Source organism: Meleagris gallopavo, chromosome 4 (assembly GCF_905368555.1).
Source record: "Meleagris gallopavo chromosome 4, MGAL_WU_HG_1.1, whole genome shotgun sequence".
NCBI classification, from domain to species: domain Eukaryota; kingdom Metazoa; phylum Chordata; class Aves; order Galliformes; family Phasianidae; genus Meleagris; species Meleagris gallopavo.
This window is the reverse complement of record NC_139407.1, coordinates 58250875-58310889: the sequence shown is the minus strand read 5'-3', so window position 1 is coordinate 58310889 and position 60015 is coordinate 58250875. Positions and strand designations below refer to the sequence as shown.

Genomic DNA, 60015 nt, shown 5'->3' with positions numbered 1-60015 from the left:
AATAATGTTTTACTGTAAAGCCTGACAGCACAATGCTAAAACTTCGACAGACTGGAAGAAGTTAGACTAGCAGTGACAAGCAGCAAAAAAAATGCAGAAGATCTGTATTGAAAATGAATACAACCATTCTAAGCAGCAAAGCAGAAAAGGCCTGTAAGCAAAGTTTTTATCTTTCATTCAATCTATTCATTCCATTAATTAGCAGATGTTTTACACAAATTCACCGAAATGCAGGCAATTTACTGGTGCACTGACTGCACTTATTTTATATTCCCATCAGCACTGTAAAGATACTTAGAATAGATGGAATTATGTTATTGAAAAGCTTTTATAAAAAGATGAAACACACTGAGCAATTAAGATATAACGTAAAACATCTTCACTTTATTCAAATTAAGTTAGAATTTCCTGATCTTGATCTCCATTGTACAAATAATCTTCTATGCAAAATAGTTTATAAAATACTAAAAAAGATTTTATTGTAAAAAAAATAAAGTTTCTAGATATACAGTTACTTTGCACTATCACAAATAATATTTAACATTTAATTTTAATATCACAATACTCAAGTCATGTAAACCAATGGTCCTACTGGTAAGAAAACCACTTTTCAAACCCAAGTTCACCAGGGATTTGTTCAATATTTTCCACTTGTCACATCTACAAGGGTTGCTCTGAAAGTAATGCTTCCTATTTTATGGTATCAGCCTATGACATCAGATGACGGGGGTAGAGCAGAAGTTGAATCTTCCCATTAATATTCCACTACATTTTGTTGCCATGTGACTGATGGCAGCAAAAGGACAATCTGACAAAATGGTGTCTGACATGGAAATGCGTATGAAGAGAAGGTGCATCGCTGACTTCCTCCATGAGGAAAAAATTAAGCCCAATTGCATTCATCAATACTTGCTGAACATACATGGAGACCAAACAGTGGATGTAAGCACAGTGAAAGAGTGAGTGGTGCATTTCAGCAGTGGCAACAGTGATGTGAAAGAAAGGCCATGTTCCAGATATCCATGCAGACTGTTTTTAGTATGACATGCAGGTTCTGTTCATTGCTTGAAAAAATGCACAGCTAATACTAAAAAAGTATTTTGTAGCTGAGAACTTTTTCTCTCTATCACATAGTGTTCTCATGCTCTTTGTATCTGTTGTAGTTTCTGTGGTAATTAATAGGAGGCATTACTTTTGGAGCAACCTACGTGTATCCTCACATCATTCTGATGGTTTGTAGTTGAACTGCACTCATAAAATGATGTTAGACATTGGCCTCTCCTTTTTCCTATTATCAGATTTAAAGAAATAGTTAAATAATAAATTTGAGTACATCAGCTACATAATGTAGTCACAGAAGAACAAAGATCCTCAAAACTAGAACTGAACTTTACTGAGCAGCAGTGTAAAGGCAGCCTACACTGTATTCTGGGCACGTACCTTGATTTCTATCAGTACTCAAGCTAGTGGGTTGAAGAACTAGCTCAGACCTCTTTACGCTGCAGTGTAATCATAACAGAGACATATCTATTGCATGAAATGCCTTTAAAAATTTTTGATTTAGTTACTTGACTCTTCACTGCTCCAATTCACTTTCATTCTGCAAAGTCTTCATAGCTAAACCCCAGAGGGTCATGCTAGAGAAGAATGGTCCTTCAGTATTCTTGTATGCAACAGACGATGTTCGACTGCCTAGTGGATCATTACAGTGACTGTCCAAACTAACCATAGAGGAACGGATCATGGAAATACTATCAGACTCTAACGTTTCTTCAGCAGAAGATCCATCTACATCTGCATAAGCATACGGTGGTGGAGTTTGCTGTGTCTGAGCTTTCTGGAGTTTAGCTGAATCCACATTCGATTTCTGTTGGTTTGCTGAGTCATGGTGTTGAATCATTGATCGCAGCTTACAGTAAGAATCTGCAGAACTGCCAAATTCAGTTGAATTTGCAGTTGGACGAACGGGAAATTTAACTGACACTGGTAACAACGTAACAGACATTTCTTGGCCAAAAGAGTCAGAACTCTGAGATTTGTCAAGATCAGAAGTTTCAATCCCTTGAGTAAATTCATCTAGTGTGTTTGGACCTTCGTCAGTGGCTTTGCAATGCATTTTCTTGTGCCGCCGTAAAACAGCAGAGCGAGTGAAGCATTTGTTACAAGTTTCACAGGTATAGGGCTTTTCTCCTGTGTGCGTCCGCACATGTCTACGCAGGTCACCAGAGCCTGCAAAACATTTCCCTACAAGACAGAAGTGATAACATTATGTTTTTGTTCTTAATACAAGCACATAAACAAGCTCTAATAAGAGAAAGTATCAAGTGATGAGCTATGGTACATCCCAGTTGTGTATTTTATTTAGGGTTTCTTCTGTTTCTACAAATCAATTACTTGTTTCTTCTCCTTGAACTGATTTTCTGTCTTATGTTTCCAGTGCTTTAGTTTTTGTCTCCAGAGAAAGGAATATCCATTAATATTTGAAAACTGTGAGCACTCTCAATCTGTTTCAATCTTTGTGGTGGGGAAAAAAGCATAAAATGAAGATCAATAGGAGTCCTCTGCCTAGTAAAGCAGCATGCTTCTAATTATATTCTTCCAGCTAGAACTACATCAAAGAAAGTAATGATTTGATCGTTAGAGAGCAACTATTCTTGAAATGCTCATAAGTCAGCTTTTTTGTTAACCGTGAGCTAGCGTAATGCAGCAGTCCATTTTTTACACAAAAAAAATGCATCAAAACTATTTTTTAATTGCTGTAAATATTAAAGTACAATAAAATAGCAAGCTGTTTGCCTGTTTAATAACCACAGGCTCAAATAACTTAATTACCATATTGTAATTAAAAAAAAATAAATGACCAAGGGTTAACCAAGGCAAAGTGTAGAAGCACAACTGAATGAGGAAGCATTAATTTTCAGAACATGATTCAGACATCTCACGTTCTTTGGAAGAATAAAAATAACTTAATACCTCTTTGTGATTTTCTCATTTCACCTAGGTTACAGATTACTTTGTTTTGTATAGACAGATACCAACTAAAATCAATTGTATTATCTGAAAGCTCACTGAAACTGCAGTCTGTTTTTGGCATACTTTTCATTCTACTGCTTTCTTTTCTTCAGAAAAGCCATCAAGCAGTAAAAATTAAGATTACAAATTACTGGAATAGTACATGTGGACTTTTTGCTTCTGTGAATGATTTCATAACAGTTGATCAGATCTCCTTTGTGTATTTCTTGCTCTCAGAAGATTACCTGGCTAAAACAGAAAAACGATCAAAAGACCACTAGAAAACAAGAGGAAAATAAATCCACTTAAATACTAGTAAAGCAAAGGTTTGTTTATTCTTTCACATCCTGCATGTCTATATTCCCTCCTATTGATGCAAGACCTAATAATTACAGCTTTTGTTGCTGCCTCAGTACATTACCAATAAAACATACCACAGTTAGACATTATCATATGGTAAGTACCTTCCTCTAAAGCTGATTCCTCAGAACGAAATTATACCAATATAGCACTTAGAGGCAGAAAAGTAAGTAGCCTGCAGGATGCTAAGTAATATATGAGATATGGATAGACTGCAATTTCTCAGAACCACGTTATACTAGGGTGAATCACCGATTAAAGAGCTATTTTCAAACCATTTGGAAGTAAAATCTACCCAGTAGATTTTGAAAATGGATGTTCTCTGGAGTAAGGCTTTAATCAAGTTCTGATTTTATTCCAGAAGTTGGAGCAAAGTAGCAAAATGTTCCTATCTTCTATGATTGACTCCAGTTAAACCTCAACAGCATTTAACCAGCAAAAAGGAAGGAAGGAAAGAAGGTTCTATTGATAGCCAAGCGATGCCAAACCAAGCTTTCAGTTAGAAAATGAACAGACAGTATCAGTACTTCTATGGCAAACATATTCATGTTGATTCCCTATTTCTTTTCTGTATTCTTCAACTGAAATTCACTTTTGAACTTATGGTGGCTGCAACAGTTCAGTACACCAGAAGATATACTATGAAAGAGGCAAGACAGAAGATTTTGTTAGAAATTTTTGCAATGTGGTATTTCAATTTACAATCATTTTAGTTGTTATTCTGCTGACACTGTAAGCGTTAGTTATTTAAAAAAAACTAAGATACACCAACCCTATGCACAGTAAATCTTACCACATGCTGAACAGCTGTATGGTCTCTCTCCAGTATGTCTGATCCTGTGCTTTACTAATTTTCGTTGCATGTTGAATGACTTCCCACACTCATCACAGGTGAACACTTTATCTGCCGTATGTGTCTTTTTGTGCTCCTTTAAATTACTGAAGTTACTGAATCCTAGAAAAATATGACAGACACGATCTAAAATACTTCTCACATTTCAATCAAAAGACCTTAAGAGGCAGAAGCTTTGATTCTTACCTACCTCTGCCACAGATATCACACAGATGAGGCTTTTCTCCAGAATGAATAATGATGTGACGCTGAACATCACCAGAAGCAGCAAATCTGTAACAGAATATGCAAATTGTGTAACTGGGTTCACAAACTCCTATATTCTCCTAAATATACCCATAACCACATGGAAATCAAATATAATAACTATCAGATATTCTGAATAAAAAAACCTAAACCACAGATGCCCAAATTAATACATTTGAAACAAACATTTTGCAGTTGGCAATGCCTACTTAAATGTATGCTAGGAAAAAAGGAAAGAAAATAAAAAAAACTACGTCTTCCCCATAAACGTTATTAATTTCCTCCACTTAACATAGTCTAGAGTGCTAATAATATTCCTAAATTAGTGTTCTTTTTCACCTGTTAGCAGGAGGAAGAAATACTTAATACTTTGCTTAAATCTGTCAAGATTCCATACTGTATATGTCTCATATAATGGAATAAAAAAGGAAATGATACGGTCAAGTAATGAAAACAGAAATTGAGGTTAAGGTACAGAAAAGCAAGATTTACTGTGCATCAGACTGTTCAAAGTACACACAGCAGTGTATATATATATCCTTAACTAAAGATGCCAAATTTAAATAAATTTATTTAAACTAAATTTATATAAGGCCACAGACCATACACGTAGTGACATGCTTATCTTATTCATGAGACCTGCAACAAGAGGCTTGCATATTTTAGTATATAAACTCAATGTTTTCTTACGAAATTTAGCAGCACACTGCCTTAGCTCTTGGCCCTTACTTTATCACAACAACTAAAGAAAACACAAATTTTAACATGGTAACTTTACTGGAATGAAGAATTCCACTCACCTTTTCCCACAGATCTCACAAATGTAAGGCTTTTCACCAGAATGTCGACGTAAATGAGTTTGGAGATTACCTGCCTGAAGGAACAGTGATTTAACATTTAACTTCAACTATTCTGTTGGTGTATTCAGATAAAAAGACAATTAGGTTAACTATGAGACAAGCTTTTTAATTCTAATTCTGAGACAGTTAAGACTACAAGACATGTAGAAACTCCAGTAGTGAATTTAGATTACCATGTACTTCTAGTCCAAATGGCTTATGTATGCAATTACATATTGACATGAACAGAGAAAAAGAGCTGGAGTCTAACATTCAGGAAAACAGATCCAGCTATAAATAAAAATAACACAATATAGATTGCAATCAAGAAGAAAATTTAATAGTATATGGCTTATGTTTGTCTCATTTTCCCTGAGCTTCAAACAAAATACTGTTATAACAGGATGCCCAAATTCACCTAGCAGGAGGTAAAGAAAAGGAGTAAACACTTTCCCATCCATAGAAGAGTTAAGAGCTAAGTGCTCCAAGGCCATATTTACCCACATTAGAAGAAAATGGAATAGGATGTATAGAAATGAACAAATAGGATTACTGCTAATTAATTTTCATTACACGTCTTTCCTCCCCCAATCCTGTAAAAATCACACCAGTCTGCTGGCAAGCCAGCTAATGGCATTAGTGACGTGGTTTTGTCAAATTGTCAACTTATTTTTTTTTAGTGCTTCTGAGTGGTTAATCCATCAAGAGTCCAGTGCTCAAAGAACAAGATACAGCTCATCTCCACAGAAGAGCTGCAGATGTTTCAGAAAAAAAGTGTGTGCGTACTTCCAGGGTCCGTTTTATCTAAGTATATTAAAGGGATGTTTCTATCAGAAAGAAAAATGGGAATGTGAAAATTAGCACATCCTCCTCAGTCACAGCAAGTCAACAAAAACGTGAACCTCAGTAATTTCTTCCTACTCCTTTAGATATAAATTGTCTTTGACAATCAATCACTGTAATCATAGCTTATGATATACAGAACAGAAATACTTCAGACACGCATGCAAGACAATACCAAAAGAACAAATGTACACACTGAGAGAACTGTCTTTAACCCTATAAGGTTTTTTAGGCAGATGCTGAAACAGAAACAGAGAGGCATTGGTTACCTATTTCTGTAGGAGATAATGGATTGAACTGATTTCTCCAAGAAGCAATTTGTACTCTGCAAAGACTGAGGATTTTTGGCAGAGATGCTTTGGAAAGCAGCATGCAAGAGACAGAACCTTAACCTTTATTTATGCCACCAAACAAAATACATCAAACGCATGTGATATTCTAGATTAGGAGAGAGTCTGAATACGAAGCACAACAATTATTCTGAAAAGCCTCCAGTTCTGAACCAGTTTTGGTTCAGAATAAAAGTATTTAACAGATAGCAGCAAGCAATCTATTTCTTAATTGTAATGCTGTATCACTTCTTGCTAATAGGGCACAAGCTTGTTATTAACTGCTCCAACACAATACAAAAAAGTAAAAAAAATTAGTACTCTGTCTTCTTCCTAAATCTGTAAGACTGCATACAACTTTGGCTAAAGCACAATATGCCATCCAAATGAAAAGATGTAAGGGAACATTTGTGAGGATTTCAGTGAAAGAAAATGTTTAGAATAATCATCTTACTGATCTTGGTTGCACAGTATTCTTCATAAGTTCAGAGACTGGAGATGATACACAAGACTTGCTGTATTTGCAAGTGGCATGCTTTTAAAGAAAAGGAACTGATGCCTATCAGCTCCCAAAAGGAGCTCTGCAGGTGGCAGTGAGGAAGTAAGTAGGATATTCTGGATCACGAGGAAGAGGAGGACCACACTGCAACATGTTGCTTACTAGTAGGGAAAGACGCAGGCTTGGAAGTTTAAAAGAACCCTTTCTCTCAAAAAATGATTTGTGGTTATTCCACATTATGAGTTCCCATTTTAATTTTCCCTGCTTTCTTCCGTTTCTGTTTCACATTCCACCAAATGGAACATCATTCCAGCTTAATTAAACAGGAGCTGGCATACCAAACACAACAACTGCATTGTGTCCAAAGCCCAGAACATGAAAGCTTAAATAAGAAAAGTGTTACTATTTCTGTGTCTGCAGGCTGAGAAGTTTGTAACAGAGAACAAGACCTGAGATGGCCTTTTCAGCAAAAAATAAACAGTAATCATCCTCAAAACTTACTTTGGTCTTGCTTATTTGCATTATTCAGAAGCAAGCACCTCAGAAGTATGCAAGCTCCTGTTTATGACAAGAAGTGTAATACAAAGACTGAATGCTATGGCTCATATTCTGGAAGTTCACAGATTCCAGAGTGTACCTTCAGACAAGCATGATAACAGAAAGGGGAGGGAAGTTCTATAAGAGTGTTAAATTAAAAGGCAGAAATTTGTTTGATTGTTTTTCATTTTAAATTAAAGAGGAAAAAATGCGTGTTGCCTTAGAGTCTGCCATATACACTGCATATGTGAAGGTTTTTCATTCCCTCTTCCTGCATGGTAAAGATCTACAATATAGGAAAGCACCACGTTTGCTAGAAGTGCTTTTAAAGGAATTTGTGAATACTCACTTTTCTTTTAATGAATGGCTGCTCAGCCATCAAAATGAATGAAAAGGTAATTTCTTTTTCCTGGTTAACAAGCAGACCCAGATTTGCTTAGAATAGCTTGATAATAGCTTGCTCACTGGATGCAGTATATATTTAGTTCCAGACCAGATTGTGCAACTGCATCAGATACATGGATCAAAGAAGCCCCCTGGTCAGCTGCAAAACGGGCCAGAGAAGCAAAACACATGTGGGTGGGAGGTAAAGGCCCTGTAAGTCTAATCCTTAAACCAGGACCCTGAAGGAAGATCAAAGCTATTTGGTAATTATGATGCAATCTTGGTATAAAAATATACTGCCTCCCACAGTTCAGCATAAATATTCCAAATAAGAAAATAGAAAAGAAACAGAAATTTTTGAAGGACAAGACAACTAGGCAACATATTTCTAGAAATATAAATAAGTTGTACTCAGAATAGTAAACAAGCATAGCAGGGCAAGTTAAGACAAATACAGCATAGGCCCCGTGTATAAGTAGGGAATTTCATGAGAATTTTGTTAAAAATTCTGACTTTTGTAACTTCAGATAGACTATGTTGTACTTATTTATAGAAGAAAATGAAACCCAAATTTAGACACTCATTTTTCTAGACAATTCAGAAAAATCTGCTTAATTTATGTCATTTACAGAGATTAAATTGCATTGTGAATACAATGTAAAAATGCTATTCAGAGCTGATTCCTAAGCATAAGGCAACAGCACAATCTGAGAACGAAAGTTCTCTCTATTTCAAACTGGCTGTGGTTCCATACAGATAAATATTCATTTGAAGATAAAATACATAACAGGCATATGAGAGCAGACAATCAAAGGTACAAAACATGACAAAGACATCTAAAGCACTTAACATGTTATTTTCAGATAAGATGTTTAAATATTTTATCTCTAAAGTCAAGTCTGTCTGAGCAAAAAGTATCTTATCTACAGACACAAACCAAGTTTAGTTTTAGAATCAGGACACGGATGCATTTAATTTTCAAGGGTAAGTACTATAATATAAAATATTCCCACCTGTGAGAAGTGTTTCCCACAAATGTTACACTCAAAAGGTTTCTCACCTAAAAGAAGAAACAGAACATAGAACTTCTAACAGCTGCAACAGAATACAAATGCTTCAAATTTGTACACTTCCTTTTAAAGCGTTTAATGTAAAAAATAAAAATATCCCCCAAAGGACACTTACCCGTATAATCAAAAGGAAATTTAAGATGGAAGTATAGCATTTACCATGAAGCTTCTTAAGGCAGGCTTCTCAGAAACAGAATTTATATTTCAAAATAAACAGAAGAACTTTGATACGAATAGGAGCACTTTGTATTTTTTTTTGTTAATATTTTTTGTCCAGATGAAAGGAGTACCGTACCATCAGGAACAGAACAGATGACAGGTTTCTACTACAACAACAAAAGCTATGGAAAGTGCATCGGTCCTTCCATTTGTACATGCAAAGGCCCTCTCTTAAAAAAGAATATGGAACACAGAGAAGCTAATTTAATTTGGGAGGATTCCGTTTTCCCTGCTCAATGAGAACCATACGCCTCCACTCAGCATACAGCCAGCCATTCACTGACTTTAAGTGTGTATTTGCCTTTCAGCACTACATGACAATTAACTGTAATACGTCTGAATTTGTGCATCTAAAACTTCTATCCTTGAACCTGCTCACTCCAGTATTTGAAAATAACTTGATGTTCCACCTAGAATGTGACTGTGCAAAACCTTAAGTATTTCCAGAAGGAAAAAGAGATCTTACACTTTGTTTCATCCTGCTGATGGAAAAATAAAATAAAATAAAATAAAATCAGTCTATAATTTTTTATTTATGTATTTTAACAAGCATTCTCCAGACTTTCAAGAACACCACTTGCCCATTTGTAGTATAATTTTCCACCAAGTACTCTCTGCACTGTGATTCTTCCTCCATCCTCAGAAGTTTAGAAGTACCACCTGCAATATCCAGGCACCGAGGTTCTACTTTCCATCACTGCTGCAAAATACACGTGATACCATTTCAGCATCTAGGACCAAATGCAATTGCCTCAGATTCTAAAATCACAAAGTGAACATAGTTACGTGGCCTCACAGACAGGCAGCAGTCTTCTAGTTAGATGAAAAAACTTAGCCTAAAAATCAATCTTTTCTATTTACTGCAGAATGGAAAAAGTTTCAAGAGAGCTTTTATCCAAACATAAGATAAAATAAACCAATAACTCAACAGTAAGTAGCAGAGAGGGTTGACTTTATTATGACTCTAAATGTGCAAACGACCAGAAATTCTGATACTGACAAACCAAATATAAATGAAACCAACAGGGCATCGGAGCTCTGGCAATTTGGAAGGCTTCTGACAGCCATAAAAGCATTGAGGTAATTTGGAATGGAACACAAAACACATCAGTGGCGATTCCTGCAGAAATGACCTATACAAAAAAAAAAGTTACTGTTGACTCAAAGATTATCATCTGAACAGAAATCCACCCTAAAAAAAAACTGGAAGGGATAAAGTAGAAGTCAAAGGCTCAAATTCCTCAAAATGATTGTTGGAGTCTGTATGCAGTTCCATTAGGACAGTGCTGATACACACTCTCTTTGCTTCAATGAACTCTGTAGTTTTCTTTTTCCCATGATAAAGACAGAACAAAAAGGTTCAGTTTGTTAAAGAAACATCCAGCCAATTTTCAGAGAACTTTTCTACACCTACATAAAACTGTAACCAACCAAGCATATCAGGCATCTGCTGCAAGAACAAATTCTAGCCTAGCAGCAATGCTAGATCACTGAGTGCTGTAGCATCCCTCAGGTAACGTGTGGATAACAGCTTCCTAGGCTGTGTTACTAGGAGTGCAGCTAGTAAGCTGAAGATGATTCTCCTCTGCTTGTCACTGCTGAGACCATACCTGGAGCCTTAAGAAGGCCAACAGGAAATCCTACGCTGTCTACAATCATCTAATAGGAGGACTGATGAAACCAGATACTCTGGCAACAGAGACAAGTTAGATTATCAGATACAGGAAAAGACTCTTCACTCCATTGGGTGGTGAACACTGGTACCGCTTTCCTGGAAAGGCTGTGGAATCTCTGCCTGTGAAGATACTATAAACTTGACTAGACATGGTCTTGAGCAAAACAACCTAATCTAATTCCACCTGCTCTGAGCAGAGCATTTGGACTAAGTGACCTCCAGGAGAATTCTTCTAACCTAAACTATTGTATATTATATCTGTCATTAAATTCCAAATTAAAAACCTTATCTGAAATTAACACTCATCTCCCCAAAGACCACTAATGGATCAACAGCAGTAGAGAAATTTGGAGGGAGGGGAGAGGAAAGTAACTGAACTGCAACTGTGACAATGCTTAAACAAACATCCAGGAGACTTCTTAACCCTTGAACTGATTTCTTTTTTTTTATCTTCTGTTATATCCTTCTTGTTCAACACTGCAAGATGAAATAACGATAAAGTGCACAACAGTGAGATCAGAGCTTCACAGGAGAAAGACAGCAGCAGTGTTTCTGAACAGAACATACAGGTGAGGAGCATAACCCACTAGGCATGGAATACTGGCAACTTGCTCAAGCTAAGCTCAGAATGAAAAGATTGGGGATCAATACTGCATTCCATCACAGGGTAACTGTTCCTGCTTTTTCAATCCTGTTATGAGTTCTTTCCACTTTTTAAAAATGACACATTGTCTGAAAATGTTTGTTTGCTTTTTTAATAACTGGTTTTTCTTTACTAGGTAAGTCAGGAATGTGTAAGAGGGAACCAGACAGGTTCTACCACAGAAGTCACACTGTCACACTAATTAAAACACATTACAATATTCAGTCAAATCCAACAGACTCTACTTCACCGATATGCAGCTATATCTACAGAAACAAAAATTTTAAAACACTTCTGTCAGGAACCCTAAAGTGATTCCTATATAAAGTTTAGTACCCAGTCCATCCCCTTAACATTTAAGTTACAATGCATTACACAAGGATCAAAATTAATCTTACACCTTCTAAAATTATTTTATATGGTTTACCAGACTCAAAAGCACACAATAACACAAGTCAACTATACAAGCAATGCACTCTTAAAACAATCAAGAAGTCTAATGGACACCATGATTCACGAAATCTAGATTCCTCCCAATGATTAAGATATCTAAGGGCAAATTACAACATGTTTCTCACAGTTGCAGTCTCTCTCCCAGATTTATTCTGTAGCAAAAACTCACATTTTACCAACTTCAGAGTCTCTCCCTCAGTTGGGACTCCTCTAGTTGCTCTATCTTCTATCCGACCACCTATTCTCCTGAAATTTATAAGACTTTAAAATATACTTTTTAATGTCAGCTTGCAAGTCGAAGAAAGATTCAAAATGCAAGTCGAAGAAAGAGAGGATGGAGATAAAACACATTCAACTGTTTCACAGGAGAACAAATTAATAGAGTATTACTAGCAATACATACATGCAGATACATTCAAAGACACTGAATAAAAACTTCAAAAGACAAATGGAAACTGTTCATATTTTCAGGTTCTGACCTTCTTTTCTACTAATCACGTGGATAAATAAATTCATAATACTCAGGATTAATTAATAAAAGCAGTTAGTGTTCGCTAAGAAAGACTCATTTACTGTCAAGGTAGCAATACCTTCCGTGCTCATTTGCAAAGAGACATTTTTCTGACAAGATCTAGAGAGATGCATTTGGGGAAAGAGAAGGGCAAAAAGCATTCTACAGTACTGATTGAGAACAATGCCATCTCAAGGACATGGAACCAATGGTGTTACTTGACTAGCCACAGTATCTTTTAAAATCCCTTTTAAAAAGCATTCCTAGTTGTAGAAATAAAATACAATATGCTAATTCAACTGAACAGACAAACTGATTAATTCAAAATTAGACTCAGTCTTGTTTTTCACTAAAATAAAAATGTACTGACATCTACATTAGGTTTAAAAATAATATTACCAATAAGTATTTAGAACAAAGCAAGTTCAAAATTTCCATTCATTCTGTAGCTTATTTGTTTACAGGAGTATTAGACTACCAAGCTCCAATCAGTTCTATTTTACAATGAATAAATCACAATGAAGAAAGGACTGCAGTTGCCTAGAACTCTTACAATGTTTTCTTCTACTCATGTGCACTTTTGTTGTTATCTGCCTTAAGACTTCCAGACAGCCTGACTCTTTTAAAGTAATGGCAAAAATGACATTTCCATTAAAATAACACACATAACACACAACGCTCCTTGAAAAAGAACCCCAGAAACAAGCATGAGGTAGGAATCTTCAATACAATAAAAACTCTAAACTAAAATAGACTCAATCTTACAGTCTTTATTACTACACGATTATTCACTGAAAATAAACATTAAAAAAAAAAAAAACAAACAAAACCTTTGAAAGCATACCCTAAACTAACATTTCTGAATGAAGGGACACATGACATTCTCCTCAATCCAAATATTTGGTCTGCAGACCAAGTTATCGGTAACTGTACCTGTATGAGACCTTTTATGGAGCTCCAGATTGCTTGGATGTTTGAAAGCCTTCCCACACAATTCGCAAGTATATTGCCTCTGTGACTGAAGAGTCTGTGATTGTCCTTCTTGTTCCAAAGGACCTTGAGATCTTTCAATTTCAACAGTTTGTTCAAAATTCTCAGAATTCACCGAGTCATCAGCTTCTTTTTCTTCAGCAACTCTGACACTCGTCACACCCATGGTACTTTCATTTACAGATTCATTTACTCGTGTTATTCTACTGTCATCTTCTTTAGGCTCTGGGGGCTGCTCTGCAGATTTCTGAGATCTCAGAAAATTCAACTTTTTGAGGTGTACTGCCTTTTTCAGCCTCATCTGCTTGGTGGTCTGCAACAGCACGCTTTCTGCATCTTGATCTGGAGCAGCTTCATTCAAGGGCTGAACCAGAAAGTTTGATGGTAAATGTTCAGAGGTTTCCAGAATACATTCAGGGTGACTGACAGGACAGGAATTACTCTGTACTGTGTTTATTTCTGTAGATGTATTGTAAGAAAAGGAATGTTCTGCTACCCTCTCATTATTAGAGCAAGCATTTTGCTTATAGAATTGTTTGCTGTAAAAGTTGCGCAGTTTATAATAGTAATTTGGTTGTTTAAATGGAAGTTCTGTGCAGTTGCCATCTAAGGAGTTGTGTGACTGCTTCTGTAAATCACCTGAAGGTGTGTGAAGATTAACAGACTGTGATGTATGAGAATGGTGGTCAGCCAAGACTTTGTTAGCTTGTGCGTCAGATGAACATTCTTGTAATAAGTTTGTTCCATAACTGTCATTGGTACAACTAGTATCTGCAGTCAAACTATTCTGCAGGGAAAATACACTATTACAAGGCATGTTGGTTGTTTGCTCTATGGCTGTAGAAGATTTTAAAAAGGTGTGGCAAATATTCAGCACATTTTGCACTTGAAGGCATTGTGCAATATCCAACATAGCTTGTACGTTGTCCTGACTAAGATCCAGATGGGAGGTATACATGAAGTCCAAGATCTGGCCAATCCCACCTACATTTTTAATGTCCAAATGAAAGACATCATTCTTCTGGCCTGAAGAATTCTGAAAAAGGGTCCTGACAAAATAAGGCAGATGTTCAAACACACAAATAATTCACAACACTTTTGTAGGAAAAGAAAAAAATTACACATACACACACAAACACCTCAAACAGACTATCTGGTATGAATAGAACTTGTGCTATGTAGTCTTAGTGAATTTGTTGTGGTTTTGCAGATGAACTTCTCAAAACTGCTCAAATATTTGTTTCATACTATTATCCCTACACTTATCCCTACACTATTACACTTAAAGTACAAATTAAAGCAGCAGACTCTTTTTATCCTATACTCGCGGCTTCTTACCCAATGCTTTTTAAATATTTGGTGCAGGGATGCATTTATGGGCTGTTTGCAATAGTCAACAGACCCAGAATGGTGTTTTCCCTTCCACCATAGCAATGGGGACATTAGAAACTTGCCAGTAAAAAGGATAAGACAGACGGCAAAGTCAGCAAAATTGCTCTCTTCTAACAATCAAGTTTGTCTATCAATCATTATCAGTGAACCTTACTAACAACAGTTCATTAGTTCTTTTTATGCAAGTAGACAAGAGGATGGTAATAGTAAACAAAACAGAATTATTTTCCATTATTTTCAATCCTTTCTGTCATACACCCAAAAAAAATTTGGTACTGAATGAGAACCAAGTAAAAGAAAAAAATTTAAAAAAAGAGTAAATGTACATGAGCCTAAAACAGCAGTTCAACCATCACATACTGAATTTTATCTTCAAAGTAACTGAATTCACAAGATAGCATCAAAGCTGCAGCTCTTCATATGTATAACAAGTCCTAGACTGATCAGATTGGCTCTACCTCAGCCAGGACCTTCACACTTTCCACTAAAATCCCCAGATTCTAACTTGACACTCTCCCAGAAAAGGATGATGTATAAATCATCTTCTTGGGTTAACTCACAAATTAGGTTTGTTGAAGGGTGGGCATAACATCAATGAGCAGTGAATCTTACACAAAAGGCAGCTGAGGCTTAATGAAAAGCACTTTTGGGTTCCGAAAGGATCTCCTCTGGGAGATCAACAGTGGTTGGGCTATAGAGAGGGGAGAAAAGCAGGGAGTGATGTTTCTTCATGAGCTACCTATATACTTTTAAACACATACTGTCTCTCTGACAATTTCTTCTATGCAGAGGTTCAACATTACCTATGTAATCAAATTTTGTTTTGGACACCACCAAACAGAAATGGATAACACTAACTGTTTCTGTCTGGCTCAGCTCACATTCAGAATAGTTATCTTTGCATACTGAAATTGAAATACTGACTGCAGTATTTCATGCCAAAATCCCCTGTATGAAGCACTGTAAGCAAACAAAGAACAAAAAACTTCCAAACTCAAACATTGTAGTAGTTAATGAGGCATACCCAAAAATTAAATTAGGATGCTCTCTGTTTTTAATTAGGTATAATACTTGATGTAGATTCATCTCTGGACAAACAGTTTAACTTTTTACCTTCCACTCTAATACTTACTTTGTGTGCAACTACCAGAAAAACAAAGCATAATTAAAACCACTTCTCAGGTAAAACCTCAAAAAACAGCATTCAGTTCACTTTTTTTTTTTTTTTTTAAACAGAAGAAATTTCTGCCACATACCTGAAATATTGACTAAAAGCAGCTAACACATTTTTGTGTGCTTTGAAGCAGACACCTTTCACCACCAACATGCAGTCACAGAGAAGACCCTGAATGCGCTGCTCGTGTAGCTGCTGGAGTAGATGGCAACTATGGCTAGCAACAGTGTCCATGCTAGAAAGTCACATTACCTACAATAAAATAAGATGTTAAAATGAATTTTAAATATCAACTCGCAAAATTAATTTAGAACATGAAGAACATTTTTAGCATTTTTTTATCTCCTAAAGGAAACAGTAGTTTGGACTTGCCATGTGAGCTCTGAAGACATTTCTCTGTTTAAGAAAATCAATCACAGTATTTCTCACCAGAAGAAACACAGCAGCAGTTATGGAAAACATTGATTTTAATGAAGTATCTCTTACAGCAAAAAGCTTCTGCAAGAATGTGCAAGCAGTGCTGCAAATATATTGATCTCTATATCCACAGGAAATGCAAAGCCAACAGCTTTAACAAGATTATATGGCAAAATCATATCAGACTTATAAAATAGTAATATCTGTAGAGGACAACCTCTTTTGCTTCATCCTCTCAACTGGGCAGGGAGAACTCTGGAGCAGCACTGTTTGTAGCACATTCATTGCTGTTGGAGCTAAGCACATTTCTCACAGATCTGGTTTAATAGACAAGCTAGAATGGCAATTCTTTTATTTAACAAAATGTAAAGCCTCATAAAAGCCACTTTTTGAACATGTTGAAGACAACGTAACTGATATTAATCCCACACAATACATCCACATTGAATTCAATACTTTTTTTTTTTTTTTCAGAAAAAGGATGAAACTCCAGCCCTACAAACTGGTAAGCACAAATGAAAAACTTAAAATCTTAGGACAGTGTTAAGTTGTAATCTTTTAATTAACAAACAAAGCAGAAAAAAACATAATGCTTAAGTGTGAGAAGAGCACAGTTATCCCCATTTTCAATTCTGATGAAGGGCTATAGTTTCCCATTTTAATGTACTCCGTAATAGAATCACAGGAATGGCCAGGGCTGGAAGGGACCTCAAGGATCATGAATCTCCAACCCCCCTGCCACAGGCAGGGCAACCAATCTCCACATTTAATACTAGACCAGGCTGCCCACGGCCCCATCCAATCTGGCCTTCAACACCTCTAGGGATAAGACATCCACAACCCCTCTGGGCAGCCTGTGCCAGCACCTCACCACTCTCTCTGTAACTTAAACTTACCACACATTTCCTTTCCTCCTCGCATATCGAAGGGGTACTGCAATATACGTGCTATCCGCCTACTTCACCTTGTCTTTTACCAGAATTTAAAATAAACTAGCCGCACCTTTTGCGGCTCCCCCCCTGGGGGCTTCGTGAAGCCCTTAGCAACCCACGAATTCGGGCTTCCTCAGCAGCCAGATGCCTCGGTGTCCGTGAAGAAGGGCACTCACGCCGAGCGACTCACAGGCAAGAGCAGCCCCAGCCCCAGCCCCACAGCGGCTATTTACACGCAAATCGAGGCTTCAGAATCCCCTCAGACCTTCAGGATCCCCTAAGCGCGGAGCAGGGGAAGGGCATAAGGTGACAGAGGGAGAGCGAGGAACGAGGCAGGCACAGAAGGGAGCGGGCTGAGGAGACAGCGGAGCGCGGCACGGCTTAACAGACGACCGAAGTAAAGAGCCAGCCCCGCTCAGCACAGCGCTTACCGGCTGCGGTCACCTCGCAGCTCCATCCCAGCATCAACCCCACACTCAACCTCCGCCCGCCGCTTCCGGCGCCGCTCCTTCCGCTTCCGCTGCGGCCCCGGGCAGGCGGAGGTGGCGCATGCGCAGAGCGGCGGCCGAGGCAGGAGCGGGGCGGCTGGCGCACGTGTGCCGGGCAGCAGTTGGAGGCGGCAGTTGCGGTGAGAGGGAGTGCGGCCGGAGATCGTAGCTCGCAAAGACGGCTATGGGAGGAGGAAAAGTCTCCGAGACGCAGCGGTGCCGCTGAGGGGACACTCTGAGCTAGGGCTGGGAGGGGGCAGCAGGAAAGGGTGGGGATAGGAGAAAGCCGAACTGCGAGGCTGTTAAACGGGGGAGATAAGAGCTGGAATGTTTCTTGCGAATGGTGGCAGCGGGGATCTTGTCTCGCCAGGGCTGTGCTGTGTGGGGAGGAAAGAGATCGGCCCCACCTCGTAGCAGCTGCTGACCCTCACCGCCATGGTCGTCTTCACGTGCAACGCGTGCGGGGAATCCGTGAAGAAAGCACAGGTTGAAAAGCACGTGAACATTTGCAGACACTGTCAGTGCCTCTCTTGCATGGACTGTGGCAAGGATTTCTGGTAGGTAAATGATGGCTCCTCGGTGGCTGTCACACAAAGGTTTTCCTACAGTGTGTGAGAGCTAACTTTGGCAATTTCTGAATAATTTAGATTTCTGCTTAAAAAGCACACAGGTTTCTTTCAGACTCAATCATCCAAGTGCGAACGAGAGCTTGGAAGTTCTCCTGCACTGGCAGGAAGATGTATGGCACTGCACTCATCCAGAGCATCTTTGTGCACCTCGCCTGATCTCACCTGGACAGAATCACAGAATGGCCAGGGCTGGAAGGGACCTCAAGGGTCATGAATATCCAACCCCCCTGCCACATGCAGGGCCACCAACATCCCAATTTAATACTAGGCCAAATTGGACTAGTATTGGACAAACTGGACGTCGGTGTCAGACTGACAAGTGTCAGATAGGATCGATGTTGTTGCTGAGAAGGCCATCAGCAGTAGATAAAGGTGTCATCGGTACTGAGTATATACCTTAAGACCAGGTCTGCAGACTAAATGCTACTTCTGCACATTGCCAGAGGTTATGTGAGGTTGGCAGTGACATCCAAAATTGTGAATTTGCCACTTCTCATAACAAAGAAGACAGCAGTGTTACTATCTGCGTTTTAAATATGAATGTATGAATTTGCGTAAGAAAGTAAGCTCATCCTCAGATAATCACAGAATTACAGAATGGCTTAGGTTGGAAGGGACCTTACAGATCATCCAGTTCCAGCCCCCCCTGCTGTGGGCAAGGTTGCCAGCCACTAGATCAGGCACCACATCAGGTTGCACAGGGTCCCATTCAACCTGGCCTTGAACACCTCCAGGGATGGAGCATCCACAGCTTTTGTTTATCTATTTCAGTACTTATCGACAACAAAATTGTTGTTATTCATTTCTTTTTGAGGGTCCACATGCATTGATTGGAAAAATTATTACTGCATTAGTGTATCTGCATTCGATGTAAGCAGTCTTACAAGCAGATACTTTAACCATGTTGAACTTCTATCATATAAGCGTTAGCAGTATTGAGGCATAAACAATAGATGCTGTTACTTCAATTTGTTGATCACTGAGTCTGTTTGAAGGACTGAGCACTTTAGTGAACTACAGTTGAAAATCTGTGTTCAGGGGTGATGACTATAAGGACCACGTGAAGTGCGTAACTGAAGATGAGAAGTATGGTGGAAAAGATTTTGAAGCCAAAACTAGTAAAGGAGATGCTAAACAACAGGAGTGGCTTCAGGTAAGGTCTATACTATACACTGATATAAGTAACTCTTGATTGTTGAATTGACTTGATTGTTACTGAAGCAGGCACTGCTGCCAGAAGAAATGCATGTCAACTGTGGCCTCTAAGATGGCTTGTTTTTCACAGTTAATTCCAGAAGTAAAAACATTTGCAAAAGTTTGCGAAAAACAGTCAGTTGAGAGTTCATTTTCTTAATGCAAGCACTTCTCAGAGTGCAGGGCTCCCCTTTATGATTGGTGGTTACTTTAATTTAACTTGTACAACAGAAAGTATCAATGAGCAGTCCTGCTTGCCTCTGCTCAGTATCACAGTATAAGTATTTATACAGGTAACTGATGCTTATGATAAAACTATGGGATAGTATTTATTCTCAAGCTTATTGAATTATTTCAGTCAGCCTATACAGTCTGTGGGTGGTCTTTGTCCAGTGTGCTTCCAGCTTTCATACCTTGCATGCATCTTTTGATCATTATGCTTCTTCATGATTTCATCTTGGTTTTCTTCATTCAGAAAATTCATGAAGTAATGAAGAAACCCAATATAAACCCTAAAGTGCGGAACATCTTGGAGCAAATGCGTTCCTTTAGTAATATTCCAAGAAAAAAAGTAAAATTTCAGGTATGTTTTATGAGCTTTGTAGTAATTCGTGAAGTGAACTTAAAAATAGACTTTCCTGGTGTCTCTCTCTTTTAAGAAAGGTGGGACAAATTGTTTTATTTTGAGCATCAGGAAGTGGATGATGTAATGGCCAACTTTCAAATAGGAGATGTTTGTAAATTCTTTCTCCTTTCATAAAAGGTGTCTAAATGCAATTTGTCTAAATGCAATTTTAATTAGTTATGAGGCCAGAGTCTCACAAAATTGATTCCCAGACTAAGGGATTAAGGTTGGATGTGTAGGCTTGTTCTTTTTTAATACTTCTTTTTTCTTTTTGCAATTGCTTTTGAATGTCCGTATTCTTAGACATATTTGCAAAGAATTTTTATGTCTGTGGCTTAGGTTTTGCCTGGGAGATGCAAGAAACTGTTTGATATAGGGAGTTTTCCTGTTGATTAGTGTTCTGAGTCCCTCTCCCACACAGGGTACTTGACTGAAGTGCTTCCCAACCATAGCAGACTCCAAATGCTTTATGTGATATCTGTAAAGAATTACAAGTTGACCTCTTCTCCACCTCTTTTTGTGTCTCAATTGGTAAAGCTGAGAGAAAATAATGATTGCTTCTAGGTGATTCAGATAGGATGCAATAAAACTGATGTGAACTTGCTACCAGAGAACTAGCTAGAAGGTTAGACTAGTTTGACAAAATTGACAAAAACGTTCTAAGCAAGGGAAGCTCTATTTTCAAGAATTTTTTTTCTTTTTGGTAAATTGTTGCATTGAAAGATCAAAAGTTTTTGCAGTCCATTATTCCAGTTTATCAGTGCAACCTTCCCAGGTATCCCTAAAGGATTATTTGTCTCTAGTGAAACAAACAAGAACAGACCTTTAATATTTTAGCTCGTACAAACAGTCAAAAGGTTTAGGAGGGCATACGTGCAACCAGCTCTGTTCAATAGCTTGAGGATATCGTTTTCTGTATATCGATCTCATCTGGATTATTGTTGGTGAGGCAATTGACAGGCATGGCATAGACTTAACAATATGCTATACAAAATGCTAAAACAAATTAGCATTGAGTTTTAAGGGATTTGTAGAGAATAAACATCGAACCAGATCTTCATCATGCAGAATAACAAAATTCTTAAATTTAAGAGCTAAATACATGGTAATAAGAAGAGGGGAAAAAAAAAAAAAGAAAAAAAAGGAAAAGGAGATGCGCTTTTTAAAGTTATTGGTAGTGTATTCTTTTTCTTTCCTTCACAGAACTGGATGAAGAACAGTTTGAGAGTTACTGACAGCACTTTGCAAAATCAGGTGTGGGATATTTTTTCTGAAGCAACTGGAGATGTAAGTTAAATTAGAGATACAACACTGTACAACAGGAATGCAGTAAAAAAAATGTTTATCTGCAGAAATCAAAGCTTTGTGTTGCTTGTAACTTGATTAATTTTAGCAAATATATCTTAAAAAACTACACAGACTCTTCTTTAATCTGCACATCCCTTCTTCCTTTTATTCTGATAATGTCACTAATTGTTAATAGCAGTGTTTCAGAATGGTATCTTTGCCTGCTAAGTACAATGTTTTAGTATAGGAAGTACATAATGTTTTGTCTCATCACAATATGTTTTCTAGCATTCATGTTGATTGTGTGCCCTTAGAAATTCTGATACTGCATTTTAAATGCCTTGAGAGTGGAGTATTTAAACATGGATCCATGCAACAAGTACACCATTTACATAATGCAAGATGTACTGTAAAACATAGGAAAACAAATTAAGCTAAGTCAAAGATTTTTTTGCAAGATAACATTTCTGCTATGATGGTGAGATTATTAGTTAGAAGAATCAAGCCACAGTGTTTACTACTGCTGTTACCTTGTGTAATAAGCGTGGCTGAATTCAGGATATTGGTGTATTTCAGAAATGATGTAGTGGAGAAAAGTTGAATTATCAATAAAGGCATGTCAAAACCGTAATACTCTGTCTTTCAAAAAAGGTGTCAGGTAAAAAAGAACATGATAAACCACAACAGAAGGATGAAGTACAGTCTGCAGAAAGTGGGCAAGAAACGATGGCAGAAGAAAATGGAGTTACAGATGGTAAAACCGAGCGGAAAAAGAATAAGAAAGAACGAAAAGAAGAGAGACAAAAGAACAATAAGAAGGAGAAAAAAGATCTGAAATCAGAAAATCAGCCTGTGAGCTCCGAAACAAAAAAGAATAAGAAGTCCAAAAAACAGAAGGAGAGCTTGGAGAATGAATTTGAAATGAATGGAAATGGCCATCAGAATGAAATAGAAGAGGAAACAAATGTCAGGAAACGCAAACACAAACATGTAGAAGGTATTTATCCTACTTACTGCATTATTGTCTCCAGACTTTTGTCAGTGCCTACAATATCAATAATCTACCTCGGTGGAATTTTTAAAAGGAATTAACATTAAATACACAAATTTAACAGAACATGAACATCCTAGCTAATACAAGCTTACGTTACAAGAACAGAAACTTACTCCTTATGGAACTTTTCTTCTAGCTTTATCACTTTTTCTGTGTGTGTATTTCACCTCTAGAGGAACCTTGTATCACAAAAAAGAAAATGAAAACTGAAAGCACGTCAGAAGACATGGAAACAGAAAACAACAATGGCAATGAAGAAACTCTTGGAAAAGGTAAAGATATTCCGAAAGGGAAAGTTTAGATGGTTACAAAACTGCTACAAAAGACCTCATGCAGAATATGGTGCTTTTATAGCAAGCCATGAAGTAAGTTGTACTGCAATCATAACATTCACCTATCTGTTCCAGAGGATGAAGGTTGTGCTACACTTCACACCTAGTTCTGAATTCTTATGTTACTTCTGTGCTGGCAGCCTCTAGCTATACTTAATTTCTCTGGAGAATGAGGAATTTGGCATATTTCTTTCGCCACATTAGGTTTCTTCCCTGCTGCCATATGCCTTAGCCAGCGTAGAGGAAAAACGATTAGCAGCTTTGTATCTGTTTTGTCTTTTACATCACCATTTTTTCTAATTGAATCATAAATTGGAGTTTATCTGTGTTTGACTTGGTTTGTGCTTACATAAGCCAAGGCACTTCATTATCTTTGGGGAATGCCTGTCCTTGAATATGCAGATTGTATATTATGTAATGGTTTCTGATTTATAGCTGAAACAGAAACAAGGCAAAGGCCATCTTGACCCTAACTGCTGATGTTGTACAATGATTCTTCACAGATATCCAATTAAAATATTCAGAAACAGCCTAACTGACTTCATGCTTAAGACACTCTGCTGTTGTAGAGTCAGTAGGATAACAGTGAACCATGATGACAACTGAACTGGTTCTAAAAGTAGTAGGTTGAAGGTTCCTACCACAAGAAGATCTGGTATACTTTACAGTTTTATTATTTTCTAGGTAAATTCAACTGGAAAGGAACCATCAAAGCTGTTCTGAAACAGGCTCCAGACAATGAAATTTCAATTAAAAAACTAAGAAAAAAGGTACAGTACACCATTTTTTCTTTAGGTTTTAAGTGTTCTTTGGTCTAGACATTTTTTTTCCTATAGTGCTGAAGCTTGTAAAATCCTGTCAAAAATGTTTGATATTACTTAGCAGAACATCAGTTGACAGAATGACCAGAACTCGTTCTTTAGAACTCAGTAGAATACTGAGGCAAGTTCTGCAAAGACGTAGCATAATAGATTCTGAGCTGCTTTTAATATGGTAACATGAATGTATTACTGCTTTGACTGGATCTTTACTAACTCAAAGCTGTTCCTCTTTCTTTGTGTAGGTTATAGCTCAGTACTATGCAGTAGCTGGTGAACATCACAAATCAGAAGAGGATATTCTAGTCATATTTAATAAGAAAGTGAACAACAATCCCAAATTTAAAGTTTTAAAGGATAAAGTGAAACTCCTGAAATAAGTTTTCATACTTTCCATAATGTTTGCATTGCAGACTGAGTCAAATTCTGCTGTCAAGTGGACAGATGTCATATATTGGTCTCAATTTAAATTGATTATGTATGAGAGAACTGAATTTAAGACCAGATTCTACTTCTTTTTCTAGATTTATCACAGAATATTTTAGGAGTGCTGCATATCTGTTTTCAGATATTTTTTAATTTTTAAGGAAAATGTATATTTTTTGTACAAGTTTTAAGAGGCATTGAATATAGTAGGCAACAGCTATATTAAAATTCTCCTAGTAATGGATTTAATTTATAGGCACAAATGTTTATCAAGACCAGGGTTGTGTTCTTTTTGTAGAAACTATTGTAAGGGCAATAGGATTTTCATATTCAAAACCTCACCATGGAAAAATGTTTTGTTATGATACAGTTAAAAAATGGTATGACTGATAGTTCCTTTATGCACTGTAGCTTTAATAACCTCTTAATTTTGTGTTGTGAAGTGCATAATTACAATATCTGTAAAACTTGTGTAATAATATTGCACATTCATTGAAAATCTAAAGACTGTTACCTGTACGTGCATAGCAACTTGGTGTTATAATTAGCACTACAACTAACTAAATAAGTGATGTCACTTAGACTAAAAATTGACCAATGAAATGTAAAACACCACCTTAAATGTATTAAATCCTGTCAGTTTATGATTGTACCAAAAAAAGAAACAAACCATCCCAGAAGAAATCTGTGCATGAAATCCACAAACTATACATAATTTTTTGTATTGCAGTCACTGAAAGAATGTTAAAAGGGCAGAAATCTTAAAATATCTGAATTTGTAAAAATACTGAATATATTAGAAGTACAAAAATGTAAAAATACTGAATATATTAGAAGTACAAAAATGTTAAATGTCTGGGTCCAGTCTCTCTGAGTACATACTTGTCTTGTTTATAATAAAAAAATACAATAGAAGTCCATAATAAGTTTCTCTCTTCACTAAATGTTTGTTTGCCAGTTCATGAAAAATGGCTTTGGACCTATGTGAATAAAGTTTATTTACATAATAAATATGTATGCTGCTGGGAAAACTGAGTTCTTTCAATGCATTCCAAAACCTTATTTTTACTTTTTTTTTTTTTTTTTTTTTTTTAATATAGGAAAGGACATAAAACTAAAATGAATACGTTCCCATTTATATTTTACTACAAATATTAATGTTACATAGAGATATTAAGTAGTTGGAGTAATTGTTAGATGTTTTAATTTTTGTTTAAAATTCATTCCAATTTATGCCATTTTCTTACTTTGTATCTTCCAAAGATAAAAAGTTGTTTTGCTGACGATATGATGGTGGCAATGTTGACCATGTTGTTGATCATAAGAAATAATAAGAAAGGGAGAGAGAAAGAATAGGCTTTGCAAACTTGTACGTTTTTCCTTATGAATATTGCTGGAAGTACTACAGTATGGTAGAGGAGTCTACGTCCCTTTAGATCTCTTCAAATGCTACTTAAGTCCATGCACAGTTGCATGTATGTGCATTATTAACATGCAGCTCAACATTAAAAATAACAAGAGAAAAAGAAATCTATATTTTTTCATTATACAATTAAGAGATTCCTCAGAGGTCTGAACTTAGCTTTTGTACTTAAAACACATTCAAGATTCATGTTTACTACTTGCAGCTAACAATGTCTCTATCCAATTGAAATTACCCTCTTAATAATTACCTGTTTAGTGGTCACCATTTCAGAGTGGGGCATACTCCCTTGCATTCCATTCAGAATATTTCACCAAGACAGAAAAACAGTGAGACCTTCCTACTTTTATCTCAAAAATGATTAATCAATGTATTTACTGATTTTGTTTTTGTTTTTTTTCAATCCCATGGGTCTGTTGCATGGAAGTTACATACATTGGGTGCTCTTTTGTTCTTACATGAAGGTTTTAGCAAATCCAAGGGGGCAACAGTATAAGCTTATCTGGAGATCTTTAATTGCATTCAGACAGCATACAATATTTTAAAAGGATTATTCTAGGCAGTGTAAAAGTGCAGCAGGGTACAACCCACAGTGGTAATTTGGAAACTTGCTGCTTGGAGTTTAATTAATATGTTCATTAAGCATTGTCTGATTCCAGTTTCTGGGTCAGATGATTAATTTTATTGAACAGCTCTTAAATCTTTTGAGTGACTTTGGGGTCTTTCACCTTTGAGAACTAATGACAAGCCTGACAGCCATCTACACATACATATATTTCATAGAATCCTTAGAGTTGGAAGGGACTTTTTAAGGCTATCTAGTCCAACTCCCCTGCAATGAACAGGAACACCTGCAGCTAGACCAGGTTGCTCAAAGCCCCATCCAGCCTAGCCTTAAACATTCCCGGGGATAGGGCTTCCACCACATTTCTGGGCAATGTGTGCCTTATTGTAAAAAACTTCTTCCTTATGTGCAATCTAAATCTCCCCTCTGTTAGTTTGAAACCATTTCCCCTTCTCCTGTCACAACAGACCCTGCTAAAGAGTCTGTCCCCTTCTTTCCTGTAACTCCCCTTTAGACATTGAAAGGCTGCTCTCCAGTCTCCCTAAAGCCTTTTCCAGGCTGAATAGCCCCAGCTCTCTCAGCCTGTCCTTGTAGAAGAGGTGTTCCATCCCTTGGACCATTTCTGCGGCCTTTCTCTGGATGTGCTCCAACAGGTCCATGTCTCTCCTGTACTGAGGACTCCACATCTGGATGCAGTACTCCAGGTGAGGCCTCACCAGTACAGAGCAGATGGGTAGGATCACCTCCGTCACCCTGCTGGCCACAGTTCTTTTGATGCAGCCCAGGATATGATTGGCTTTCTGGGCACGTTGCAGGCTCATGTCCTTCCATGTGTAGAAGGAAGATCTTACAGTATAACTGCAGAGGTTTTGTGCATGCTGATCACAACTGCCATCCTTCCACTGTGCTCTATCTTTGACCATCCATGTCAACTGCAGCATGCTACTGCCCTCAATACAAAGTTTGATGTCCAAGGAAATTGAGCTGACACAACCTACACCTAACATTTTAATACAATTGTTAACAAACACATGATGAACCAGAAAGCTCATAATCTTTGACCTAGATTCTTAGCAGCAGTCAATTATTATGGTTTTGCATGGACAGAAAAGTTGTGGGTGCATTCATCAAGCACACTACTGAACTCCTGTTCAAAATATACAAAAAGTTCAGAATATGTTAAAGAACATCATGACAGTAAAGTAAGCAGCCTTTTATTTAAACCTTTTATCTGACAGAAATGCTGTGGTATTGAAGTTTCTTTTAACAATAAATCAGTGTACTGGGTTTGTGATGCCATGGAGAAATTTAACTACTAAACTACTGTTTTCACCTTTTGTAGCTTTTTTTTTCTTCCTTAAACTTTCTTCCCCATAAATTATATCTTTAGCAGTCAATTAGTAGTTAGCAGTCTCAATAAAGTGATGAGAAACCATCAGATATCAGTAACAGCATTACAAAGTGTTTAAGAATGTTCTGTTTGTTGATTTTCTAAACAGCATAGTATATCTCCATAAGAAAACATGTCTTATCGCTAAGATTTTCCTTTCTAAAATATTATATTGGAAATTGAATGTCTTTGGATGAGTGAGAAAAATGGAAGTATTGTAGATCAGAAAATGAATTGTTTAAAGTCGGTGGCTTTCTTGGTAAGTATAGCATCAGGATTTAAGCAGGGATTTTTATCACTGAAAAGAAGAAAGCTTCAAAGGATGTCTACTTGTTTGTTGTAGTCAGCACTCCACCATTCAGGTGCATTAGAGTATTTCATTCTCCTTTCTCCCAGTGAAAAAAGATCCTCCCACCTGTTGCTCTAATCTGATTGCATCAGTACAATGCAGTCAGGGTCCAACATGAGTACTGGCTTATAACTGATGACCACATGATACAGAGTCCCAATACATTACTCCATTCGGAAACTTTTAAAGCTGTAATGCTCACCCTTATTTAGGAAATGAGAGGGCAAATATTAAACTTCTTGTGCAAGATAAGCAAAAAAAAAAAAGGTATATTGTTCTATACATTGGGCTGTGTTCCAGGTCACAAGATATCTCAATCAATATATTCAACATCTATCCCTTTCTTCTCCTGGTTTAGCTTTCAAGAAAAAGAAAAAGGAAAAAAAAAAAAAAAAAAAACACGAAAAAAAAAAAACAACCAAGAATAAGCCCTCTAAGTTTCTTTTCTGCTCTATCAGCCAAGAAAAGCAGCACATTGTGTTCCCCATTAGTTCTTTTTCAGGAAGTGTTATTTTATATTTAATACTAAATTTCACTTGGAGCAGAGAACATTTCAGTGGTAACCGTTCTTTGCACTTTATGAGATACAATTCCTTTTGCACCTGTAACCTACTGCTTTTCTTTGTATCTGTTGAGATATAATTCCTTTTGCACCTGTATTCTCATGCTTGTACATTCTCACAGGCTGAAACAACTTGAAGAACATATTTTGTTTCATTTCTGTCTCCAATTTATTCTAGGTGGCGTGGAACAGCCATTTCTTCAAATAGACTTCAAATAGATCAAATACTTTGATCTTCTGATTTGAGATTTTAAATAGAAACTTCTCTTGATACCCTTCCCCCCCTCTGAGTTTACATCAGAAGCAAAACAACTCACTTTGTATAGAATTTGTTTTATAATTCCTGAAATGACTTGAAAGCAGCAGGATAACAGAAATTGTGTCCCTGTGTGTCTACCAACTAATCAGATAGAATGCATTACTACTAAACAGCACTGAAATCTTTAGTGAGGCCTGATTACAAAATCAATCTCAGCTCTCACATGCATTTGTTCTATTAGAAAGAAGATGCTTTAAAACATACTGAGATATTGATCTAAGGCAGCATGAATACAAAGGGAAGAGAATGATGTGTATTGGTATCTGATACAACGTGTAGGTTAACATGACCAGCAAGAAATAAAGGGAAACTTATCTCTCATATTCTCTATTAGCCAATAAAACAAATAAAAAAACAACTTTTATCAAGAACTCCGAATGCCATTACAAATTATTCTGTAAATGACCATTTCATTGGTCCGTCTTTCAGTATTGCTTTCCCCCCTCCTGAAAAATCAGGGTGAATCTACACTTAAACCTCAACATTTCATTTTTTGCTTTTATATTTTAACACATCTTTCTCCTACTAGATATCAGAACTTCAGCATAATAGCCTCCTCTTTCCACTAAAATGCATGAAGCACTTGATTCATATAAAAGCATTGAAATCACTACATCTCATTTAGATGACAAACAATGAAAAATAATACCAGAAACTTGCCTGCATTGTAAATGGTTCAAGATATGTGAATTCTACTCCTTTGATCTGTTCTTTGCAGTAGCCATGTAATGAACTCTTAAGATTCAGACACCGAGTTATAAATAGGAAGCATGAAGTGCACTTTTATGTGCTTGATTTTCTGCCTTTCTGATGGCCTTTGATTCTTGGTAATGAGAAGGAATTCAAGGAGGAATATGCAGCTTTTGACACTATACAGTACCCATGCATGACAAAGGCTGATTTTTTTTTGAGTGAGACAGGGCCAGAATTTTCTCCTAGACTTTTATTGTTTTTTTTGTTTTGGTTTGGTTTGTTGTTTATTTTAATGATTTAAGCAAGTGCATCACTGACTGAAGTCAATATATTGCACCAGCATTTTTGCTTTGGACTTCTTAATCATCTGCTAGTATGAAAGCATTTACTGAATTTATAGACACTATGCATACAGGTTTTTATTGATTCTTTTTTCCATCTATCCACTCTACCATTTATTATATTTTCACGGACTCTTTGTTCCTACAATTTCCCTATTCTACACCATGAAATCTGTTTCCTCTTCCTTTCCTGCTGCAACATATCTCACTCACCTGCTCTGTGTTTGAAAATTCAGCTTTTTTGTGAACACCTGGCAATTTCAGGGGTTAGCACTGGGTAAGTTCCCAGCGTGAGAAGAAAAAAATGTCAACTCTGTCTTAGTTGTACACTTTTAAAAACCTGTTAATATGAAGCACATTTGTCAAAGTACTAACAGGAATTGCACAACATCTCCCAGCTAAAACTTCAGATTGAGATACTGCTGAATTTAGTTCTCATACTATCATACTAACAAACATCTTTCTTTCTCCTTTTGACAGTATAGCATTCTGTTGGCTCCCTCTAACTCAGCTGTCCAATCAGGTTAGCAAATCAAAGTACATATAAAAATTGATCTTACAGAAAGAAAGTAGCAATGGACTGTAAAGGACAAAAACAAACAAACAAAAAACACCCCCTTAGGAACCTGAATGAAATTTATAAGAACTTTGCTTCATGTTTACTTTTGCAGGATTCCTCAGAAAAATTTCCAAAAGTGAAGAGCATGGGCTGAATTCCATGCTGTATACATCAATGAGAAGTTCCTATACCGTACGTGGTACAATTTCTTTTCTGTACTTTGCAATCTTGTAGCAGTGATGTCCAAATGCCTGACCAACTTTGCTCCACTGCTACTGGCAGTGAGGGCACTAGACAAGGTCTGAAAAATAGTTAATGTGCTACCAGCAGCCTTAAAAAAAAGAAAATGCTCTTTATAACTTCTATGAAGTGTCAAGTCTAAAAAAAGCAATACTTTTTTTAGTATTGTATTTAGTACTTAATAAGTATTAGTATTTAGTAAGCCATTTCAAGTCTAAATAGAGGAAAAAGTTCTATCAACAATAAACCCAAATACTCGTTCCTCTGATTGATACATAGTCTTTCCTACATAAATTAGACCTGCCTTGATTATTCAAAAAAATGATACTTTAGGATGTAGCTACGTGCAGTAAGGGTGCAGATCTTGTCATAGTTTACAGATATGCATGGCTGCACAGGCATTTTCCTCAGTGAGGACATCAGTTTCAGTAATTCACAAGTGTTCCCTTTCCTACCCTCTCACATCTGGCCATTTCTTTTTGCCTCTTTGCCATTCCCCTGCATTTTTTTCGAAGGCTTTTAAAACCAGATCAAATCCTCAAACTGAGAGGTATTATATACCTCTACTGAGGTCTGAGTAGTCAAGAACAATTATAGCTGGAGCACTGCTGCCAAATGCTTTGTATCTTTAAACTGTAGTCTTGGGAAAACATTTTGAGAGCCATTGTACTCCCTAAGAAAGTCAGCGTAGTTAAGTGAAACTAAATTCAAGAAATGATTTAGGAGACAGACTAGGAAGATTTATTTACCAGCTTCTAGGAGAATGGTTTGTCCAGATTTATTTCATGCCTCTTCTTTTTTTTTTTTTTTTTTAAACACACTTGAAGATTCAAGCTGGAATGAACAAAGTTGTCTCACTATATATTCTTAATACCAATTATTGCAAAAGGCAAGAGTATAAGATATTTAAACAGGATAATTGAAGGTGTTGAAATGGTCTTTAATCAAAGAGACGCTCCTGACTAAAGTGATGTCCTGGACCAGCCACGTTTTTGTATTTGACAACTTTCAAGATGAAGACTGAGATAAGTAGATAAATCAGGTCACATAAGGTGTTGATTCTTTTTCATTTCTCTTAGATATTTACTTCCTGTTTTTAACTGCCTTTATCTTTTCTGCCTTCTTTTCCTTCAAAAATTTCAAATGTTTGTGTGCTGACTGGTAGTGTATTCTTTGCATCAAGCACACTATTATGTCTATTGCTTCCTCTCTTAAGGGTCAGTCTAAGGATGCACTGACATTTAATTCTCAACTTTAGTTCTATAGTTTGTATATGTACAACATTCAGATCAGATTAAGTTTTAATCTCTGATTGATTTTCATGTTTGTATGAAGGTACTAACACCAGGTGCTTTTTTTTTTTTTCTTCAGTCCTTTGGTGATATTTTTTTTTCCATTGTACTGAACTGAACAATTATTCCTCAAAATGAAGAATATACTACAGCCACCCTCCTTCAACTAAAAATGCCCTATCTAGATAACTAATGAAGTTAATGCCAGGCAAGCTTCTTGTGAACAAACAGCATTCAGGCTCACACAGCTACTAACTTTTGTAATGGGGAAAAATTTGCAGATATTTGATAGAATACTAGAAAACAAATTTTACTTTTTTAAAAGTCAAATTAGAAATCTAATTCTAAAATACACACGAACCTACACAGGGAATATAAAAAGATAACACTTCTGTATTAAGAGTTACTTGTAAATGAACATTAAAACAACAGTCAGTAACTGGGAAATACTCAAGTGAGCACCAAGAGAACAAACTTAAAGATATGCAAGATTGGAAAACTCAGTTTTCATTTATAATTGCAAAAGCTTGAATGTTTAAAAGCAATGAAATAAAGCATTCTTTTCTCTTTAAAAGAACATAACTTGAAGGTGTTGAATGCAATTTTTGCAAATGAATGGAAATGAAACTTTTACTTGCAAGAATTATCCATAACACACCCACAGTTTGGATGCTTTGTTGATTACGTTGTTGATTTTGTAACAGCCTCAGTTCAGCTCCTGATCATTATCCTTTAGCAGATTAATAATGACTGAATCAGAGAAGCTCTGTGAAAAGATCACAGAAAACATCTCGGCTCTACAAACACTGAACATGAGTGGTCTAGGTTAAGGTCAAAAGTGAGTCAGGGAAGGGAAGCTCTTATTTCAGCTCTTAGCACAATGCTACTCTGTAGGTAAACAGGAGTCTTCAGTTTAACAGCACTAACAGATCTTAACCTTTTCAGGCATACATATTTATTTAATTACTACATTTAAATCAAAGATATTTCCTATGAATAGCTTTAGCAAAGAGAGTGCATGATTTCCTTTGTTTCCCTATTTGAGTTACCAGCATGAAAGTGAAGACTGAGGTAATCATTTCATTCAAAGGAAGTAAAACAAAGAATCCTCTATTTCATTGCTAAGAAAGCTGAGATCAGAGACTCCTCTAAGCTGTTAACTTCAAAATATTCAAGTGAACTAAACAAAACATAATCACTGCAAACATGAAAGTCCATGATGTGGATGTAAGGCACATTCTACAGCAAATGAAGTAAGCAAATAAATAAATAAATTCATACTTTTTTTTTTTTCTCCACTGAATTTATTCAAAAGTCAATGCAAAGTAATAAAGAATAATCAGAACTCTTGCTTCATTCAACATGAGAAATCCCTATAAAACAGATAATGGGATATTTAGGAAAATATACTGCGTGAATCACTGTTTGCAGCCCCTTGGCTGAAAAGATAACATCTCCTGGCAGATGATACAATGTAGTACATCTGCATACCAGGCTACACGGCAAACAGAATCACAGAACAACAAAGGATGAAAGGGACCTCAGAAGATCATAAGGTCCAACCCTTTGTGGGAAAAGGAAGCCTAGATGAGATTATCCAGAACCTTTTACAATTGCATCTTGAAAGTCTCCAATGATAGGAACTCTACCACGTGCCTGGAGAGATTGTTTCAGTGACTGATTGTTATCACCATTAAAAAAATGTCTTATATCAAGACAAAGCCTCACCCAGTGCAGCTTGTACCCATTACCTCTTGTTTTCCCCTTGTTACCCCTTTGTGAAGGAAGTGCCTCCATGCCCTCTGTAGCAACTCTTTAAGTACTTAAATACTGTAATGGAGTTCCCCCTAAGCCTTTACTTCTCCAGGTTGAAAAGCTCTCTTCCTCATAGCCAGGTATTTGAGCCCTTTGATCATCTTCACGGCCTTCCTCTGGTACCTCTCCAGTCTGCCCACATCTTAGTTGAACTGGGGAACAAGAACTGAAATCCAGGTACAGACTGGCAAGCGCTGAGTGGGATGATTACAACTCCATCTCCGCTCGTAACGCCCCTGTAGGTACAGCCCAGGATCTGCTACGTTAGTACAGGTGCAGGACTTTGCACCTCACCTGTTAAATGTACACCTTGAGTATCATAAGTAATGAAGCCTCATTTCCTTTATCACTGCAATTATTGCTGCCAAGTCTCTCATCATCTGTCCTGTGCCTTGCTTCACCCATACATTGGGCAAGACGTAAAATGCACAGAGGAAAAGTATATGCTGATGAGCTAGTAGAGACGTGCTATTTCAGCTGAGGAGTCATATAAATGAAAATTATTTTTCTTCCACTTGCAAAATTTAAACATATTAAGCCAAATTCTCCAATGCTTAATCACCTGTAACTCAAACCAAATATAACATAAATCATTAATGTATTGAAAAACTAGGTCATAATTACTGTTAGGGTTATCATTACACAACTTACATTAGTGCAAGTCTACTGAGATGTAAAGCTGCTCTAGCACTGTACTGAATTAGGCTGTATCTACATACTCACTGACTTCATGCAAAATACTGTTTACCTTCTAAAAGGGAAAGTAAAATCAGATAATGAAACATTTACGTTCTGAATTTCAGTTTATATACAGCTAGAAGGACGGTAAATATGCTTTTGTTAACTAGAATACGTACTAAAATTATTTTTTCTCCAATATACCTCATACGAATCTCACTCTTTATGGAATAGCTCTCTGAGATTTTTATTTGAGTCCTGTGCTACCTCAATCATACAACCATTAAGGCTGAAAAAGATCTCTAAGATCACCTAGTCCAACCATCAGCCCATCCTCACCATCCCACTGACCACGTCCCTCAGTGCCACATTACACATTTCTTGAACTCTTTCAGGGACATTGACTCCACCACCTTTACGGGCAGCCCATTCCAGTTTCCCATTCTCCTCTTTCAGAGATTTCTCCAAATATCCAACCTGGACCTCCCCTGGCACAGCATGAAGACATTTCCTCTCATCCTATCACTGTCATCTGGGAGAGGAGGCTGACCCTCACCTCTCCACAACCTCCTCTCAGGCAGCTGTAGCAATTAGGTCCCCTGAACCTTCCCTTCTCCAGGCTAAACAATCCCAGTTTCACGTGGTCTGCAAAATACGAACAGCAAAATGTTTATATGCTACCCAATCTCTGCCTATTTTTCCTATTTTTTTTAGCTACTTTGATAAAACACGCCTCATTTTTTTTGCACTTGGATTTACATAGCACAGTTTGCCATTTTCAATGACTGGCATAATTCACAACACCACTAATTTGTAATATATTGCTGGTCCGTTATCAGAGTCAATATTTGCTACAGCCGCACTCATAAGACACATTTTCATCAATTTTCTTTAGGGATGAATAATACGAAGTGTTGTTTTATCAAGTGAGCATTAATTGACGAATCCAAAAAGGCAATCACCTGGGTGAAACAGGCAAGCAGCTACACCTAGAACAGGTATGGAGAAGTAGTTCCTGGTGACGTTGCATGGCTTACACAGCCGCAAGGTTTGACTCCGTGAGGCTAAGCACGGTGCTCACAGTACCCACTTTGGAGAGGTAACAGCCGTAGAACCGGTGACGAACCAAGCTGGCCGCGACACCCTGCACGCACCACAGGTTACTGCCATCACAGCAGCACTACGCACTGAGGGAAGCTCCCGCCCCGTCGCGTCACTGCCGGAGCGGCCCAAGATGGAGGGCGGCGGGCTGCGCGGGGAGCCGCTCCCCAGGCTCAGGCGCCATTTGCGGCAAGGGGGAGAACGCCCAGCCCCGCTGTTGCAGCCGCTGCTCCGGGGCGGCGGGACGGCCGGTGGGTGGTGCCGGGAACGCTGACGCTGCCGGGAGAGGTTGGGTCTGTGGGTGTTGGTCTGCGGGGCTGTCAGTGGAGCAGGTGGGGAGGAAGCACGCTGGGGATGTTCGGGGATTCCCGGAGCCTCGCCCCCACGGCTTGCTAGCCTGCCTTCCCGCTCGTCCTCGGCCGTAAGATAGAGGTGCTGCTGATGGTGGCGGTGCTGAAATGCAGAGCAGAGGTCTGGGCGCTTGTAGGAGGCTCAGCCGGTGGCAGCGCTTCTGCGAGGTGCAGGGCCAGTGTGCGTCAGGCTGCTGAAGGCACGCAAACCACAATAACGATAAGTGCAGTGCATGAAGCACCACATACGTACCTCAACAGGTACCTCTGTTCCACTGCTTTTGCCCAGCTAAAAGGGCAGCCTATCTTAGCTGTGCGTGTCCCTGTTCATTGTAAGGGAGTTGGACTCGGTGACTTTTGAAGGTCCCTTCCAACTCTGCCAGTTCTATGACTCTGTAATGACACTGCAGTTAGTGACTGGCTTCAATGGTATCATTATGTTCATGTTTACAGAAGAGTCTACAGCTGGAGAGAAGAAAAAGAAGCCCTCTCCTAGACTGAACGTTCATTCTGCGTTCTGGATTTTGGCTTCCATTGCTGTGACATATTACTTTGATTTTTTTAAATCTATTAAAGAAACAATTCAAGCAGATAGGTAAGATGCCTTACAAAGATTTCTTACAAAGAAAAGTTGTGTTTTTCACTTACAGATTGTTACATATAAACTTTATGTTTTGAATCTTGGATAAACAAGGTCCACAATAGGAACAGAGAGAGCAGGGTCTGTTCAGCCTGGAGAGGATAAGGTGAGGAGGGGGGAATCTCATCAATGTGTGCAAATACCTGAAGGCAAGGTGCAAAGAAGATGGAGCCAAATCCAGTGAGGTTCCATCTGAGCATTGAAACACTTCTTTACTGTGCACTGGAACAGGCTGCCCAGAAAGTCTGCAGACTCTGTCCTTGGAAATACTGCAGAAAAGCTGCCTGGATGTAGTCCTGGGCAACCAGCTCTAGGTGGCTGTGCATGAACATACACATGATGTATGACCACCTGAATCCTTATTTATTTTTTTTTCAGGCTTGACTGAACCATTTATGTGCATGTAAAATGTGTTCTAGTAACAGTACATTTTAATATGATACCTTCATATTTGTGCTTAAGTACAAGAAACCACTGCCTATTTTGCTGAAAGTGTTGGGGTTTTGATTTTAATTAAAAAAAAAAAAGCTGAAATTAATCTCTAAACATCAGAAGAAAGGGGTTTTTTTCCCCCTCTCGTTTTTAGATGTCTGTTGAGTAGACTGGGAAAATTAGAAATAATTGCTATGAAATAGTTTGGAAATAATTACACAGAATTATATCTTTTTCATGAAGTTAATTCTCAGTGGGGTTGATAAATGTTAAAATATTTTCAGATAGCTTCACCTGGAGGTGCCTTTTGAAAGGAGTGATGTATTGTGAAATTAAACTCTAGTAGCTATGCAAGTGTTTCGTAAAAGTAATTTAAGAAAAATATTTCAGGAGTTTCAGGCTAATCTGTAAATTTAACAGGTATTGTCTGTTCTGTTTCTGGAATAGGATGAAGAGTAATATGTGAACTGAGATCTTACTAGACTTAATGTGTTTTTCCCTTCTACAACAGTTGGTGGTTTGCCTCTGGAAGTTGTTTATTGGCTGCATGTTTATCTGTTGCCTTTTACTGCATAATATATCTTGAGTGGTATCGTGGAATTGAGGACTACGATGTGCAGTATCCTGTACTGATACCTATCACAACTGCCACTTTTATTGCAGCAGCAGTTTGGTAAGTTGGAACGTATATACAGACTTTTGCTACACCTGAGCAGTTCAAACTGTATTAATGGGTTCATTTGATCAGAAGTATAATTTCTCTAATTCTATTTAATGTATTGGAGATAGTATAGCACAATTTCTTCTGTTTTCAGCATTCATCCATGACACAAGATTTGTAATAGTTGAAGCTGTCATTAAAAAGCCTGCTTTAGATATACTGGATCTTTTCTGATTGAAGAAATAGTTTAGAATTAGTAAGATCCATAATCCTTGTAAACCATTTGTAAAATAAATTTTCTTGCTATCCCTTTGTTTTAATCCATTCTCAAATCTACTTGGCTGTAAGTATAAATCAAGGGTTTATTTTCCTCAAAAACTGTGGTTGCCCATGGAAAAATCAAGAATGTTTCTCATAACTTTTACTTTCATAATTTCTTTGCATCTTTACCCTTGATGGGTCTGGGTGGTTTTATTCAGTGTAAAACAAATCTGCAGGAGTTACTGAAATTTCAGGATGGGATGTCAGTAAATAAGCAGTAAACAAAACTATCAATTTTATAAATATGTGCTCTTTGTGCCCTTTTTTCTTTTTATCTCCGAAGTTGTAAAGAAATAAATATACTTCAGGTTAAGTTGTTTGAATTTCATTTCTTCTTGTGCTATGATTTACTTCTGTGCCTGGCTTTTCCACAGCATGACAGTTGAACTTCTCTAAAGCCTTCTTCTTTTATTCCCAGTTTTAACGTTGCCTTATGGCCAGTCTGGTCATTTATCACACCTGTGGTGTTGTTCATTCAGTTTATGGGTGTTGTGATGCTTGTGTCGCTCCTAGGATAAGTCTTACAGGTAAATAATTGAATTATTTAAGCACATAGAAGTGTTTATCTTGTTGCATGAGTTGCTTGTTATATAAACCATTTAAGGATTCTTTCTTTACATTTTATATACAGTTTCAGAATGCTGAAATTTTATGGCAAAGGAGTTAGCTGAAAATATGCAAGTATCTCTTGTGGACAGTGAAAAGAAGAGATGAGTGAGAGTGGATGGTTTTGGGGAGGATAGGCCAAATACTTGCAGTTTCTATCCAGGCTGGGAAAACTTCTTAGGGAAGTTGCTTGACATGATAGTAAAGGGGAAAAGCTATCCAAATGCAATTGTCTTCTCTTAAACTCGATTGTCTTACCTTTATCACTGAGTATGCTGCTTTGATTTTTGTGGTGAATGGTCTAGTTCTTCCTTAAAAGCAACCTTTTTATGGCAAATACAGACAGTTTCTCAACTTGAAAAATTCTTTCTCTACAGCTACCATGTTGAAAAGGGCTTTTCAGATTTTGTTGATATTCTATTCAAATGGATCCTGTGAAAATGGAAAAGCTCAGTAGGGAAAACATTAATGACAGCTCAGTAAGTAGAGTGAGAGATGTTCCCCAAATCACAGCTGTATCATCCAGTGAGGTGACTCCTTCAGAACTGCTTTAGTTTATTTTGGGAGCTTGAGTTACATTTGCTAATGCAAAATTCTTCAATGCATGTTTGTTCCTTCTGTCATTAGCAATGTTCTGTTTAAGCACTGGAAAAGTGGGGAAAGAGTACATTGTGAGCTGTTAGAGCTGTGCTCATATTAATAGACTAAACCATACTGCTTTAATTTGTTCTTAGAGGTAGAAAGTAAGAAGTATAAGTGAACTGCAGATATCTGAACAGCTAAATCTTAGGAAAACATCCTGGTTTTCTCAATGAACAGCCAGGTAAATTATTTTATACAGTATATTATTACGTGATGATGTAAAGTCATCCAACTAATAAATATCAAATTAGTACAGGGCTTGTGCAATACATACAGCCTTATAGTGTGTGTATATATGTGTATGTATAACATCTGATGTGTTTTTTCTTTTCTTTCAGCTTCGTGTGGAGGATTCAAGTAACAATTATCCTACGGAGTGGGTGTTGCTTTAGTTCCGTTCCATTCCATTCTGATCATTAAGCTACCTGATTTTATAAATGAAATTGACATTAATCCATGGTTCAACCAATGGCTGCAAGAAGGCAGATGATTAGCAAGTAATTGAAAGATGGATAGATTTTATCTTAGTAACATAATGCATTTCATGTTTTCTTTCTAACAACATTATAAAACTGACTTATTAGTCATTCACCTAGTCTTAAATCCCATCTGGGGTCTCCAGAGGTCACTTAGTCCAACTTCCTGCTTGAAGCATGTTGATTGGTTTGAAAATAGCTGATGCTTAAATTTAAGTGTTATGGGTTTTTAATATGCTATTTTTACATTTGAATTGATAGCAAAAATACTAATATTTGGAATCTCTTTGAGCTTATAAACTCTGGGGACACGGATGTCAACAGAGGAGACATTTATTGATCCACTAAATTTATAATGCTATGTGTGTTATAATGAAGGAAATATTTCATTGATCTAACTCCTTGACTTCAATTATATAAGTATTTGAAAAAAAGATATGGATTTGAGTAAGGGTCTAGAAAGCTGGTTGAAATTTACATCACTGATAATCTGACAGTGCCAACAGTGAAATAAATGGATTACACTTGTATTGACATAATTTGTCTACAGCCAAAGGCAAGCTATCAAGCTGTGAGTAACCAGCAATACAATGAACAATAGGAACATTACACAAGAAGTTAAGAGCATGGAGAAAATTATTTTGATGTATGCACTATGTTTTAGTATTCTGGATGTTTTTATTCAAAAGGTAACTTTTCATTCTTTAAAGTGTCTGTTAATAAAATTGCCATTTTTCCTTCCTCAGCAATGGAGGTCAATATTAAATTAAAAGCCATTACCCACACACATCTGGGTAAATAAAATAACATTGTCAGTTTGTTCAACTTGGCTGTGATACTAAAGTATCTGGGCACCATTTAGTTTCCAGACCATTTTATATATGTCATTGTGTTAAATACTTTTTATGGAAGATAGGAGAATGTAAAAGCTGGGTATTGAAACTTGCTTAAATTTACTCTTTGTGGTTGTTGCTTGAAGTTTGGACAGTTAAAAGAACCTGTGTTCGTTATTCTGACTTTCAGATTCACACCATTGCTGAAAAAACAATATGTGAAATTTTTAGTAATGAAAAATGTAGACATCTGAAGTTACTGCTGTTTCATTGAAGAAAAAAAATGTTGCTGTCTGTATGCAGTGTAAAGGATCAGTCAGACCAAACCAAAATACATTAACACTACTGCTAAGTAGGTTGTAAACAGCTTGATTTTTTTTTTTAATAAAATATTTGAATTTTCAAAAGCAGTTGTACTGAAAAGATCTTAAAATCTTAATCTTTTAACAAATTCCAACAATTTTATGTCCTCACAGATATGTGCATTGAGTTTGTTCATTGGGATATTTAAATGCACTGTTGCTCAGGGATGGTAATAGTAATTGTATTTTTATTTATCAACTATATAAATGCTCTGGGTGCTTTAAGTTGCTTTGTCCTTTTGAATTAATATTTGCTACATGTTTGTTTCAAATGTATTCTTCTGGACATCTTAATAAACTTTGTATAAAAGTGATCAATTATTGGTCAGTACTTAATTGTTTAACCATCAAATTCCACTGTTCCTGGTCTTTCAGCCCATCATTTTGCCTGTGTTTGTCTTTCATGACCTCTCAGCTGGGTTAATTGATTGTGTAATACTAGTTTGTATAACTTGGTTAGAGGTATTTGCCCTCTGACTACTTTGTCTTTTTCTGAAAATCCCAGGTAGAGAGAGAAGCTTACTGCACAGAATTCTTGCAAAGTCTTTTGGTAACCATTTTGAGTATCAAATGCAATACTCATATCCTTGTATGCTCAAAAGCAAGCAGTGGTGAATCTGGTAAGAATGATGTTTGCCGTAATTAACAACCTGACAAAATCTTGCTGCTACTTCCAGTTCTGTCAACTTCTTGCTTTCCTTATTTTCCTTCTACCAAATCAAGAACTCAGGGCAAGACATCAGAAAGAGATATCTTAATAGTTTTCTGAAAACGACGATTAGGTTGTCAAAAGCCTTACTTGCACTAAAGCTTGAATATATTTGCTGGCTTCAAACCATGCTCTCTCTAGATATATATTATTTTTTGTCCATTTCCATTGATTTCATTTGAGAATGAGAATATGTGCCAGTCATAGAGTTCTTTTTCACAGGTAAAATGAGATGCTCTAGAATCCCCTTAAAAGGAATGGAAATAAAATAGCCCAGACAGCTACATGTAGAAGCTCTGTAAAATGAAAGAACCTACCTTCCTTTTCTTTAGATGTAACAGTTGGGTAAGATACCAAGTAGAACACAGCAGTTCTACAAGCTTCAGAAAAGGATGAATGTAGTTCTGAGGTGATGGAAGGCTTATGTGTTCATCTGTTATCAGAAATGTCCTTTGTTACTTTTGTTCTTTGACTTCAGAAGAGAAGCTTAAAAACTTAAGTTTTGCCAGTGGGAGCAAAATAAATGCCATCTTCTCATTCCTTCCAGTTGTTCAAGGAGTTGAGTTAGTGGTTTAATTTCATTTGAGACATAGGTCACAGAGTGTTAAAAAACAAAATAAAAACAGACACCAGTGCTTTGGATGTTTGATATGCTACCAGCAGGGTTAGGGTAAAAATGTGAGACCTGCCTGGCCAGAATAAGGACAAGTCGATCTTTGTATTTGGTCTCCAACCTATGGCTACGTGAATACCTAGGATTAGGAGAATTTGTGTTGTACACAAACAAAATACCGCCTGAAATATTTCATGTTTTACGCTGGGATGAATTCCTGTCAGCCCCCATAGGCAATCAACTGGTGCTCCGGATCTGGAGGTTTGCGTGCATTCCTGTCTTCTGGCTATAGGTCACAGAACGTTTTCTCCTCTGGTCCTGCTGCCGGCCCCAGCTATTGGCCGAACCCGGGGCACGGTGCCCGCCGCCCCTCAGCGGCCCCGCAGCGGCGGGAGGCACGGCGAGAGCCGGCTGTCCCGCTCCGCCCCCGGTGCCGCTGTGGGCCGGGCCTGGGGCTGCCCGGGGAAGCGAGGCCGGCTGCCCGCAGCGAGCAGCTGGGAGATGGAGAAAGCCGGGGGTTCGTCCTCCGCGGGAGGCAGCTACCCGCAGAAAAACGCCGAGATCCTCAGCAGCCAGTACGGCATCAACCTGTTCCTGGCCGGGCTGCTGCTCACTTTCGCCTGGGCTGTGCACGCCGTTGGTATCAGCAAGAGCCACCTGCTCTCCTACCTCATCACGCTGATGCTTGTTCAGCTGCTGTGGATGCTGTGGTACCTGTGCAGGAGCTGCACGCAAAGGAGGCTGATCCGAGACAAGGACACACATGCCGGAGCCCGCTGGCTGAAGTGTAAGTACATGGCATGCAGGTGGCACCGGGCACGGGATGTGTGTGCCATCTCCCACCTCCACACCGCACCGATCCCCTCTGCATCTCTATCAGGGAGCATCCCGGTGTTGGGGATCTGTGCACACAAAACGAGTGCTAGTTAAATACAGGCATAAAGATCCCTAATGAGGGATCGTGTGGGAAAACTGTCTCTAAACATTCCCACTTCCCAACATACAGTGCTGAAAGTTATGAAGCCTTTTTTTCCCCTTTCTCCCATGTATCAGGCTACTTTGGCAACACATAAGAAATAAAATACAGATTTTGGAAGAGGCAGTTGTTACGTGCAATGTTCCCACAGGATTTATCACCTTTTCCAGGCAATGAAATAGTCCTTATACTAGCACCAGTCAGAAATGTCCCCAAGGGCTCTCTCTACTCATATATTCCAGATATTCCCATTTGTACGTGTTCAGTGATACCTTAGAATAATTTTGTGGAATCACAGAATGGCTTAGGTTGGAAGGGATCTTAAAGATGAGAAGCTTCAATCCCCGTGCCATGAGCAGGGCTGCCAACAAGAAGTCAGGCTGCCCCGGGGCACCATCTGTAGGATCTTCACAATCACCAAATTCAACCATCAAACCTTAGAATAACCGAGAGTTAGAAGAGGACAAGATACTTGTCCAAATCAGTGTATAGTTTAGTAGGTAAAATATATAAGCATGTAATCAAAAGCTAGCATTACCTTGTAAGAAAAATATACAATTCCATGAGGATAATGGAGGGCTGTAATGGCCATTACTTGCAGTTCAGGTGCCTATTGTAAGTACACAAGTTATACCAAAGACTGGTAGAGCACCTTGCAGTCCCACCAAATGCCATATTTCTGGTTCCCAGGAAAAGGGAACCCAAATCAACATTACATACAGGAATAGACAAGCCTAGCTTTACCGACTGCTTTTCCAGTCTTGGTACTGCAAATAGTAGGTTGGAAAGTAAGTACGTTGAGTGCTATAAAACAGCCTAGGCATTAAGTATTTTCTTGCTGCTAGCAAAGATACAGCAATCAATTATCACAGCATCAGATAATGAAAAATTTAGATGAAAATCCCAAGAACATCTAAAATTTGATTAGTTTGAGAAGTAAGGCTGTGCTGTGAAAGTCTAGTTTAGTCTCAGTGGCTGTATGTCTTTCATTTTTCTTTGCACCTGTTAGCAATTATTTTATAAAAATTACTCCAGGGATTTTTTAGGGGATTTTTTTTAATTACTATCTTTTAATGTATAACAATATACAGCCATGGTCTGTAGACTCTTTCTTGAATGTATGGACTTATGTGCCAACTGTTTCTTTTGATTATTCACTGTTTTCCAAAATAATATTTGGTTCTCAGGCATTTTTTTAATTTATTAACTTTTGTGACTTAAATCCTACCAAAATTCATAATTGCAAGCTTTAATTTGATCCTATTTTGGACCAAGCTATGCTTTTCTTACAGAGAAAAACTTTCTCCATCTAAGCATGGAATAAATACTGCTTAATATGGGTGAGTACAGAAGAACCCCCTGCCCTTTCTTCTGTTGGCACAGAATTCACAGCATTTCATTTGTCCTACAGGATCTAAGGAGCTACAGACATTGAGAAATAAGATCCTGGAATGCACTACTTGGTTACCTTATCCATTTCTTTTACAAGCACAGGATTGCTCTTTGTAATATGTTCTTAGCTGTGGCGGCTTCCACGGTTTTTCTTGGATGTCTATGCTGCAATTCAATAAATTCGTCCTTAGGGAAAGTCCTACACTTTCCTATTCTTAAGAGTTTCTTGTAGTTACATCGAGCTCCTTTACATCAAGTAAAACTCCTTTATCCTGTATTAGTAAGACAAAACTTAGCTGAGCTAAACTGGTAGTTCCTCTGCCAAGATCCCTCTTGTTCTTCACTGTATCAATGGTTTGGCATAGAAATCTTTTATTCTGCAGAGAAGTCCAAAAATGAGGGGAATGGATACATTTTCATCAAGTCTTTCCACAGAAAGCTCTTGGCAATTCTTGACTAGCTTTATCAGCTTCTTTAGAAGAACGTGTCCTTGCTTTCATCACTGGAGAAAATGTCTGTGAATCAACTAGTACAACATGTAAACACAGGCTCAGCGTATTTTCAAGATTCCCTTCAAACCGTGATTATCATTTTGGTAAAAGTGGTGGTAGGTGGCAAATGTGGGAAGAGAATGACTTAACAAAGTCCTCTTGTAGCAGAGTCCTGGCATACAGTTAACAAAGCTAGAAGGAGAAATGGCCAATGACAAGAATTGCTTACAGAAAGGTTTCCTGAAGTCTTTTTGTGCCTAAATGTGAACTTTGTGAACTAGAGCAGTTCCCTTCCAGCTTGCATGGCAGACCAGCCTCTTCTACTTGCTATGACAAGAGTTCCTGTAAGGTCTTTGTCTTAAACAAAGTCTTGTTGTCCTGACCCAAATAATCCCAGAGAAACTGATAAAGAATTGCATAGATGGACTCCTTCCCTTTAGTTGTTCCAAATTTTATTCCCCTGAGGACACTTTCCTGTAATGAAAAGCTCTGTAATCGTTATTTTGAAGTTCAGTCTGCTGAGACAAAGAACTCAAAGGGGAAATTGATTGGTTTCACAAATGGCTTTATTTCATTATGTTCTCCAGCAGCACATCTTCTGTTTAAAGCATAGGTGGCTGGTCACCTTACCCAGTTCTTGGCAGATTTCAGCTTACATCTTTTTCTTACTTGCATTCAATTGTCCTTTATTTAAACCCAAACTCTATTTTTAGAGTGACATTTTCACAACTGTATCATCTTGGTTTCCTTCTTCTTAATGGCTAATAGGAAGAATTAAGGCAACACTTTGCAATACTGAAAATCCTATTCTTGATCTTCTAAAATACAGAAATTTCAATGGAGATTCAAAAAATAATCAAATTTTCTTAGTATAGTGCTCAATTATATTTCTTAAACTTACAAATATAAAAATAGTGGAACCATCTTCAAAATTTTTAATAATGGTATATATCAATAATTAGGATTAATTTATAATACTGAAGTTTTCATCTTTGACTCCTTTCTAAGAAAGGAAACCGTTTTGTTGCAGTTTTGGTCTCTGACATGAAGTGTAGCCTCCAAACAAAGAAGATGGCATATCAAGTGATTGTGTTACTGCCTGCTGTAGAGTTCTTGGGTCTGGAAACTGTAATACTGTTGTTCAGTTCCCCTGATTTGTATAGTTGGCTTTGTGACCACATAGAGCATTAATTCATGCACTATATGGCTGCTCCAGAGCTACATTTTGAGAGACTGATCTTGCAAGGACTTGAGAGCCACCTACAAGGTGCTGAGAGTCCTCAGGTCCATTGCTGGATGGACTAGGTGTGCACAGTGGTATGCTTTAGTGGTGTATTGGGCAGAGGTTTTCCGTAATCTTACCTATTACTCTGAGTGAGTTGTCCTCATGAACACAGATCCACTTTTATTTCCCTAAACAAGAATATGAATAGCGATTTGCATTTATTTTCCTGAACAAGATTTTGGCATGAGGTACAGATTATCCCTAGTCTATGTATAATGACATTTTCTAATATCTTTTCATTTGCAGGTGGAATTACATTATTTGCAGTGATTACTTTAATTCTGGACTCCTTTAAAATTGGATACTATATTGATTTTTCAAACTGTTTGTCACCAACTGAAGGCATCTTTCCTGTTACACATGCAGCACACACCATCTTACAGGTAAAAGTCACCAGTTGCAATTTTATATTATAGATGTATTTCTTACTAAAAATATCTTTTTTTTTTTTTTTTTTTTTCCTTCTCATCATCAGTGGATTTTACAGTATCTAATTTCTAACTATTTAACAAGATAATTTTGAGGGCTAAGTTTTAATGCATGTGTATAAATTTTATGCGCACATTTGGACTATGCATCCTGACATTTCAGTAATTGCTCAGCTGGAAAACTCCTATGGGTTCAAAAAAGAAATTAAAAAAAAACCCCTCCATTGTAGTTGAAGTTATATGCTTTTCCGTTTGTTATGTATAAAGCTTTCAGAATTTTGTGGCAGAAAAGAGTAGCTTGACTATAAGACAATTCACTTGTTTCTGTATGGACAACTTGCCACACAAATATCAACCTATCTGTTCTGATATCCCTGATAGGAAAGGATGCATGATTCTTCAAGTGGGAAAAAAACAACTTTTCTTTGTGGGTGATAAAATACTTGCACATCTTTTGTGTAACAAACAAACATAGATTTTGTTTCCAGAAGCATTTGATTCTGCTTCTCAATAGCTGTGCAGTACCAAAGATAGTCAACGTCTCCTGTAAAATGCTCCATCCACTTGTTCACTTTCAGGCTTTGTCTCTCTATTACATTGCGACGTTTCATAGCAGATTTGTTATTGCATGAATAAATGTTGCCCTTTTCTTAGTTACATGGCAAAGCAAAGAAGGAGGTGGCCAGTTTTCTTAATAGTTTTCCTTATTTTGAGTGCCTGGATCGTGAACACCACCTAGTTCTGTTGCAGCTTGTTATCCAGTCTGTGTGAAAGCACAAATAATGAAAACTGTTGATATCTGCAGGACCAGGTGCATTTCATGGTAACGTGAAGATTGAGATTTTTATCCCCTTTCTTGTCAAGACATTCTGAAATTGGAATTCCTTTAGGCCTCTATGAGCAGATTTGGGGTGAAGAAAGAAAGGAAGAGCCACTAAAGAACGATAATCAGTTGCAGCCAGGTGATCTGATGCTCTTTTGAAGATAATTAAGGAACACACTGATGCGAGTGAGAACAGGAAAGAAAAGAATGTTTTTTCTACTGATTGTGGTTGCATTTAAATGAGCCATCAAACCACCTACATTCTACATTTTTATAACAGAAAAGAAAAAATAAGTCATTGAAATTTAAGCAGTAGATCTCTATCTTTTTATCTGAGAGTAATATTCATATTTGATGGAAGTAGACATAATTTTACATTCTTGTACTTTTTGCTCTCCATGGAATCACAGAATGGCTTGGGTTGGAAGGGACCTCAAGGATTATCAAGCTCCAATGCCCTGCTGTAGACAGGGCCACCAATGTCTAACAGTTTCTTTGCTTTACTTTTGAGAAACAAACTTAAGAGGTTGAGCCTTTTTTTTTTTATTCCTACTGATCTGCATGCAGCATTCTTTATTGCATCCAGTAACCCCTACTTGATGGTGATCAGCTACTGTGAACTAGTGTGGAATAGATGGAGCTGAACAAAGAGAACAATTTTTGTTTAATTTAATATTACATCAGTCATGTTGCTGATTGTATCATTAGCTTAGCTTAAAATAATGAAATCTTGAATGCTAGTATGAGCACACAAAGAAAAAGTAAAATGTGTAATTTACCACATACCTCTTACTTAAGAAAAATCTCATGTCCTTGAAATGCAGGCTGAAATTACACCAGAGAGGAGTTCTAATTACTTGTCATCCGAAAGCCTAGGGATTCATTTTCTACAGAACATGTGTTGGATGCTGTTGTATTTTACTCTAATGAGACATCCTATTACTTGCCAGTAAATGAACAAATATATCCTGCAACTGTGCAAACAATGAACTAGCACTGACCTGCCTCTGATCTCCACCGTTCCAAGGCAGCCTTTGCATTAAGCTCTTTCACAGACAGAGCCCTTTGTTCCTTTGATGCAACATGTGCTCTGGGAGCAAAAACTAGATTTTGTGTAATTTCTTTACTTTAGTTATTTTTCTATTCCTATTTTCCTTCCACTGTCTTGACTTCAGTGTTTGAACTAAGCTTCTTTTTTATTTTAGTTTAGAATGTTTTCACATCTGCTGTTAGATTTTACCACATATATCCCATGGCAGAGATAAGGCTAAGGTGATAATTATTCATTTTAGTTTGAACTTCCATGGCATCTTATAATCTTTACATTTGGAGTTTTGCAATGGTTATCCTTCCTTTTGTGCATAATTGGATGAGTAGGTGGTTGGATTCTTGGATTTGAGCAAACTCAATTCCAAATGTCCAGTAGTGTCTTCTGTGCCCTGGACTTCTAGTAGAAGCTACAGAGTACTGCACAATCATGTCTTTTTCAGAAATTAGATACTGAATGTCACAGGCAGCACCAGCTGTGAAGGCACCCTACCTTACTGAGAAAATGTATCTCCAGTCACTGTAGCTGCTGCAGAAGTAACCCAAGTTACACTTTTCAATCCATTTCTGAAACATCACACCAAATAGGTCTCTAAGACAAGACCTTTGGATCTTTTTCTCTCCTACTAGTTCACCTACAGTCAAGTTCAGTATGCTAGGAGCTTTTCTGAGTAAACAGTAATCCCAGTTTCATGATAACATTGCTGAGATTTATCCATCTTGCCCCATGTCAGAACATTTTAGAACATGTTTTGTATTAGCAACATCCTGAGGTTTTCAATTTCCCACCACAGAGATAGCAAGTAAAGGGGAAAGAAGTATTATAAGCAACTAATTCAGTACCATTCTTTTTCTTTTGTTCTCCAGCTTGATCTTTCTGTGCTACACTTGAGTGCAACTGCATTTGTCCCTCCTAATGCAGTCATCACCCAGACTGATAGAACAGCCTTTTCTCTTGCTCTCTGAACATCCATTGTTTGCTTCACCAGTTAAGTCTGCCCTCTCATTTGTCTCTTTCCCTTCATAGAATTTCATGTGTTTAGTAAATTATTCAAACATAGCATCAGCACACTCTGATGTGCAATCAAAACATTGTCTATTTTATTTCCTTTGTCATTAAAATAAAAGTCTCTTCAGATACAGAAACATAATATGTTTTGATGAGTCATTTTGAAACTTTCTACTATTGATCCACTGGCTTAAAATCCTAGTCTCCTCATGTCTGGGACGTTATGGCTGAGTGTTGGAAAGGACCAGGAGTAATTTTACAGGTGTGGATATGGAGCCACCGTGGTATAAGTCATCAGTGGATTTAATCATCAAGGTTTCTGTTTTCAGACATGCCTTCCTTTTTGAGTTTCATACATATGCATTAGTATAATGACATTTCTCTTTATTTCATTCATTTAGGTATACTTTCTTTGGTGTCACGCAAAGGATATTATCCAGTCTTTCAAAACACTTGAAAGGTAAAGTAGATCTGATCCTCATCGAGAATGCAATAAGTGCACATCTGTACAGTGTTTTAACACCTACAGTTTTACTGTGTAAGGGATACTGAAAACTCACAGAGCTTGATTTTCCTCTTAGTTGTGTTATTGTAAATAAAAAGTAACACCGTTCACCCAAGTTGGAAGTTAATAGTCTGAATTATTTTTTTTCTTCTTTTAAGCATGCTTGTGTTTCATAATATACAATAGACACAGAATAAGTATATGTTTATTATGAGAGAGGGAAAGAGTAACGTATGACATGTCCAAAATCATGTATGTTTGTTAGAGGAAGGAAGCATCAGATTTATGTCTGAGAACTATGCACAACACTGTTTTCTCCTGCTGAGATGGAATCTGCATCATCAACCTGCAGTCAGTGCAGTGTATCTGGGATACTTTATAATGACCTTCTAGGAACTCTCCTTTTGGAGCTAGGTGCAGGCATGCAAATACTTTGACAAACACAGCCTCCCCAGCAGTATCCTGTGCACCCAGCTCAGTATGGGTTCTGTATATTTCTGCCACCAGATCTTGATTCTCCTGCTGTAGTTGGTGTGTCCTCTGAAACAACTGAGTACATGCATTTGGTATGGAACTGAGGGCTGGCCTTTGAGGCAGAAGAGCTAGCTCTGATGTATTTTGGTTCTGTGAAAGCATAGATTTGTGAACATGAATGTGTGACACAAAAGTGAAATAAACAAACATAGGAACTTTTTAAATAATAATGTCAAGTTGTCAGTGAGCTGACCAGTTCTTATAGGAAGTAAAAGAAACATAGTCAGAAACTTCAGCTATGATGATGGCTCTCCTTTTTTCAGCTCCCTTGGGTAAACATTTCAGCCTCATAGCAGAAAGCAGAGTGATCGCAGAAGGCTTGCAGTATCACATGGAGAAACCAGCTCTGTTTATATGTAGAATTTCTGAAATACCTGATTGCAAGTCATTCACTGCAGACAGTTCAGTAATAAAGGACAGTTTCTTGGTGAAGAAACACCATCAGTCTTGGGTGCAAGAAATTAGTGCTCGGCAGAACAGTGAATGAAAGGATTGTTCCCAGGAAATAGATACCCGTCTTCTACAATAAAAAGGGAAATGCTGGGCAATTAAGAACAAGTATTATATGGATTTTACTAGAAGGTTCAGAATCATTAACCCACTTCTTTCTCTGATGCCATTCCGTTTCACCAAGCCATGACATGGCTTGTCCAAGACCAAGATTCTTAAAACCACTTGGAGACCTAGCCTCACTGTACCAGTAGTCCGAATGGGATAAAGCCCTCTGTTGTCTTCAAGCTATCTCCAGGAGACAAAAAATGCATGGACTAGAAGTTAGACAAAGCAGTGGTATCTCTTAGAAGAAAGGCCAGCCACAGTGAGTATGAAGAAGCATCACAGAAATACAACTTGCAGAACAATTAACCCTGGTCGGAATGTTAATTCACTGTCATTAACATGTCCAGTCCAAAGAATAAAAAACATCACAAAAGAGAACATGAAAACATCCCATCTGTGTTTTAATATATTAATCCATTTTGTTTATGTACTAATTTGAAGGTCTAACATTGATTGTGCTCCACTGTGGAACATGTTTAGAGAGATCATTTGATCATTTACTATTTTTTTTCCCTGCACTAACTAAATAGTGCCACATGTGGTACTATTAATCCATTGTATTTAACATACATATATATAGATAGATATAGACATATGTTGTGCAGATTCCTTCAATAATTACTTTGTTTTGTAGGTTTGGGGTTATCCATTCTGTGTTCACAAATTTACTCTTGTGGACAAATGGAGTGTTAACAGAGTCGAAGCATCAACTGAATGAACATAAGGAAAGACTAATCACACTTGGCTTTGGGAATATAACAATAGGTAAGATGAAGTGTTGGTACATTTTGGAATTCCTGCTCCCACACAAAATGCTACATCTCTGCAGGATAGAGCTGGGTACTTGCTGTATGGGCAAGAAGTCAACTGATATGCAATCTTTTTATATAAAAACTAAGATGATGTATTACCATGATCATATATCCAATTTTAATGAAGTGCTGTGATTATTAGAAATGACACTAGTGTAAGTAACTGATACGAACGAGAGGAGCCTTTTTCTCATTAAATTTGTGCTGTCCATCTGACCCAAATGATTGAGGACTCAGTCCCTTGGAATCTTTGATATTTGTATAGTAGAACAGTATTTCTACAAAGGCTCCTCTGCACTTTGCTGCAGCATTTGTTCATGGTGTGATTATTGCTAAGCAGCTAGAGATCACAGTTTGGGGACCATGCTAATGACTTAAACAACCTGAACCCATTTTGGATGGCTGAGTGGACAGTATGACGTGTTGTCTCGCTGAAATCTTACCCTTATGTTTTACTGTTTTATTTATGTCTTTTTTGTTCTCTTCAAGCAATAATTCTGTATAGTACACAGTTCTAATCTCTCTCCCTTTCCTTTAGTTTTAGATGACCATGCTCCTCAATGCAATTGTACAACAACAACTCTCTGTTCAATATTTTCTCAAGGAATATATTACCTGTACCCCTTTAATATAGAATACCACATTCTAGCATCCACAATGCTCTATGTCCTGTGGAAGAACATCGGCCGCAAAGTAGAACACCATCAGCAATACAAAACTCCATTCAAATTCCACGGCATAACCATTGGGATGATTTTTGGACTAATTGTGTTAACTAGCACAATAGCAATTGTTGTGGTATATTTAATCCAGATTGGACGTTCGAAAATCAAAAGCGAGTTAGCACTGACAATGTTTTACCTCCATGCAATCTTTGTGCTGGCTCTCATGTGCACAGCTGGAGTCATTGCCCTGCTGATCTACAGACTGGACGATAGATCATTGGACAACTCCAAAAATCCTGCTCGAAAGCTGGATGCAGAGCTGCTGGTCGGCACAGCTGCTGGGTCCTGGCTCCTATCCTGGGGCTCCATCCTAGCAATTATCTGTGCTCAGGCTCACCCCAAATACACCTGGTATAATCTGCCCTATTCCATCCTGGTCATCATTGAGAAATACATTCAGAATCTCTTTATCATTGAATCCATACATCGTGAGCAGGAAAAGGTGAATGATGATGTTAAAACCCTTCGAATAGTGACAGTGTCTCGAGGGAGCACTTTGACACTTACACCCTCATACAAGGAGATTTACAATGGCCACACTGCCCAGGATGCCGGGGAGTTGCCGTGCCTGTTCCATGGCAGCATCTGTGCCAGAGAACGTGTTGGGAGCAGTGGTGACAATGAAGGGACAAGTCAGGGAGGTGGTTCGGGCATGCATTTTGCCTCTGAGTTCTCCCTTTGCAGCAGGAGCTCGGTGGCTGACAACAAGAGGAGAATTCTGAAGAACATTGCTGCATTTTTATTCCTCTGCAACCTTTCGGTAAGGCATTTTGAATGTAAATCACAAGCTAATACCCAAAAGCTTCCTAACACTTCTAGCTTGATAAGTATGTTAAAATTACATGGCTCCATAGTCTGTAGCAAGTAAATTTTAGTTCTTCTGAAAGAGTAAGTGGATATGCCTTTGGGGAACAGAGTTTATCTAAACATGGAATCTAACTTTTTTTAGTCATCATAAAGGAAACATAAAAAAAACTATCAGCAGTAAAAACTGAAATTTCTGCTGTTGTGCCCTGGTAACAGGGAGGGTTCAGAGATTTCCGAAACTAAACAGCAGGCTTATGGGAGCACAGTCATTATGGGCTGGTCCCTCATCATTTATAATTAATATAGCATTGCCTTCTTCCCTTGCAGCTTTGGATACCACCGGCCTTTGGGTGCCGCCCAGAATACGACAATGGGCTGGAAGAAATCGTTTTTGGCTTTGAACCTTGGATAATTGTTGTGAACCTTGCGATGCCTTTTTCTATTTTCTACCGGATGCATTCAGCTGCCTCACTCTTTGAAGTCAATTGCAAAACATAGATCATACATGGTCCCTCAGTGAACAATTGATTGAATAATTAATTAAACAAATAACAGATGAAAGAGTGGATGAAAGAGTGAGCTTAGCAATAGCTGCTCTACAGATAGAAGGTTCAATAAATATGTCTACAAGAAGGGACCATAGCTAGTAGCATGTAATATTTTTTTATTTTTTATCTGTGCATTTCGTTACATATGTAGTGTTATGATTTAGACTTTTCAAAATCATATTAGTGTTAACTGTACATAGTCAAGTTAATTTAATCTAATTAATCTTTGTTTTGGTCATCAGCGATTTGCCCTGAGTTTGAATAGTTTGTATTGCTCTTTTTTTCATTTACTGTGGCCTCTGAAAGTTGTTTAAAAAAGGAAAAAACAACTGCTTGACTTCTGAGGGAAATTCCCAAGGACTGCTGTACCAACTGATGTCCCTGAGTCACGGATGCTCTGAAAACCCCGCTTTTTAATTCCTAGACACATTTTTTATAGTAAAACATGAAAATATTTTCTGCTTTGTGGGGTTATGGGAATTATATTAAACTTTCTGAATATTGGTGGAAAATCAATATTTAACTCTTTTTTTTTTTCCTAACTATATGGCATGAAATCCAAATGACTAACATGTAGGTTAGATACCATGCTTTGTATAACTTCTTCTGATAAAATATATTCCTATTAATGCATCTCTCTTGTCTTGTAATTACTCTATGACATAACTGTGAAGTAAAGTTTTTTCTTCTATTCTTTATTCACACATCCTTGAAATGTTTTGAAAGAGAAAAATCTAGTCTTGTAGCTTAAATTACATTTGTTCTGTTGCCATAATGCTTTAAATTCCCTGTACAATTTCTCTTAGTAGCTGCTAATTTCTTTTTACTTCATTCTCTTGGTTGGAAGGTAACCATATATACTCCTGCAGGGGTCTGGTAGAACGCAGCTTTCAGCTGTTTTGTTCACAATCACGGATCAGAACGGAAATTTTGGCTTTGTACCACTAGAGGGCAAACACAGACCATTACCTGATGCCTTCTAGGAGTTTCTTCATATAGTAGTTAAATTTCGAATTATTCTGTGGCAAATACAGCCATAACATACCTAGGAGCTCTGTTACCTGCTTTACCTGATGCAAAACCCATATCAAGTAAAGCAACCTGAAGTCTGAATTAGGTTCACCATCACTGAGGTTGAGCATGAGAACACCTGTGTTCCTGCAGAGCAATTTCAGCTCCTTAGAAGCACCCCTGATCACATCATTGTAACCTCTGCCTCTTTCTGGTGCCGCTTGTTGTGCTCGTTTATCACACTGCTATTGGTTTCTGCCCTCCTTTTCTCTCGTAGCCTTTTCTATCTTTCCCCTGGAACACAGTACCTCATCTCACCTTCTTTCACACTCCTTTCATGAAGCTCTCACCACTTGGTTCTCTCAGACCAGTTTCATTTCAAGCAGAATGAATAGGGCAAGCTGGAACATCAAATAAAGCTTTCTTCTTCCTTCCATACCAAGGCTGGACCAACTTTCCAGCTACTTCTGGTATTGGAGAAAACTCATTTTGCTAGTAGCCCCACAAATTCCATTTCAACCTTTGAACAACAACAAAGATTGGTTAAGGAAAGATTCCTTTGGCTTCCGCTGTTTGTGGGATGGGTTGCATGTCATTCTTCAGCCAAAAGTGGTGCTCTTTCACTCACTTCTAACACTTGTGTTCAGCCAAAGCAGAGCTCACTAATCCCTAGGGCCAGAAAAGGATCCATATGCTGAAATGGGAACACTTGGCACACATTTGGAATTTTCAAAAATAAATAACATTAGCATCTTTGTCTGTCATTACTTAGTCTTCTCTTTTTCTCAACATCACTACTGAAATAATTTCATTTGCCCACGGTATTAAATTGATTTTTAGTGCTAAAATTAAAGTTTATTTGGAGCAGCATTCTGGCTGCAAATGCTTTAACCATGCTAATGAGCAAATTTTGTTCCAAGCTGCACTGATGAAACCCCACTGACTTAATTGATTCAGGGAACTGGAGAGCAGATTTCAGTCTGAGAGACATAAGAGATTTTCACAAGAGGATTTGACCCAAAAATATAATTTTGCCCAAATAGAGAATATTTTACAGAACGAGACCTTAGTATAAATTATTCTTGATGCAGTGGTAAGTCATGAAGTTGTGAACATTTTAGAAGTACAGCTTTTGAAGAAAGAAATTTTTAACCAGAAATGTTAATCAGATTGTTTAACTTGGTGTCACATCTAGCTCTGATCAGTGTTCAACCTGGTCTATTCCAAACATCTGCTTTCAAACTTCTTTTTTTTTTTTTTTTCCCCCTCTCTCTCTGGTATATCTCCACAATAGCAGTATATCATACTTTATATGCTCTATAAGGAATAGGAGAAAGTTAGCCTATATAATAAATCACTCAGGCACGTAGCTGAAGGCTGGAGAGCAGGCTTACCCAAAAGAGGTCTCACTGTTGCCATTGCTGTATTTCAGAGGTGCCTATGGGGGAGAGTTTGTCAACTTTTGCGCTCTCCGGTGAATGCCATTAAGACCAATTTATTACTATTTAAAAAGAGACTTTTTAAAAAAGATAATTTCTTTGCAGTCAAGTCCAATGTTCTTTAGGTAAGTAAACTACTTCGAATTTTTGCTGCACAATGTAAATCAGAAATTTCTTTATCGTGACTCTCCTACTTCCTCAGTTTCCCTTCCTCCCTTTCTTCCTACATCACCTTATTATGCTTAGGTAGCATTTGAGCTCATTTATGTATAAAAATAAAGGCTGATAAGATGTTGAAGTATTCCTACTATCCTCAAGCATTTGCCTGGAGAATCACATTTCTGTGACCATAGACTTTTCTAAGTGGCTTTTAGAGTCAGTGATACTTGATCTAAGATGGAAGAAGGTAGAAGCATCATGGTTGAGTTTTTCTAAATGAACTTTCCTCTTTTAATTACATTTAAAAAATTACAGTGATCAATTTATCATTTTGCAAATATTCCTGTGTTGCATGGCCTACTTGTGGTCTATTGACTTTGAATGGACTATATAGTGCAGAGAAGGGGACAATTCCAAAGAACAGCAGAGAGGGAAACTGTCTGAATAATTTAAGCACATGATTATTTCCACTGACTGATGAATTAAAGGTGTTTATGAGGAGGATTAGTTCATTAAAAACGAACTGCGTCTTCCGTTGAGCATCATGTAATAAATCCTCCAAGATCAAATCTACAGAGACCTTCCTAAGCTGGGGCACCTACTATGTCCTGACTATGTTCTGCCTTCTCCTGCAAAAGCTCTGAGCAGAGTGGGATTATGTTCAGCTGGCTTTGAATTGCTGACTCCTCAGAGATGAAGCACAACTGAAGGGCAGAGGAGCGTCTTTACACAACTTTTTATATAAAAACTTGTGTAAAAAGTGGCTGGTCTGTGTTTATTTTCCAATAAACCTTTGCTTGAACGTCACTGTAGTATACCTGCAATTAAAAGCCAGCTTGTGAAAAAAGCACATAGATCAACTGCTTCCAGGGAGTGTGTCAACATTTCAGTCAAAGCAGAGTGAAGAACAGGCCTCTTCCAAACAGCCAAGATTATCTAGAATACCATAACTTCTTCATTTTAATTTATTATGCAATTAAATATTTTTCATTCCTCCAAGCCTTTAATTTTCTTTTCTTTGTTCATTCTGTTGGGAAACCTGACCAGTACAAAAACAATCACGAATTAAAACTTCAGTATATCAGAAAAAAAATCATAGAATCATAGAGTCATTCAAGACTGGAAAAGACCACTAAGATCATCTCATCCAGCTGTGGACCCATCAGCACAATAGCCACTAACCATGTCCCTCAGTGCTACATCTACATGTTTCATGAACACCTCTGGGGATGGTGATACAACCACCTCGCTGGGCAGCCCATTCCAGTTCCTGGAACGCCTCTTTCTCAGATGGCAGTGCTTGCATCTGACATCAGGTTTGTGCTTGAGTATGTCACTGAGACTGAATCTGCGGTACGCAGTTACTACAGGTAAACCAGACACCAGCATGATCTGTATGCCACTAGGTGGGGATCAGACACTGAAATAAAGTACATTAGTGAGGCATCATTAACAGATTTAATTACTCCAGGAGGGAAATCACCTCATAGACCTTTGTGTTATTCTGTCAAAGCAGAAATGGGTGTTAGACTTCCGTGTGACTGCAATTCTCTTGACTGTCTTTTATTTTTAGGTAGAGATGCTGCTTTGCTTAATATAAACTGTCGCTTTTCAGGACACAGATCTCTGCCAATAGTACTAAAATAAATTGCATTTGCTTGTTATTTTTAACTAGAAGGGTCATGGCAGCAAAAGTAAGTAGTTGCAAATTGTTTTGAAATTAAAATTCAGATCCAGATATGGTATTTACCTATTCTAGGTAATTACTGCAATCAATACAGCTAATATGCAACAGACAATTCCCAAATATTGGATAACTTGATCCACAGCCTTTTCTTTGATGAAGGCATGCAGACAATATTTCAATGGATAACTCCTGTCCTTATTTTCATTCACTGCCCTGACATTTTGGAACCCACTGTTCCCTTCGGCCACTCTTTTTTCTCAGATCAATGCACATTTTATGCTTGATGAAGACGAGTCTATGTACAGTTACCTGTGCTGAATGCCCAAGGCAAGAGTAGTCCTTTAGCATATCTTGCAAGTCAATATATATGAGATTTCTGATTGGCCAACCCTGCCAAAATAACATGGAGAAAATCTCACTGGGTTCAGTCACTGCTTTACTAACATGAGGTTGATAGGGATGAACTGCTGGCTTAACAGCTCAAATCTCACTGGCAACTTCAAACAGGAGAAGTGCAAAGCCATTCCCAGAATGAATCCTCGACTGACCAGTTGCCACAGCTGATGGCAGCCTTGGTCAACTCCACGCAGTGCTGTCCTCTTCTTCATCTTTTTTTTCTTACATTGACCTATGCCAAGGCTTCTTTTCCTTGCAAAGCTGCACATTATGCCAATCCACTGTGGCTATGACTTGCAGAATTTGAGCTATTTCCCTTGAATTATTGGAGCGCATCTTTTTGATCCTTATATTCCTTCCTCTGATTTGAAGTGATGTCATATAGATCAGGGCTCATAATGGTGCTATAGAGGTTCTTGAAAAAGTGAGGGTTTCTGTTTTGCCTTTCCTTACGTGTTTTAGAGAAGGAGAAACCAACAGGATGGCAACTGTAGACATACTATAGGTTGAAATGCCTCCGTTCAGTATCCCAATGGCTAGTCACAATTCAGAATAAATAGCTTTGCTGTCTCATGTATGGAGAGAAGAATAAATTTAGATTTGGCTTTGTCAGTCCCACTACAACTCTGCCCTGTGCTGGCAGACTGATGTCTTTGTCAGCGGCTACAATGTGCTCTGTAGTAGCACATACACATATATAGTAGTCCTTAGGCTTATTGCAGTAGGGTTGCTGATGTTGCTGATATTCTGCTATTGAGATTAATTAGACATGTTTATTGTAAAAGAGCATTTTATTTCAAGGCTTACTTGAGGAATAAATAAATAAATAAATAGGACTAAGTAACAGCAGTCATTTACAGCTATTATCCCAAAATGACAAAATTGCTCATTCTAACCACTTGTGTTTATAAATTTGAAACTGTAATTCTTCCTTGAAATAAATCCTGAACTACAAAGTTTACTCCTGGTCCTATATGGCCCTTAAGAAGTGCAGAGCTACTAATAAATCATCTCCAACTGTTGGCCCATCTGTAAAGCTACCTCAAAGCACAGTTTTCTGCCGAGCATTTGCAGTGTTGTGAGAACACTACTGTCCCCTGTGCCACTGTGGGGGTCCCATTCCCCTCTGCAGTTCCATTCTGTCCCATAGTTGCCTACCAGGAGAAGGGAAGTTCCTCAT

General features: G+C 37.7%; 4 protein-coding genes across 4 annotated transcripts; 3 read left to right on the top strand and 1 right to left on the bottom strand.

Moving 5' to 3' along the window:
• Window positions 1–356: 356 nt before the first annotated feature.
• Window positions 357–17920, bottom strand: ZBTB49 (zinc finger and BTB domain containing 49). Its single transcript, XM_003205926.5, has 8 exons — window positions 17810–17920; window positions 16112–16281; window positions 13407–14512; window positions 8916–8962; window positions 5272–5345; window positions 4416–4498; window positions 4166–4327; window positions 357–2244 (listed from the first exon to the last, which is right to left on the bottom strand). Exons 2-8 carry the CDS (start codon window positions 16261–16263, stop codon window positions 1577–1579), a joined length of 2292 nt encoding a protein of 763 aa, XP_003205974.1. The 5' UTR covers window positions 16264–16281; window positions 17810–17920; the 3' UTR covers window positions 357–1576.
• LYAR (Ly1 antibody reactive) lies at window positions 17883–25262 on the top strand. The gene is made up of 9 exons (XM_010710412.4): window positions 17883–18006; window positions 18237–18423; window positions 19534–19648; window positions 20165–20272; window positions 21518–21601; window positions 22253–22598; window positions 22829–22927; window positions 23672–23757; window positions 24051–25262. The coding sequence occupies exons 2-9, from the start codon at window positions 18302–18304 to the stop codon at window positions 24183–24185; spliced, it is 1095 nt and encodes a 364-aa protein (XP_010708714.2). The 5' UTR covers window positions 17883–18006; window positions 18237–18301; the 3' UTR covers window positions 24186–25262.
• A 10388-nt stretch (window positions 25263–35650) lies between these two features.
• TMEM128 (transmembrane protein 128) lies at window positions 35651–41195 on the top strand. The gene is made up of 5 exons (XM_010710411.4): window positions 35651–35809; window positions 36362–36503; window positions 37492–37653; window positions 38381–38489; window positions 39549–41195. Exons 1-4 carry the CDS (start codon window positions 35692–35694, stop codon window positions 38478–38480), a joined length of 522 nt encoding a protein of 173 aa, XP_010708713.1. The 5' UTR covers window positions 35651–35691; the 3' UTR covers window positions 38481–38489; window positions 39549–41195.
• A 1509-nt stretch (window positions 41196–42704) lies between these two features.
• On the top strand, window positions 42705–54769 carry OTOP1 (otopetrin 1). Its single transcript, XM_010710413.4, has 6 exons — window positions 42705–42990; window positions 46594–46730; window positions 50056–50114; window positions 51886–52016; window positions 52602–53548; window positions 53923–54769. The coding sequence occupies exons 1-6, from the start codon at window positions 42705–42707 to the stop codon at window positions 54091–54093; spliced, it is 1731 nt and encodes a 576-aa protein (XP_010708715.1). The 3' UTR covers window positions 54094–54769.
• Window positions 54770–60015: the final 5246 nt, after the last annotated feature.

Coding starts and splice junctions, on each gene's coding strand:
- TMEM128 (XM_010710411.4), top strand. CDS start 35,692: ATGGAGGGCGGCGGGCTGCGCGGGGAGCCGCTCCCCAGGCTCAGGCGC. Junction 36,504..37,491: donor GAAACAATTCAAGCAGATAG/GTAAGATGCCTT, acceptor CTTCTACAACAG/TTGGTGGTTTGCCTCTGGAA. Junction 37,654..38,380: donor TTTATTGCAGCAGCAGTTTG/GTAAGTTGGAAC, acceptor TTTTATTCCCAG/TTTTAACGTTGCCTTATGGC.
- ZBTB49 (XM_003205926.5), bottom strand. CDS start 16,263: ATGGACACTGTTGCTAGCCATAGTTGCCATCTACTCCAGCAGCTACAC. Junction 8,963..13,406: donor CCATAAAAGGTCTCATACAG/GTACAGTTACCG, acceptor TTCTTCTTTTAG/GTGAGAAACCTTTTGAGTGT. Junction 5,346..8,915: donor GTGGGAAACACTTCTCACAG/GTGGGAATATTT, acceptor CTGTTCCTTCAG/GCAGGTAATCTCCAAACTCA.
- LYAR (XM_010710412.4), top strand. CDS start 18,302: ATGGTCGTCTTCACGTGCAACGCGTGCGGGGAATCCGTGAAGAAAGCA. Junction 20,273..21,517: donor GAAAAAAAGTAAAATTTCAG/GTATGTTTTATG, acceptor TTTCCTTCACAG/AACTGGATGAAGAACAGTTT. Junction 23,758..24,050: donor TTAAAAAACTAAGAAAAAAG/GTACAGTACACC, acceptor TTCTTTGTGTAG/GTTATAGCTCAGTACTATGC.
- OTOP1 (XM_010710413.4), top strand. CDS start 42,705: ATGGAGAAAGCCGGGGGTTCGTCCTCCGCGGGAGGCAGCTACCCGCAG. Junction 50,115..51,885: donor TCTTTCAAAACACTTGAAAG/GTAAAGTAGATC, acceptor TTTGTTTTGTAG/GTTTGGGGTTATCCATTCTG. Junction 53,549..53,922: donor TATTCCTCTGCAACCTTTCG/GTAAGGCATTTT, acceptor CTTCCCTTGCAG/CTTTGGATACCACCGGCCTT.